This window comes from Ornithodoros turicata, chromosome 2 (assembly GCF_037126465.1).
Source record: "Ornithodoros turicata isolate Travis chromosome 2, ASM3712646v1, whole genome shotgun sequence".
Taxonomy (NCBI): Eukaryota; Metazoa; Arthropoda; class Arachnida; order Ixodida; family Argasidae; genus Ornithodoros; species Ornithodoros turicata.
The window spans coordinates 53,049,111-53,121,199 of NC_088202.1; the positions used below are offsets into that span (position 1 = coordinate 53,049,111).

Here is a 72,089-nt window from a genome sequence, read left to right on the forward strand (position 1 = left end):
TCGTATTTGACAAAAATATAAATACCGAAAAACACACGCCGATCTCCCCAGGAATAAATGCCGAACACGCGAAACCCTATAACTTATGCATAGGGTTCCGCGTTTTAGGTTTTTATTTTTGGGCGGATTCGGCGTATGGTTTTCGGTGTTTATTAATTTTCACAAAACCTGCGTTTTTATATGGTTTTCCTGGCGTGTGCATGGTTTACCCGACAGTTATCGGTGAATAGAAATCACAATGTAATTTCCGCACGACACTCATTCAACATATGGCGTTGTTCGCAGCGATGGCGCTTTACGGCTAACGAAGAAGTAAACGGAGTTGGAGTTGGACGGACTAAAAAGAAGTAAACAGACATTTTTCACAACCATCGTATTTCTGTATGGTTTTCTGATCTGCATCAACAACTTGCTGGGCATCTGCAGCAATTTATCTCTGTCGTGTCCTGGAATGTCCCTCTGTATTCGGTGTTTTTCGATTAAAACCGGATGAGGGAAAATTTACCCGGCGCATGTTTTTCGGTGTTTTTCGATTAAAAACAAAAACGCGGAACCTTACTTATGCATTACATTACGGCTTATGATGCTTCATGATGCTCTTACATCACCATGACGTTCCAGACGCACACGCACGATTTTGGGTGAGCGAAACGTGGTAAACAGTATTTCATATCATATCACGCTTGCGCTTTGTTATTTTCATGGTTTGACGTGGTGAGGAAATAGTAGTCAACATAAAAACAACTGTTAGTAACCGTTCTTAACTTGAGGTGGGAACGGGGGGGGGGGGGGGTCGCCTCCATGAGTTTTCGCTCCAGCGCCCCCCCCCCCCCCCCCCCCCTATGTACCTTCGCTCTGAGGATCTCTTCACCCCATTTTCAATGTGCATGTGTCGTCCGAAACAGACTCGCTTTTAGGTCTGTTACCGCGCAGAGTGAAAACGACCACCCATTTAAAAAGTAGAGGATTGAATTCACCCTAATAGTTATTATCCACCCAATTACCCGATGTGAAACTGTATGTGCGGACTTGCTGCGCGTAGAGTAGCCACTCGCCGTTCAGTAGCCTCGCTTAGACGATACAGAAAAACGCAGATTTTGTGAGGACACGAGGAGTTTTTCAGGAGTTCGCTGGTATGTTTGATGACACGTGTAACATATCTGCTGTCTTTGCATGAGCCATGGCAGAGCCATGGCTAGAAAACTCGGCAGAGCCTTTTCAGTGCAACAATAATGGCACCCTTTGGAGACGACACCACTGCGCTTTTGACGAGAACAGCAATAAAAAAAGGACCACACCACCGCTCCCTTACTCCTATTTGTCTTATCGCACTTAATGAAACAATCAACCAATATTTCAGTTTGTGCTGCCCAAACGCCTAATTCTTTTTCGCCTCAATGTAATCAAGAGCGCGAGGTGGCCTTCCCACATGCGTTACGCCCTCCATATTCATCGGATTGCATGGACGAGACGTTTCTAATAAGGACATCAATGACTCCTCTAAGTTAGTTTAGGTTGGGTTAGGTTAGCCCCCCAAATGCCGTAAAGGACTTCCGACGCTGCTACAACTTTACGCACGAATCAATGGCTTTTTTTTTTTTTTTTTTTCAAGGAGAGCGGCATGGAGAGCAAGGTCGGGAACTGGGTCACCTTAGGCGTTGGCTACCCTTGTTGTGTTTTACTTATGATGCTACTGCGTGTTGGGGATGTAGCTCAGATGGTAGAGCGCTCGCTTAGCATGTGAGAGGTACGGGGATCGATACCCTGCATCTCCAGTTTTAATTTTTTATCTTTCTCTGTCGTAATATTAGCACCCACTGCCACGTTGTAAAAGTAACACGTAGATGCGCAAAATGCACTCGTTCTCATCCTTGCGACCGATCTCTCTCTTTCAAGCACACCACTCGTTTTGTAAAAAAATTTGAAGAAAGAAGCCTGCTCTGACTATTTTAATTCCAGGTGTCTACTAGTGTGTGCGAGTGCCGGTATACACGCGGTTACCCGCAGATACCCGGCGCCCTTTTCTTTTCTTTTTTTTTTTGTTGTATTGTATTTGTATTTTGTATTTTCTTTTTTTGAGGAATAGCAAGGCGACATACCGTTTTGTTGACCTTTCCTCCCTTTTTTTCTTTGTTCTAATAAATATATCCCCCTCCCCCCGCGTAGTTCTGCAATTTGGGGGGAGAAATTCAATGTCGCTGCGGGCTGCGAGTAAAATGCCGGCGTACCCGATATCCGTTCGCGGGTAGTGCGGGTGAACACACATTACCCACATCCCCTAAACTAACCTTTTGCTACCCTAGCTTATTCATTAATGTTTGCAGTTTCCCCAGGTTTCATCGAAAAAAAAAAAACGAATAAGTAAACTTTTTGCACATAACGTATGATGATTTGACAGTTTCACAGGAGGACGTGTGGATCTCACCTAAACAGCTCACAACTTCGTCACCGGACATCAAGCGAAACATCACACGTCCGTGGAAATGAGTTATCTTTTAGGGGTAGGGTACTGTTCACAAGCTGTTCTCAAAGGTATAACGTAGTCGTACTTGGAGACTTAAACATTGATTTGATGAGCAGCAGTCCTACCTCAAAAACATATAATGAAATTTGTAGTAACTATGGTTTCCAACAAAAAGTAGGTCATCCTACAAGATTTAGTGGCACCGATAAAAACACCCTTATTGACCCATATTATTACAAATCTAAACGAAGAATTCTTAAAGGGTCTCTGACCAGAAGCTGGAGAGCCTTTTCCGCTGTGGCTACCGATAGAATACACAAAAGCAACTTCATATGCGAAAATTCATGCCTCAACACCTCGTAGTTTTCGTAAACTCGAATTTTGAACATCGCGGTTCACGCCGACGCTGGCACACCTAGCGTGAAACCAAGAAAACGTACGCATATATAGAAAACTCATCTGGTCATCCCACCGGGATGACGTCAATCGCCCATGCAATCAGCGCGCAGAATGCCGTCACGTGATCGAGCACTACAACAACAACTTTCAGCAAGAACCAACATTTTTACGCCTATATACTGTCGTCACAATGTCTGGAAATAAAAAGTATGTATATACTTCGAAATCTACGACCTGTTTTATAACTGCGATAATCCAATTAGCGACTTCCGTGGAAAGAGGAGCTACGAGGCTACGAGCTACGACGACTTTCGGGTTCCAGCGCGCTGTTTCACTGCGTTAGCGTAGTGTGTGTATTTCCAAGTTTTCATTAGTTATATCTTTTGGAACAACGACCAATTTATCGAGGTACAGCCCTTACTTCATTTGACGTGTCTCGGTTGTGTCGTCAAAGCGAGATTATTCGGCGGGCATTCAGTTCCGTACGATACTGCGCGTTCAACCGCAGCGGTTGGTATGGTTGGCAGCGGATTTTGCCAATCGTATTTGAAGAATGCAGACTATGAGACGGACCCCTCAGTTTGAGTACAAAGAACCTCCGCCTACAGCAGTCCGCAGTGCTTTCCTTGAATCTATCTTCCAAGACTGTTGCATCTGGACGTGACGAGGTTAGTGTCTTCTGTATAATTTATGCAGTGATTACTCTCCTTGTGAGAATTACGTTGTGGCATGCAGATGTTAGGAGACCATTTACGCAACAAAGAAAAATACGGATTAAAGAAAATTGAAGTTTACGCACTAAATTAAAAGATTACTGTACAATTCCGAGTGTTGTTGAATGCAGCCATGCCAATTGCAACATTCATGCAGTATAGCAGTATGCAGCCATGCAGTAAGCAACATTCACAGTACGTAAAATGAAGCTGTGTATTCCGCATCTAGATGTAACATTATAATTGTCACAGCAGTGTGCACCAATGTAGTTCATGACTTCCTTGGACAAGATGTGGAACCAAATGTTGGAAATACAAGGCAGGGATCAGGTACAAGTTTTATTCTATTTGTTTTCCTTATAATATGCAGCATACTACACATAGTAAAGAAGGGTTCTGGATTCTAATCCTTAGTTTACCCAAAGCTGTACTATTGTTGTCTAATCTGGGGAAACACCACAGAGGGCAACTACGATAAAATTGCAGTGCACAAAAAAAGAAAGAATGAAAGCCTGGTATACGACAACCATGTCTACAGGTTGTCTACAGGTGCAATGTGCTGGACGCTCGTTGCAAAGAGGCCCACCAGGGGTGCCACTACAATCCATCCATCCAGCCCCTCAGCTCCTTCAACACATGCAAAATACAGTAGACAAAGCATTCACTTGGAAATCAGACATTTACACAAAATTGCCTTGAAAATTCAGGATCTTTTAGCGCCATCCCAAACACTTGCCATTACGGTATGAAATCTATAACTGTACCACCTTACAAGGTTCCACTGCTACGGACCAACTACAGAAATCAGCAGAAACTGTTTCTCTTCCGAACAAATTTTTTCAGCTGATTGGAAATGGCCTTCCTGTGTCCAGCTTTAAAACAGAGTTACACAAACTTGTTGAAGTGTTATTAGAGACAGTCCACTCTGTTATGTATTCTTGTGTGTGAAAATGTGGACAGCTCGGTGCAATTGTGTATTTTATTTATGTAGTTGTGATTTGCTGTATGCTCGTAGTGGTAATATCTCAGTTATCGCATTTATATGGCTTTTTTTTAACAATGTTAGGGTGATGACTTCATGGAAGTGGAAGGAACAGGAGAGGAAGACATCTGGCAATGGTCGTGACAGTTGTCCGTCAGGTACGAGACCAATTTCTTTTATAAATGTTGCATATAGAGTGAAGTTGTTACTAACAAAAAGTTTTTTGTTCCCTTTAAAGGAATCTACAGGTGGTGAGCACGCGTAAGGAATTGACATATCTCAATACAACTTAGACCTGCCTGTTGCACATGAGATGTGTGACTCTACTTACACAAGCTTCTGCAGGTTCGATGCACGTATATTTTGAAACATGAAAGACAGAGTGCTAAAAATGTATCTGAGGTGAAAAATTGAGCAGTTCACTGCAGTAATTCTATCAATTTATTTTCAGCATTTTGGGAAAAATATAGTGATGGCAAGATTACCTGTGTTGTACTGCCAGACCAACTGCTATTGGAGTTCCATGTCCCAGTTATTATATATAATAGCTGTTTGAGGTTATTACATATTTATTATGCAAGTTTTGTGCCTGTGAGTTCCTGTAAATGTGTTCTGCGGTGATCATACTGGACAGAGAGCTATGCCTGTATAATAACAGTGACTAATGTTCTCCTGCCCATAAACCTATTCCTAGGTTACATCTGCACCCTTGGAAGTCACTGGAGAGGCGTGTTCGCTTAGCTCAATTGGTAAGGGCCCTGGATCGGTAATACAGAAGATGTGGGTTCAAGTCCTACAACTGGCTAACCTTTCCAGTGACTGCCTTCTTTCATCATTCATTTCTTAGGCACTTCATGCTTTGTATGTATTTGCCTTTTCTATGTGTTCCAGTCTCAGAACATCAACTGCCATGCTCAAAAGAACTGGAATATGTCTCTGCAATCCGGGACCCATCCCAACATCTCTTAATCGACAAAGTAGAATTTGTACAGAACCGCACGGTTTGTTGCTCATGATTATCATCCTTTTTCCAGCGTCTCAGTCATTAAAGCCAAACTCTTTCTTACTCCTTTGATTACCAGATGAAAGGTATCAGGCCTGGCATTCTTTCATAAGTTATATTACAGTCACACTCCTCCCCACCCCACTTACTGTCAATCCCCTCACAAGTTACTTCCAAGACTGAATGACGTTCCTGCCCACATAGCATCAGAACAAAATGTATCGTCATTTATTTCCAAGTGCTATGATCGTTTTCAGATCAAATGAATTTCTTTGTGGTGAGTGAACGAATTTTGTGTACATCATTTTGGTATTTGTCTTTTTTGGATAAAAAAAACCTCCCGCATTTATGTAAATCCCTTCACAAGGGTCTTTAAGTAAACAAATGAAATGAAGAACTTCGTGATACTTTCATAATTGGAGCATTTTTAATGCATATTTTAAAACAGTGGCTGCTAAAAATGTGTCAGACACGGTTACAAAGGCTGCCGTCTGTATCAGGTGAATCATGATTTTTCCCAGAAGCCCAATAATGTATAAGCTGCATCACATATGCTATTTTGGAGCAATCCCTGCAGACATATTATGAAGATATTATCTGAGTGCCACAATAAACTATATGAACCACATTTCTTCATGTTACATCATCTTTGACTAAAACATGCCTATTTGAGTATTTGAGCAGCCCAAGATACAAAGCTTGGTTCCTCAAGGTCTCTCAATCCTCAAGGTCAATCCTACTCGAACTGGGTGTGCACTTTGCACACAAAAGGAAGATTGAGAATGAAAAAATGGCTAGGAAGCAAGCGAACTGGGGTTTTACATCATGCATGGAAGATTGAGGTTTTCGATAGTGAACTTGTGTAGTGAGCACTTCTGGAGGACTGAGAGCAGGAACCGAGGTCACACACAGGGTAACCTGCACAACTGTCTGATTTACTTCCACATAACGATCATTAAAATACTTGAGGTGCCTAAACAATACCATTTGGGTGCTATCAGACAGTAAGAGTTAGAACAACACTTACGACATTGACTGAATGGGTGGACAAAAGGATGCATCAGAACAGGATTGGATTTGTGTCTGTGGTGGAATTGAGAGCCCAATGTAATTCTTACCAGGCGGAGCAGGCTGATGAGATGGTGCTTTGTGTCAGGGGTCAGCACAGTGGTTTATCCAGAATCCCAAGCATGGAGGAGTGTTGAAAAAAGTTCGAGGGGTGGGGCGGTCATTATTATAGTTGCATCATTAGTCTACAGCTGAAATTGCAAGGGCACCCCGTGTAGGGGGTACTTCCACCTAGTATCTTGGGTATTTAGAGCATGTAGTAGTTACTATGGGAAAGGCTTTGTGTATCCTGTTCACCGCGCAGACTGGTATAACGAATATCTTGTTTTGTTTTTTTCAAGTTTGTGCAACATCAACCTCACGAACTGTTGGTATGTAGTGTACGTATCTATTTCCTGTATGAGACACGCAAGCTTTGAACAAAGCTAAAGCTAGTAGGACGCCGAGTATTAATTCAGCTGCACTCTTTCTGAATAAGTGACGAACAATAACGAAAAGTTCAGAAAAACTACTTTGTATTGAAACCAACCAGCATGATTGTGCATGAGACACGTACGCTTCTTACTTGTGAATATGAGCGCTAGGTTCGTGCTGCCCTCGAAGTTCTAAATATGCTACTTTAAGAGCAGCTCCTTGCAACATAAGTACTCGACTTCTTTCGGCATTATTATGCAATGAACCACTCCGGCCCCTTTACACAGCGCCGTCAAACATGAAATTTACACAAACTGTTCATGTGCTTCATCGTGATGGATGCTGAAAGTTCATCTAACAGTCTGTCGTTGGAACTTCCTCTTCATGCTGAAGTCGATTCGCGGCTCAACATTTCAAAAGCAAGGCCTCCAAACTCTGCTGCACGTAGCAGGTGCCTCTCAACTGCTGAAAGGTAGCTGAAAAGCTGACTTGTCGACTCCGCTGTGCTTCCGCGTCCATATTGAAAAAGCACCCAGCAATACGGAAGTTGCGGACCACCCGAACTTCGGGTGTGGGCTTTCCACCAATAAACGTCGCGGGCGTTTCACGTCATACACATGGGAAACCCACTGCATAATAGCTAGAGTTTTGCGCTGATCGCACGAGTTGAGGGCAGAAATCGAAACCGCTTTTCGGCTCCTTGTTTGGAATAGTTGGCGGCTCCGCAGAGACGAAACGTTTCAGTTGTAACTTGGAGGCACCATGTAGGTTCGTTATCCATACAAACAAAGACATTGACCAGGTTCTGGTCAGAGACCCTTTAACACAAGGTGTGGCTGCTTGCGACATCAGTGACCACGAGCTCATTTATGTGACGTGTAATACAACTCCGGTCAGCCATTTGGAGACTTCCTTTCGATCGTTCTTGGATTTTGCTCAGGTTGAGCGATATCTATCCTCACAGACGTATTCGTTTGCTGATTGTTCCTAGTGCCCAAGAGAAATTTAGCCAACTTTTGAGTATTTCTCAATCCATTATTACAAAATCAACTCATCAGACACCTGTTACAAAATGAAATACTCCGAAGAGATCTTGGGTAACCTCTGGCCTCCTCAAACCAATAAAACACAAAAATAGTCTGTACAAAAAATGCCGCTCTCGTCCAACAAACTTTGACTTGCTTACACGATATAAGCGATATAATAATTTGCTTCGAAATCTGCTAGATGTTGCAAAGAAACAGTATTTTGCTCAGTCCATTGCTAACTGTAATGGTGACCAAAAAAAGTTATGGAATGTGATTAGAAGTGCCTTAAATAAAAATACTCGGTCTAGCAATGAGTAATTGACTAGGTCAATTGCTCATTTGACCACCAGGGCGGGGAGGGGGGGATATGTTTATTGAAGAAGAAGAAAAAAAGCAAAGGAGGAAAGGTCAGACAGGCCGAGGCCGACTTGCTATTCTCAAAAGAAAAAAAAGAAGCGAAAAAGGAAAAGAAAAAGTGGCGGGGGACGATGGGGTGGCTCAAAGGCTGCTGACCACCAGCTCTGGTGAGGTAACTAACGACCAAAGACAGATATGTACAGAATTTCATGACTACTTTAGCAACATATCTGATCAGGTAGATTATATCCCGCCCTGTGGTGATGTTCCGATTTTATTACCTCAGTCTCACTCCTCCTCATTTTTTCTTCAACCAACATGTGCACAAGAAGTTGAGAGCGTAGTTCAGAATCGTAAGTTGAAACACTCAAGAGCTCCAGACAACATTCCTGTAGCGTTCTTAAAACAGTTGAAGATCAGATATGCTAGCCGGTGTTATCAATGATACTTTTACTGAAGGAATTTTTCCCCAAGAGCTGAAGGTTGCCAAGGTTGCCCCAGCGCATAAGAAGGGTGATAAGCTTTTGGTATCTAACTACAGGCCGATAGCGATACTTTCACCTTTGAGTAAAATAGTAGAGACACTCCTCTTGCGGAGGCTTACAGATTGTATTGACAAACACGACCTTTTATCTGAATCTCAGTTTGGTTTTCGAAGGGGCAGATCTACTGAAATGGCATTAAAGTAGCACAGAAGTCATTTTTAACACCCTGCTTTCTTCCTATAAAACTGTTAAGTAGGCCAGTAAGATGCACCATGCGAAGTAATTCACACCACAGAGTCATAATTATCGCAGAAATTGAATTTAAAATACGCCACAAAAAGCGACCGTGCGCAACGGTGGTGAAGAGCAGTACCAGCCTGTGACCTGCCTGGAACCTCGTGCTGACGCTATAAGGAGAATGCTCGCTGATTGGTCTAGAGATATGTTGTCTGCTACTCCGCTGTTCGGAGTTCTGAAAAAGTCTTTTTCCTGGCTCGGTACTGATTCGGCCGCCCTTCTATCCCCAATTCTCTGGGAGAACTGGCAAAACTGGTTTACGGCGGCAAAGGGACAAGGCGCTGACGCCCACTGACCAGAGCACCAGAACGAGTTCACCTTATGACGTCATCGGTGAGGTGGCGTCATACCTCCTCATCCCCGTTATACCTGGAGTGGCGAGTTAAGGGTGAACGCGCGGAGCCATGTTTATGTGAGTTTTTTGGGAAACTAATTGCACACATCAAAACCTTTCGCGCTATTCGGTAAAATGACATAAACACTTTCATCAGACGTCTTATTCTGAAAATTTTTTGGATGACCCTCTGTACTCCTTTAAGTAATGTTCTTGAGAAAAATTAAAAGGTGCATGGATCCTAAGACACTTACTATGGGCATTTTTATAGATTTAATGAAAGCTTTCCATCTAATTGACCACAAACTGTTGCTGAAGAAACTTGAAAGATACGGGATAAGAGGAGTACCATTGCGCCTACTCCGAAGTTATTTGACTGGAAGAAAGCAGTATGTCTCCATTGGGAAATTCCGATCAGATTTGGCTGAGTGCAAAGTTGGTGTGCCGCAAAGGTCAATCTTGGGTCCATTCCTGTTTTTAGTTTTTTATCAATGACTTGCCTAAGTTCTTAGCCAAAGACTGCACATTGTACGCTCATGACACCAACATATTCGTACAAGGCAGCGCACCTGAGAGCTTGTTTCATGAAGCTAACCTTGTCCTTAGCAAACTACCGCTCTGGCTGTCGCAGAACAGGTTAGTTCCAAATTATACTAAATCAAACTATGTTGTGTTTCACCCTAGCCAACAGTCTGTAAATATAAGTCACTTAACTGTTTGCTTTTCATCAACTGCACTTAAGAGGGTGAAGGCTGTTAAATTATTAGGTGTCACGTTGGATGAACACCTCAGTTGGCACGACCATGTATCGAATATTAGACGCAAATTACTACCAGGGCCTGGCTCCATGCCCTCCATGCCCTGGCTAAAACAAAACGTCTTCTTCCGATCAATGCTCGTCTTAAAGTGTACTATGCACTGATACACTCACATATCAGCTATGGTCTAGAAGTGTATGAGCTCACTTATCGTACTACACTTCATCCGCTTTTAATCCTACAAAAGCGTGCTCTACGCAGAGTACTAAATATTCAACCATATACGTCAATTACTTTTGCATTTTCACTACTATCAATCAGGACGTATTTACTCTCACAACGTACAGGGTTACCCTCTTTATCCATCGTCTTATCTATAACTCTAATGTTCCTCATTTTCTCCACTTAACACGCGTTAGTTCCATATATTCCCTTAGAAGAGACGATATGTATCTTAGGATATCGTTGCCTCGCACAAACTATGGTAAACAGGAACTAACTTTTATTGGATCTAAGATATGAAATTCGTTGCCGGTGGAATTGAGGAAGTTGAATAACCCATTTTTATTCAAAAAACAATTGAAATTCCTTTGTATGTCACGCTCGTAATGTTGCTGAGTATTTTCATCTTTTTTCTTTTTCTTGTTTTTTTATTTCCTTGGTATAATTGAGCATATATGTTTGGTATTTATCTATTCTTTCTCTTTTACCCGAGGAGGAGGAGGAGGAGTGTCGTTGGGAGGAACCCGAGAGGTCTGCCTGCCTGAATAGGCGGCATGTTTCTCGGGAAGGGAAAGGTGGTGGAGAGGAGGAGAGGAAAGGGTGAAGTGGAAGACCGAGCGGAATCCGCTCGGGGGGAGGATAGCTGCGTCCATGGGCCGACTTCAGGGGTACTGTGCCGGCATACGCCTATTACACATCTGAGGGAAACCCAGGAAAAACCCCAGACGGCACAGCCGGCCCGCGGATTCGAACCGCGGACCTCCCAGTCTCCAAGCGCACGCGTTACCGCTGCGCCACCGGAGCTGGTCTCTCCTTTACCCCTCTGCTTTTTTTTACATATTTTGATAAAGCTGTTAAATTATTCCTACAAGACGTGCTATTGTATGTTGTCAGTGTTTTGGAACCATGTATATATTTGGGACTGCATCACAGGCCTTCCCTCGCAGTCCCACATTTCACTTTGTGCGCTTGGTATGTATAATAAAATATTTTTTGATTGATTTGATTTTGATTTTCTGATTTCTTTCGCTGTTTTGTTATTTACGAGCAGAAATTCAGTGTCGCTGCAGGTTGCGGATGGTGCGGGTATCCCCGCGTCAGACGCCGCGGGTTGCAGTTGCGGATCGAACATTTGCGAGTGCGGGTACGAATTTACTTACCAATGTAGCAAGAAAAGAGCATACCAGAACAGCAAGAAAAGCACACTCTGGCAATTTTAGTTCCTCTCATGAAGAGGATGACCAAGTGAGATATCGGAAGCGAAGTACCGGACTGCAGAGACCATTCAGTCCCAGCGACCCATCTACCAAGCTTCTTCAGCCACGGCACGGGGGAAACCGCAAACAACGGTGACAAGTGTTCCAGGGCAATCTGCGTGGGTTGTCTTCCAGCGGCCAATACTGCACAAGTCTTCACTGAAGCTGATTTCCGCTTCCGTTTGTGGTTAGTAAAACCGGACGACATGCTCACTTGGGTGCCTTCATTGGCGAAGGACTGATATCGCAAGATTGTTGCTGTTACAGTACTTTCGCTGCTGCTGAGCGCAGAGTTGCACTGTCACGTTTGTATCTTCTGTGATGTGTGCAAAGGGAACGTGAAAGGAATTGTGCGACTTAGCGGCCGAATTAAAAAACGGGACATGAAAACCTATTTTAAAGAACTATCGCCAATACATGAGGAAAACGAGAGTAGCGATGGAATATATGAGCAGTAGTTTTGATGAAATGATTAAAAATTCAATGCGCTCAACACGGATCGACGAAAACTGAAAGCAGACAATGAATAACTGCGACAAGAGAGCGTGCCGATTAAAGGCGCGTTCCCACTGCCGGGTGGGAGCACGGAACGGCAGAAATGTCACTTGGAGGACGCCGGAGGCCCGTTCTCTTCCGCCGTCCAAACAGTCGCTCCTTGTGCAGCTGACGACGGCGGACGGCAGCGACCAACCAATGAAAGCGAAGAACAAGACGAGAGTCCGTGGCGCACGAAAACAAACTATTGCCTCGTAGCGTGCGTCAAACTCATTCTTCCCTCGTCGGTTTATATCGAGAGTCGAGAGTACGGCGAACCTCGGTGTGGACACTCCTGCAGCTCCCCGCTCCGAGAGCGCGTAGTTTTAAAGTGAGCTCAGTTTGATTACAGCTAGGGTCACTGATTATGAGCAATACAGGCGTAACCACAATCTCGATTATTTTAAAATTCCGTCTCAGCACCGCGAGGCACACTGTGGTGATGAGCGCCATACAGACGTGGACATATGGGGAGAGGACAGCAGGAATAAATGGGGGACAGAGGCGTTAGAATGCGACCTGGAACGGCTTCAAGGGGAACTGTGCCGAAATTCGTATCGAAAGCCTGCCGGAAAACCTAGGGAAAACCCGAGACAGCACAGCCGGTGCGGGGACTTGAACCCGCGTCACCTCCCAGTGTCGGCGTGGAAAGCTGCCACCCTAACCACTATGCCACGGGAGCTAGTAATCTCGAAATCAAAGGACTGCCCCTCAGCGAAATGCATGATATCCTATAAGTGATGTCAGAAATAGGAGCAGTTCACGGTGAGTCAATCGCTCCGTATGACATTGATGTCTGCCTCTCTGGCCCTGTACGCAGTTCTAATGTAAATAATGTTATCGTGCGGTTAAAGCTACGGCAGAAACGCGATGCAGTGATTGACAAAGTTCGTAAAAAGAGTATGAACACTAGTCACCTAGGGCTCGCGTCCCCGATTTTTGTAAACGAATACTTTTGTCCAGTTCCTGCTCCTCTATTACACTTGTAACAGTTGTGTCCGTCTCTCAAGAAGGTTATTGGCCTGGCAATTGGCAAAAAGAAAGAACCGAAGCTGGCGTATATGGGTGCGTAATGGAAAAATCTGCATTAGAAGAATCGAGGGTAGTTCCACCATCTCAGTGTACCTTGTGGATGATGTACTTAAGATGCCAGGTTGATGTATATACATCGGCACTAGTGTTCTATATTGGTCACGTTATTGTTTTAAAAGTGCGTGTTCGTACTAGAGGAAGCACTTGCAAAACCCAATAACTCTGCATCAGCTTTGCATTTGAACGTTCGTTCAGTCTGCAATAAAACCCAGGGATTGATGTTATTCTTTGAAGTTCAGTTTCGATGTCATTATGTTTACCGTGACATGGTATGACGAAACCTCTGACATGTTTATTTTATAAGACTACAAACGCTTCCTTTTAAATGGCGCAAATAAAAGGGGAGGATATCTTCAATTAAAATCGCTAATAAAACAGTGCCGAGGAGTTAAAATAAGCTGCACACCTTGGTTCCTTAGGTTGTACAAGCCGACATTATTGATGTCATCTTTAGTCTTCTCTACCGCCCGCAAACTGGCGCTTTCTTTCTTTTTCTCCAATTCTTTGAACGTTCCTCGCGTTTGTGTCATTCCATAAGTGTCTATTGTACCTTGGTGGCAATTTCAATAGCAATCGTTTTAATGAAAGTAGATGACCCCGGGAGTTTCAGCTACCGCTATCATCATATGACTTCCCAAATGTTGTGTGTGATCCCATAAGGGTCACGCAGAGTAGTTGCTCAATGCCGAGTCTTTTCATTACAAACAATGTTTTGCAATGTAAATGCGGGCGTCTTGTCAGGCAACATTGGCGAGCATTTGCCTGTGTACGCACCTATTGGCCCGCCCTATATGACGCGTCAATATAATAGGTGCTATGCTACGCAATATATCACTGAGGCCACCCTATATGGTAAACTTCACAAGGGATACTATAGACATCTAGTGGTCATTTATAGTAAATTGCCTCAGTTTCCAAGGGGCATACAATCCATTTCTTAATACGTTTTAAAATATTTACGATAAGCATTTCCCCACAAAAGTTGTAAAGACACTCCGTAAATTTCGAAAGCCATGGATGACCCCAGAGGTTTTCTCAGGGGCATACGTGAAAAGAATAAGATATTTCAACAATTCTACGAAATAGAAATTCAGAGACGCTCGGATCGTTTAAACACTGTAGAAACGTGTAAGTCGTGCTGTGAAAAGAGTCAGGGAAGAATATTATCATAACAACCTAAATGGGGATTCAGCAGGAATGTGGAAAATACTAAGCCGTGCGATAAACCAACACTGGCCTCCAATTGAAGAGCTTGTTCAAGATGGTAAAATGTTGTCTGGGAGAACTATGTGTGACAAATTTAATGAATACTTTGTAAATTTAACATTCAGGTCACGACTAACAAACGACGGAATACGTCAGGAAGCATCGAGTTACATTTCAAAATAATGCCAGAAACACGTTGCTCCAACGCATTGCATCGCACGAAGCTGATTCAGACTAGGCGCTACTGTTAGGAACGATAGTCAAGACGTCACGTGAGAGCACAGTTAAATCGTATAGTTTCCCGCCAAAATGAGAAATGCGGAAGGCATTGCCAGTGCAAGAAGAGAGCATTTGCTCACATTCGTTTTCCTTCTTGATAACCTCTTGGCTAAGATCTACTCATCAGTAGCCCGCCATATCATCAGTAAGTCATCCCCCATTCTAGACATGTTATTACTTCCATTACTCTTTACTTCCATTCTGTCTGCTTCACCAGCACTTACAATGCCAACGTAGGTTTTCAATGTCCATGAAGGATTTTTTAGGTACATGTTGTTTTTACGGTTTTGAGTCTGCCTCATGAGAGCAACACACATTGTATTACTGTAAAAATAATTTGACTGTACGTGTGCAGATTCGCATGTATTCCTTGTGTTAAGCCAATACACAAATACATATTCCTTATTAGCCCTTTCCAAGTGCATGCCCTGCGGCATTTTTCTAAGGATCGGCAGCACACAACCGTGACGATGTTAGTGTACGGGGGCTTAATAGTTACTCTTAGAAGCCTTTATCCTGTGACTTGATACTTTAAAATTCTACTCGATATTCGAAGGGCAATTTTCGCAGATATTCGTATTCGAAAATTTCATTATTCGTACAGCTGTAATTCTTAGCTAAATCGATGATAGTCGGGCTTCTTAATTTTCGCCGGAATGAAATCGGACTTTTCAGGGGACTTTTCAGGTGAAAATGACTCTAGTGACAGAAAGTTTGCTTGTTTGTTTTTTACACAAATTTCTAAATAAAAAAAAAAAACAGCGGCGTGGCCGAGCGGGTTAAGGCATCCCGTTCGTTGGTGGTAGCCAAGGCCGTGCTGAAGTCTGGGAGGTGGTGGGTTCGAGTTCTACCACCGGCTGTGATGTCTGAGGTTTTCCCTGGGTTTTCCGAAGACTTTCTAGACGAATGTCGGTACAGTTCCCCCTGAAGTCGGCCCGAGACGCGTACTAACCCCCCTCTCACCCACTCCTTCCTGCTGTCATCTCTCGACATCGGTACGCCGCTCATACCCACAGTTGCTTCGCGGCGCTAGCACGGAATAAGCTCTCTGAGTGGTAGCGATACTGTTTTTTGCGGGCGGATTTCATGGACAGGCCGACGTTCTGTCACAGATACCATGTAACTACTGATGATTGCTTTAAATTCAAATGCATTTGTATAAGGAAGCAGGAGACGTCCGTAAGGATCGGTGGCAAACCTTTTAATGACAGTAATGGCGGAAGAGAAGATCGAGGGCGGAAGCTCACGAGCTCCCGTGTCCCTGCAATCCTGTCGTCTTCCTTAACACTCCCCGGCGCGGAAGTACAAGTCAATCAGCTTCCAATTTGTAGAGAAGTGTTACTGGGCGGCTTACGGTTTTCCCTCCTGGCAAGTTGATTCTACAGGATCTAACCCTTCCATCTGGGCTTTGTGTTACGTGACTCACACGTCCTAGAGGCCACGACGTTCGCGGCCTTGACTCTGCAGCAATGAGTACTAGGTCCCCGACGGCGACGCTGTGTCATGGTACGGGCTTGCAGACGTTGGCCGATCTCAGGAAGAGGATGTACGTTTTAACCCACTTCTTCCAGCATTGATGAGTCAATTCTTCCCTATACATCCACCGGCGTCCCAACTGTTGCGCTGTAGATGTTGTTCCTGCTTCGGGTTCGCGACACGGAAGCGCGGTGAGCCTTTGCCCAATCAGAAAGTGTGACGGCGTGACGGCAGAAAGGTCGTCTGGATCTTCGGACAGATACGTCAGAGGCCGAGAATTCATCACCGCCTCCACCTCTGTGAGAACGGTAGAGAGTTCTTCGTAGCGGAGGGCGCTTCGACTCAGGACTGTACGCAGGCAGGTTTTGGTACTGCGAATCAGGCGTTCCCAAAACCCACCCCACCATGCTCCTCGCTCCACTATGAATTTCCAGGTGATCCGTCGTGCAGTCAAGAATACGTTTACCTGAGCGTTTTGTGACAACCAGGCAGGGGTGAGTTCGCGACTGGCTCGCTTGAATGTCCGAAAATTGTCTGAATATATAGTGGCGGGTACGCCCCGTCTTGATACGAACCTTCTAAGAGCCATTAGGAAATCTTCGGTAGACATAGACTTCGTCAGCTCTAGGTGAACAGCCCTAGTGACGGCACAGGTAAAAATCAGGATGTAGCACTTTCTTCCGCCGCCTTTTGAACACTTGTAGTACAGTGGACCCGCAAAATAGGTGCCTGTCACTTCAAATGGTGCGGACTGTGACAAGCGGTCTCGTGGTAGCGGAGCGGTAACTTCTGTGCACGCCTGAACCTTTGTTCGTCAGCAAGTGCGACATCCATTTAGGATCCTCTTCACAACCTGACGACCACGGAGAACCCAGTACTCTTCCCGAAGCGCGGCGAGTGTCTCCTGAACTCCAGCATGCAGAAGCCTGACATGAGCCCGGAAAACTAAAAGAGCTGTGAAAGGGTGGTCAGCGGGAATGACGATGGGATGCTTCTGGGTTTCTTCAAAATCGCTGTACTGAAGGCGGCCCGTCAAACGGAGAACGCCATCGTCATCATGGAAGACAGGCACATTTTGTAAGGACTTCTGCACCGCGGGATCAGAACCGAAATTTTGACGCTGTGCCGCTGTGACCCAGTATGTTTCCGCTGCAACTACCTCGGCGGCCGTCAAAGGTCCCCTCCTTTCGGCTGTGGTATGCCTACAGTTGTGCAGGAATCTTGACACCCAAGCGGTAACTCTCAGCAGCCGATGGAGCGAACTGTATTTGCCAACATCCATTAGGGTAGTAGTAGCCAAGATGGGTACGCAGCACGCCGTCTGGGCCTTTGTTTCGTTTCCTACCTCGACGCAGGGTTCATCCGGAGTACGCCATGCTGGAGGCCAAGACTTTTGATCCATAAGCCACGAGGGCCCCTGCCACCATACACTGTTGTTCAGCAGTTGGAGGCATGAAGTGCCTCTCGTGAGAAGATCCGCGGGATTTTCTTTGCCGGGGCAGTGGCGCCACTGACTAGGCTCCGTACCAGCCCGTATCTCCGACACCCGGTTCTGTACAAAAGGTTTCCAGTCGTTCGTCGATCCGTAAATCCAGTAGGGTGTTATCTCAGAGTCCGTCCATAACACAGTGGGTACGGTGGACAGAGATAACGTCGTCTGTAAGAATCTCATAAGCCTGGTCGCGATGACGGCACCCATTAACTCGAGTCTCGGTAAGGAGACCGTTTTGACCGGGGCCACCCGAGACTTTGCCAAAAGAAGATCCGCACTGTAATGACCGTCCCTGTCGAGCGTCACCAGGTATGCGGCCGCACCGTATGCTCGCGGACTCGCGTCGCAAAACATATGCAGCGCGATGCTGCCCTCCGACATCTTCCCGCCGAGCCGCCGTGGTAACGAGACGCGAGACAATAAAGGCACCTGCTGGCACCAAGACGACCACACTCCCATCAGGTCTTCTGGTAGTTCTTCGTCCCAACTCATCTTGGAGAGTCAAATCCGTTGTAGCAAAATCTCGGCTGTCAACACGAAAGGCGCCACATAGCCCAAGGGATCATAAATGCGAGCCACTGCTTGTAGTACATACCGTTTGGTATTCGACCGTTGCTCCAGAAACTCCGATATTGACTTCAACGGATACCGAATTTCATCTTTCTCGATATCCCAAACAATTCCTAGGACCTTCCTTAGTGGCGACGTGGTCGAACTTCCTGTCCCATCGGCGTCAAAGGTAGCCCGGAGATGAGCATTATTGCTCGTCCACTTAACCAGTTTCATGCCCGCGTCGCGGAAGATTTGCCGCGACTCGTGGTAAACTGTAAGTGCCTCTTCCGGCGATGGCATACCAACAACGAGGTCGTCCACATAGAAATGGCTGGAAAGTAAGGACGCCGTGCGTGGGTATGTCTCTTCTGCTGCTCTCAGGTGGTGACGTATAGTGGCAGCGAGAAGAAAGGGACTGGACTTGGCTCCAAAAGGCACTCGTGTCATGCGCCAAATTTCTACTGGGGGCAACGGTTCGCCTGCTCGTGGCGTCGTGGCATACCACAGAAAACGCAAACAATCTCGGTCAGCACTGTCCAGCACGATCTGTAAAAACGCCTTCTCTATATCCGCTGTGAGAGCCACATGATAAGATCGAAACCGCAACAGCAATTGCAGAACGTCAGGGTTAAGTTTAGGGCCGGCGTGAAGAGCTTCGTTGAGAGAGAGAGAACCGTGAGCCTTCGACGAGGCATCAAACACAATTCGAACCTTTGTTGTCTCGCGGTCCCTTCGGATGACTGCGTGGTGCGGCATATAATAGAGAGGCCCGGCCACCAACTCCGGTTGTAGTACCCGTTCAGCGTGTTGAAGACGCAAATACTGACGTATGGTGGAATCGTATTCTTCCAGCAACGTTTGGTCTCTCCGTAATCTTTTGATGGTACTATCCAGCCTCTGGACAGCCAGCTTCTTGTTGTCACCCAATGCTTCAGGCGCTTCCGACTTCCAAGGCAAGCGCACGGTGTAACGACCGTTTAACAACTGCGCTGTGGACCGGAACTTGCGCAGGACAGTGTCACCGTCGGAGTCGGACTGATGGCGATCAATTATGCCCAAATGCTCTAACTCCCAAAAGGCGGAGAGTTGCTGGTCGACGACGTTGGTATCTTCCTGGTGCACCTCAACATGGAGAACATGAACCGACGGGATGTGACAGTGACCACCGCTGGCATTCCTGCCTGAGCCTTGAATCGTCCACCCAAACAGAGTTTAAACTGCCACCAGGTAATCTGATAAACGGGCGGTTGCTCCAGTCACAACTCCCCAACAAAAGTCCGCTCCAATCAATAATGAAATATCGGTGGGAGATGAGGGCTCGTCAGCAAGCTGTAGACCCATATTCTTGACGTGTTGCGCTGAGTGCGAATCGAGAACAGGCAATCCATCGGAGCAGATGTCGGGGTATTCAACCGCCTCGATTGCCATACATGATGCCAAAAATTGGCTGCGCAAGATAACCCGCACGCATCGATACTTCGTGCAGCTTGACGTAGTGTTTCCAAGGGCCCTAACATGCAAATCTTCGGATCGAAGCAGTGTACATCCGAGCTTCGTCGACATATCCTGTCGAATAAAACTGCGTTGGCTGCCGCCATCCAGAAGTATGCGTGCGAGACTTCTCCGGCCATCAGTTCCTTCAATCCACACCTTGGCTGTTTGCAGAAGGACCGCCGCGCCTGGCAAAACGGCAGAGGATGATGAAAGAGACGTCACAACAGTTCCCGTAGACGCATGCACCGTCGACGGCTGTTGTGCTGTAGACTGAGACGACTGCGGGGACTGCTCAGTGCTGGATGAGTTGACTCCGGGGCACAGCTGAGTAAGATGACGTCTATGGCAGCGATCACACTGCAAGACCCGCCTTACCCTGCAATCCTTCGATATGTGCGACCGTCGTCCGCAAAGGAAACACCTGCCCTCCCGGCGCAGGATCAGTCGTACTTCCTCAGGGCTCAAACCAGCAGTGCATCCCTCCAATCGACGCTGTCCGGACTTGCAAAGCACACACGTAGGAGTGCTTGGGGCAGCCATTGCAGGTGCTGGATCTGAGACAGACGACGCGGTTGCTGTCAGCGAAGATGCAGAGGCTGGGGTCGTCTCCCTGCGCTTGGGAACGTCATCTGCCTCCCTTCGGGCTCGTTCCCGACATTCAATCTCATTCTCCAGGAAATCTAGTAGGGATGATAAAGAGTCGCCGTTGGTGTCCTTGCCTTTGTCCTTGGTTCGGTAGAAGTCCATTTCGAGGTCTCTGGGAATCTTCTTCAAGATGACCTGCCGAAGCGGAATTGCGTATTGTGCTGTCGTAACATTTAGGCTCTCCAGGTTTCTGATGCGCACTGTAACAGTCTCGTGGAGCTCACGCAACCCCTTTACGTCGGTGCTGGACCGAACAGTCCTGAGCTCGAAAAGGCGCCCCATGTTTTCGTTCACAAGAAGGTCGTCCTTCCCAAATCGCTTCTGAAGTATGTCCACGGCAGTCGTGTAGTTCTCATCGCTAATTGAGAGACCTTCAATGGCACGGGCTGCTGGCCCAGAAACGAGAGAAACCAGGTACTTCATCTTGTTGACATCAGTAAGACGTTCGTTTTCATGAATACTCGCACGGAACTGGTCCCAGAACCCCTGCAATTTAGATAGGTCGCCGCTAAAGGTGTCGATCCGCAGCTTCGGTAGAGTGACTCCGGTAGACGGACTCCGATCTCCTGAGGAGGATCGTCGAGGTCCCGTAGCATGAACGCCGTCACTTGCGGGAGCCAAAGATCGGGATGCGGTCGTGGAGTCTAGTGCGGAACACACTTGAAACTTGATCGCAGAGACTGACTCGAGGTATTGATCGCAGGAATTACACTCGCTCTCTATCAATTCCTCCGGTATGAGACCCTGAACCTCTCGGTCCTTTTCTTTCAAGGTAGCCCACTTCGTTTCCAAAACCGTCAAGGTTTGCTTCAGTTGCTCTCTGGGAAGAGGAGTCGTAGTCAAAAGCGTCTTCAGATCGTTCACCGTTCGGGTTATCGACGACCTGGCCTGACTTCGAAATTTCCGTATGCGATCAAGATCCTCCATTTCCTTACCATCGATTAGAGTCGGTGCGCCCTTATAGCCTCCTCAATGCTTCCTAGTCGTAAGTTGACCCAGCGGGTCCCGGGTTTCGGCACCAGTGTATAAGGCAGCAGGAGACGTCCGTAAGGATCGGTGGCAAACCTTTTAATGACAGTAATGGCGGAAGAGAAGATCGAGGGCGGAAGCTCACGAGCTCCCGTGTCCCTGCAATCCTGTCGTCTTCCTTAACAGCATTAATTAACTTTTAATTACAGATTGTCGAGGAAACCCGAGATAATGGTCTGGAACCAGCAAGACAGCGGGACAGCTCTGTGAGACAAATCCTAGCGTCCGTACAGTACCGCCTGTGGCAACTGTCCGCACTCAGGTGAGGTAATTGCGCCATGCCGAGCTGCTATCGTGAAGCGGCGCATGCGTGCCGGGACCCAGACTCAAACCCAGTGTCGGACGCTTCAGCCCTCTGGGTCTATGCGGGCTTTCGTTACGGAACTAACTGTCGGCGGCCGCACCTGACGTGTTCTTCAAGGAAAGTGGCGTAGAGAGCAAGGTCAGAAACAAGGTCACTATAGGCGTTGGCTATGGCTATACCCTTGTTGTGTTTTATCTGCGATCGACGACGTGTTGGGGATGTAGCTCAGATGGTAGAGCGCTCGCTTAGCATGTGAGAGGTACGGGGATCGATACCCTGCATCTCCAGTTTTGTTTTATCTCTCTCATTTCACAATATTAGCGGTGCCCATCGCCACAGTTCATCGGCACACAAACTTCACACCAGCACGAGAAATGATACGTGGATCTGCAAAGTGCGCGTATTTTAGGTTTTACGAGTGATCATACCTCACGTACATCAAAAAGGGTTGAAAACTTTATGGTTCGGTAGTGAATAATTAAAAGCGCTAAAACACCCAAGCCCTGGGGAGCTAAAATAACCGACACAACCACAGAGCACTGACTAACGAACCAAGAAGGCTTTCTTTTGCTTAAATTGGGACTCCGCAACAAAATCACCACAAAGGACCCGTAACCTTTGGGATGAAAGGAACATGTGTACGAAATATATCGGTCCAAAACTGCGCAGATTTTATTCAAAGGAAATATTAGGAAGCGAACTTTTCGCCTCTGTGAAGCGAGAAGGCGCTGAAAGCAGCGCACTACTAAAGTCCCTGTATTGGGAAAAGTACCGCCATCCCTTTATCTTGCCGCTTCGACCATGGACCTTTCATGGCGGTCGTACCAGGCCTCCATAGCTCCCCGCATTCGCGGCAGTAGAAAAAGAAAATCACGTCGTAGTCACGTGGTATTACATCGTCAGGCATCATGACGAATGCCCATTGGCCGAAGGAGGTTGCGCGCTCCGGGATTGGTCGACAAAGTTTCAAAATATCTGACAGCTCACTTTTCGCGGGCAGTCGGCCAGGTGGGCAACTCCAAGCAAGGCCGCTGCGTCTCCGCGGCTCGCCGATGTCGGTTGAACACAACGACCAAAGAGGAAGTGTATTCGCGGGTTTGTTCGTGAGCTATAGTGACTCTGGCCATGTACTGATCTCCGATAAAGTATCAACCTACGGACATCCTAGCCAGGTCGGAACTGGAATGCTTGGTGAGCTGACGCCTGAGGAACACTTTCGAGCGCTGTCGCATTTTCAAATACAGTGACTAAGAAGAGAGAGTTCGTAACGACACAAGTATTTCCCGTGACTGTGTGACCTTCGGTGCATCGCCAGTATGAGAAGAAGATGGTCATCTGTGAAACGCACGTACTCGTGGACTTCGCTCGCCTCCAGAAGTAGACTGTGTGTGTGCTTTGCAAGTTCGAACTTGGTTTGGTTGCAGTCTATTCAACGAACGAAACGTCCTGTACGCACGGTGAATGTATGAGTCAAACATTTGAGTCTATACGTTGAATCAATAAATATGTATTTAGCCTATCAAAAACGTCGTAGTTATTTTGGAATAACGGGCGCCAGGTATGAAAACCAGTAGAAGTCAATGGGAGCCAGGGCCGGCCGAAAGGCGAGCCAAACGGAGAGGTTGCTGATTGGCTGGCTGCGCCTGCATTTGTTGACTTTCACTGTGCTTCATCGAAGCTACACTTTCACTGTGACACATTGGTTCGTTATTGATGCGCTATATACCATCCTGGGTTTTCCTCAGACGCTTTCAGACATATGTCGGCACAGTTCCCTTAGAAGTCGGCCCAGGACGCACATTCCCCCAGGGCGTCAGTCGTGACGTTGCCCACATACGTGAGGCCGACAACGGCAAGCCCTATCACCACCCACCACCGTCATTGGTCGTATGTCCAGTGTTGCCTGAATTATCTCAAACTATGGGCTCTATGGGGAGCTGTGGGCGCCTGGTCGTACCACGCAAACCTATGCTATGGACGCTATTAAAGTTCCAAGGTCGCTGCGGGAGAGAGAAAAAGATGTCGCTGCTTTCCCCAATTCAGGAACTCTACGCACTACCAGTGCCGTGTATGCCAAAGGGAGTCTGGCCACTAGGAGGTGCCTAAAAAAGAGTCTCGACCTGTCAATCAAACTTAGGCGCATTTTATTGATTATCGTTTTCCGTGGAGCTGCCATGACACCAAATTTTCTCCAAGATAGAGGATGGTGCTTGGAACGGCGAAGCGGAGATTTCGTGACAAAAAATTTTCACAGACTACTTTAATTTCAACTGTGAGTATATATCCTCCTGTACGTATCTTCAAAATCAGCTTCAACTTTCGCTCCGCCATCATTATTTACGCGAAAATGGGATGTTTCGTTGCTAACGTTAGGCCTAGTTAAGTCCGTGATACCAAGAAAATAGCAAGAAGGACGACCCTTATACGTAGGCTTTTGCATTATATATTGCATTTTATTTATACATACATCTTTGCGCATTTTTGATTCAATCTACTTACGTTACGTGATTTAAAAGTTCATACTGGCAGTCGTCTGCAACGAAGAAGCGGTTGTACCGCTCTCCTGGCCAATACGTAACTTCTGCCAGCAACCATTTCTGCAATTCTGAGCCTTCTCAAAACGCCCCTCTCCCTGCAGCTGGCGTTGATAAAAGTGGGCGCAAAATCCGTCGTTTTGGTCTGTCACCAGTGATATCCGTTTCAATATGAATCAATCGAGTTTCTCCAAAATGGTGGCACCCAGTAAATAATAAATATAAATAATTTTGGGTTTACGTCGCGAGACAACTGAGCCCAGTAAATAAGGGTGAGGTATAAGTACTGGATGGATGTAATAATAGACAACTGTATTTCGACCTGTGGGCTAGATACCTCAAAAAGTGATGTGCCTACGTGCCTAATTACGTTGCCCACATACGTGAGGCCGACAACGGCAAGCCCTTTCACCACCACCACCACCACCACCTAGTGTACCCCGTGTAATAGAAAGTGAAGGAGCCAGTAGAGATAATGCAAGGGAAATCTTGCCATCTGCATCCAATGCAGTATTGACAGAAGGCACTCACAGTGAAGATTCCATCCCTGACCACCACATGGACACAGAGATGGGTATGCTATCCTATTGTCTTTATAGTGTAGCAATGGGCATTGTGGTCTGAAAATTTCTTTAAAACCCTGTCCGCTGATCTTGCAGCGTCTCAACTGGAGAGCGAACTGAACCATCTGCGCCATGAAGTGCACGTCTTACGAGAAAGTTTAGACAGAATGACCCTCAGTGAGAAAGCATTTCAGAGCAGTGACCAGATCACAAAGTTCTACACTGGGTTGCCAAAATTTGGACTTCTTAATGTTGTGTTCTGCCTTGCGGAAGACTTGGTAAGGTACACGTCCAACAACAAGCTTCCGCAGTTCCAGGAATTCAATGATGCGGCTGCGACTGAATACGGCGCAGCAAGACTTGGCCTACAGGTACAGCTTTTGTACACTGTTATAACACTGCATCTCACATTTTCTTTCTTTTTTTTTTTTTTTCATTTCAGGTTTGATGTGTCGGAGTCCACCATATCCCGAATCTTTGCCAAATGGATTGAGGGGCTTTATATTGGACTTCAGAATGTCGTTCGGTGGCCAACAGGGGAGCAGCTACAGCACACCATGCCAATGTGCTTTCGTGTAGTATTTGGCACAAGTGTCGCAGTCATAATTGACTGTTTTGAAATAGCAATTGAAGCTACACGGAAACTTGCCAATGTTAGAATCCATGTCGAGCGTATCATTGAACTCATACGCAGCAAGTACCTGATACTGAAGAGCACAGTGCCTATCGACGTGCTGACTGCTGAGCATGAGGACTGCCCGACGATGCTGGACAAAGTAGTGTTTGTCTGTGCAGCACTTGCAAGTAGCAGGATGGACAGAAGGACAGCAGGATGTGAAGATAAGTGGCTGTAGTCCTTCCTATCATTGTAAGCAGCGTTTATTTATCCAGCATGGAAGTAAACTATGTACATTCATCAATACACTAAAATTTACTTGCAACTGTTGCAATACCACTCACCCTTTGGAATAGATTTCAGGTTTGTGCAGGAGATGTGAAACCATTTCTTTTTTTTTTTTTTTTTTTTTGCACACAAAGGATTATCACAGAGAAGCATGCTTCCAACATCTGAACCATTGCACTAGCAATAGGTGGTAGAGCTGCTGCTGCTTGTAAGGGTATTGCAGGCAGCCCACGTCCAATACTTGTACCGCATATCTGGAACAATGACACGTTCAAAGAATGTGCTACATCTCTCCAACATACTGAGACAAAACTGCTCGTTAATAGTAATCATTTCTACAAAAGCCTCTTCCAGTGTCCAGACTACATAGTCACAGTACTGTGCCTTACACACTAACATTTGTAGTTGTATTTGTTGGTAGTGAACATGGTTTTGTTTTCAAATAGATGGCTCCGCCATCAGGAACAGTTAGGCTGCTGACAGCTGAGTGCACATACTGTATAACTGTATCACAGCGACTGTTGTATGGGTACTTTATTTCTAACACACCAGCACTGCAATAGCGACAGGAGGTGATTCCGTCTGGGGATGCGCCCAGGAATGGATGTGTACTGCTGGTATGCACTCCACTCCCCTGTAACGTGAAGTTGCCATGCTTAGGCGCAACAGCTGCAAGATTTGTCTTTCTGGCATTCTCTTCATTCTGTATACCCCAGCTGGTTGCTGCTGTGCTGAATTGGTTCTCAGTTGGGTATCAGATTTTCCTGATAGGCTAGCCGATGGGTTGTCAATTGACGTGCAGCACACTGCCTTTACATTGGATGCAGTGGCCCTCCCTGCCCTAAAAAGAAACCACTTGTTTGTCCGAGACTGGGCTCTGGTCTCTTCCTCAATCAGCTGTAGCACCTAAAATGAATGCGAGGTAATGTAGTAGTGCAGTCAAATTAATTTCAGAAAAGACATACTTCCGGCTCAATGCTGAGGTCCCTCGCAATTCCTTTGCACGTTGACCTGATGACTTCACAGGTGGGCAGTGGCTCATCCTTGTACAGGCATGTCATGAGGGCAGTCTTGTATTTGGCTGCTATAGGCACAAAGTTTTCTGAGTGTTCATCTAAAAGAGCGAAAAATGCAGGTCTTGTGGCTGCTGCCTTAAGGTCGTCCAAAAATGTGTCCCATTGTTGTTCAGTAGGTGCAAGTGATATGCTTCTGCTGCTGCGGGTTGCTCTAGACACGGTCCCTTCATCTACAGCTTTTTCCTGTGTTATTCAAATCCTCTTCTCGTACATTTTAATCCTTATATCATGACATTTAATCCATTTGCCATCGGAATTAATCCTCCTTTCATTATTTTTAATCCTCATTTCACATAATTTAATCCGTTTCTCATGCAATTTAATCCAAGTGGCACTCTTAACTCGGTACCCTTTAGTAAAGGGTAAAAAATCGCAATATTTTACCCTCTATTTCAGAAGCTACCAGGTACCCTTTGAGCAGTACCTTTTATAAAAGTTACAAGGAAACCCACTAATTAGAGGTTACGGCCTTCAATCCAGCACCTGCCCGTAAAGGTTACGCCAACGTGCGGCTTTTTATACAGGATGTTCATTTTTATTCGCAACAGAGTAGCGCTCATTTGGCAGGTGGGTTAGGTGAATTTTTGCTAATTAATCGATCCGTAGTTACAAACACATGCGTCAGGAAATGTCGGAAATGGTTGTAACTACGGATGGGTTAATTTGCGAAAATTAACATAACCCACCTGTCAAATGAGTGCTGGTGTGATGCGAACACCCTGTGCGTGGGATATGGACAGAAATTTACAGAACACACCAAGGTACCAAAATGAACCGGCAGAAAAGGAGATATTGAACATATGTATATTACAAAAATAGAAGTCTGTCGAGAGGTGACACATTGTGCACAAGTGCGATTCTGATGCGAGGAGAAACCATGGTCGCTTTACCATGTATGTCGAAAAAAGAACTATCTTCTAAGTGAGAAGCAATGCATAAAAGTGCGAGGAAGCCAGCGAGTCAAAATAACTGACCTATGTTTGCTAAGCTGAACAGACCCAACGAAATGGAGAATTGCAGCAGAAAAAAAATTATTCCACATTCGTGTTGCACAGGCGAGCGCAAATGGCAATACAGTATTACATAAAACGCACACAACCTTGAGGAATATGAGTGTACAGTAACGCAGGAGACACTACATTACCGCGTTATCAGCGTTGGAGGCGCTCTGGGACGAGTTTGTGAGGTACTTCATTACGCTGGTGACGGTATGTGAACCTGCATGTGGGATCCTGGGAACAAAAGTTTGGGCAATGAGAGTAACATTTACGGATCCATTCAAATCCGTACAAAGCACAAGGTATACAAAGCAGCATAAATGCGGGAAGGCGTTCACTCCGCGATTGAGTCTTAGAATATCGTAAGAATACAACAAGTAGGAAGCTGCGAATTATATATCTCGATGCATATATCCGCAGCTCGCAAAATGCACGCCGGTGTATTGACTTGGCGACCAAGTAAGAGCAGAAAAGTAGCAAGCGTAAGTGGCGTTCATATGCAGGACCGCAAAACGCTTGCCATAATCACAACAAACATGCGCCAAGAGCTCTTGCTATCAAAATAACGCACGTACCTAGCACAAAATGTACACTTACCCAGTGTATGAAGTGTGTGAATTAGGGCTGCGGTGGTGACGTTCGTTTTCGGTTATATATTCTTTGCAATCTTCGCACTCACTACACTTTCCCCTGAGAACACCGAAAATATCCTTGTTTGCTAGCTACATCTAGCTTTTCCGTTGTTCCTGACGATACTATGATAAACGCGAGGAAAACCACTGATTAAAACAGATTACACTTGTTAACGGACGGACGACGAACGTTAAGCGTTTCAAGGAAACCGCTCTCAATGTGGATGGACCTAGACCAGGCTCGGCTACGCAGCGAAATCGGAAATCTTGGTGGTTGCGGCATTGACAATGGTTTTCCACCCTTTAGAAATAAACATACTATCAGTATTCCAGACTGCGAACTTATAATCTGTGTTCATACAGCATTGATAACATGTAGTCGACGTATAGATGACGCTGAAACAGATAAAAAATAACAGCGTAGATTCGCAACTGTCGTCTCGAATGGGAGGCTGAAACGCGGCATTATGCTGAAAAACAGAAGGAAAACAAACGATAAGAAACTAACAAAGAAATTATCGTTGGGGATTTCGCTTAGAAGTTACAGTGTCGGAGTAGAGGGTACATTTATAAGTTACAACAAGCTGTTTTTGTTTTTTCCGAGATGTAACTTCTATTCGTGTTGTAAAGACATGACTTTGGTCGCTCTTAACCTCTAAATATACGTTAAAGTGGTGTAACCTATAAGAAACCTCGAAATCTACGTCTATATAGAAGTTACATGTTTCTAAAAGTTACAATAAAAGGTACGGGTTTAAGAGTGTATGTGTGGGCTACATGACTTTTTTGTGTAGTTTGGGACAATTCCATGTGTACGCATGTTGCACATGCTTTTCACTAATATTGTGGGTTTCTGCACCATAACGGGGTACTGTGGGACTGTCAATCTGGATTACGGTGTTGTGGGACTATTTACATGTCTACAGATATTACATATGCTTTTATTAAAAGCATGGGTTTCTTCATTGTAATGGGATACTGTGGGACTGTGTATACGGATTATGATATTGTGGGACTATTCTCACGTGTACGGATATTGCCCATGCTTTTCATTAGATATGCGGGTTTCTGCAATGTAATTGGATACTGTGGGGCTGTCAATCTTCATTACGATATTGTGGGACTATTTCCATGTCTATGGGTATTACCCGTGCTTTTCATTCAAGATGCAGGTTTCTGCAGTATAACGCAATACTGTGGGATTGTCTAATTGGTTTAGGATATTGTGGAACTATTCCCATGTGTGCGGGTATTACCCATGCTGTTCATTAAATATATACTCGAACTAGCACTGGGAACGGGACAGAGAGAGTTCTCCTCTCTCTGTCCCGTTCCCAGTGCTAGTTCGTCATGCAAGATCAACACCAACACGCCCGGTTTTTCACCTTGATGTCATTTCTTTCTTGTTCGTAGGGCTTCTCTTCTGTGTGTATACCTTTTGGATATGACAATAGTGTACCCCACTATATGTTATGCTACGCTACCACTGTTTGCCGCGTCTAGCACCTGTCCTGTCGTCTCCTCTCTGTGTCCCGTTCCCAGTGCTAGTTCGTCATGCACCATATTCACTGGAACTTTGCGGGCGACGTAAAAAACGGATAAGATTGAGCTTTATGCCGTTTAATTTGTCATTCATGGGGCTATCGAATTATATATAGTTTGCTACTCTACTCTGTCAGGAACGTAAGCGATACCTCTTTAAGTAGCACCATACCACCGAAAAATGACCAATTTCGGAAGCCTTTATAAAAAAAAAACACCAAAAACTTGCCTCGAAAATTTTATATGTTGTAGGTAGTCCCTTAGACTGTGCACAGAAGAAAAATCAAAATTCGGACTTGATCGGTAGGCGCGCTGTGAATTTTTTGCCACCCCTATACGCGGAGCGCATACAAGCAGTGGCACCGTGTCTCGCGTGTTGCAAAATCAAATTTTCCAAAGGGATTTTCAACTTCTGTCTTCACATGAAATTAATTGCTACAGTTTGAAGCCATTCTGAACGTTTATGTTCATAACAGTCTTGTAATCGCTGAATGAAGATTGTGGAGCAATCAGATGTGCTAGCAGTTTTTGGCGGGATGTCACACATGCATTGCAAGTGCAGGGAGCCCGTGAAGAACAGAATGCGTTTACATCTTTGTAAGAGCTATATCTGTTCAGGGTGATTATAAACAAGTATATTTACTGTGCACATTATGGCAGGAGAGCCGCAGTGACTTACAGCATTCTTTAAAACTTTTCATTTCCTACGGCTCCATGGCCCCGGACGGCGGAAATCGCTGAGAGGAAAGTGTCGTTGTGTAGTGTCTTGCACACAAACACATTCAAGGCTTATTTATGGCGCCTTTTGTGAACCTTGCCGAAACAGCGCGACTGGCGCCGCTGTCCAATATGTTCTTCGGATCGACATGCTGCGACCATGGGAATGTCCAATAGTCGGATTAACTATCGGAAGACACCTTGCGCGAAGTTTCATCATCCTCGACTACAGATGTGTTCGGAGTGCCCTTATACGGAGTATGTGAAGACATCTGCATTACTGTACTGTGTTGTCCTGGCATCACACATACCGCAATGGCCTTTTCGTTGTACAGCGCTGACCGTGTGTACTGCGCTGACTACCGCCTCATACACAGGAAAAAAGTGTTCGGATAAAGGACTTTCGCTTTGCATTGGAGATCGGCGTAGCTGCCGTAAAGAACGTGGTTCCAGCGGATCACACCGAAGGCGTAACAGAAATGAACTAGTTGTGCAGAAGCTGCTTCAAGTACTTCACAGCAAAGGTGGCTGAATCACAGCAAGCAGCTAACAATGTCGCCCACATTTGAAGGAAGCTCACGGGGTGAGAGATCATTGAGTATATATCATCTGAAGCCATTAACTTCACACCGCTGAAGTAAAGAAGGAAGTCGGTGGAGGAATATGCACAGCGCAAACACTCCCAAATAGTGAAGAAATGGGCAGAAAGACAGGCCGTAAACTGCATGGAGACCGCTTACGGTTTTGCCTTGCCGGGTACATCCAGGAGTAACTGCCAGGATTGCAGCGAGTTAGCATGTAACGTGAGAAGAGCCAATGAAGAAAATCTGACAAGAACCTGCCATCAAAAGTAACATTAAGGAAAATGGCTCCTACAACAACCTAAAGCAGTTCATGACACGAGCACTCTCATCCACCCAGGATGCTCTGCATAACTTACGTTACTGTCTTACCTTGTCTTCTTCGCTGCCAGGTTGTTTTTACTCTGTGTACTGAAAATATGCTTCAATATGATCACCGTGAACAAATATACCTCTTATAAAGACGCAAAAGTATTCTAAAGTATTCTGTTCTTCGCGAGCTCCCAGCAGTTGCAATGCATGTGTGACACCCCGCAAAAAATGCGAGCACATCTGGTTGCTCCACAATCTACATTCAGCGATTACAACACTGTTATGAACATAAACCCTCAGAACGGCTTCAAACTGTAGCAATTACTTTCATGTGGAGACAGAAGTTGAAAGTCCCTTTGGAAAATTCGATTTTGCAACACACGGGACAGGGTGCCACCGCTTGAATGCGCTCCGCGTATAGGGGTGGCAAAGAATTCACAGTGCGCCTACCGATCACGTCCGAATTTTGATTTTTCTTCTGTGCACAGTCTAAGGGACTACCTACACCATATAAAATTTTTGTTTTTGGTGGGGTTTTTTAGATAAAGGCTTCCGAAATTCGTCATTTTTCGGTGGTATGGTGCTACCTAAAGAGGTATCGCTTACGTTCCTACCAGAGTAGAGTAACAAATTTTATATAATTCGATAGCCCCATGAATGACAAATTAAACGGCATCAGCTCAATCTTATCCGTTTTTTTACATCGCCCGCTAGGTTGCAGTGAATATGGTGCTTTTCGGCGCTTTGAGTCAACTTCGATATTTTTTGCAGACAAACAAAAACCGACACAGCACTGCCAATCCAGGAGCCTATTGTGCCCTAGGTGGTCTAACGCCAGATCAAGAAATTATTAGAATGCGACAATAAATACCCTTGTAGGGAACGCTCAAACCTGCACGCGACGACATCGTCTACTGAGAGGCAGTTTTTTCCTCCTCTCCTGTTTCCCGAACCGCGCAGCGCAGAGAATTCCGAAAGTGTTTATTTCTCCTAACTCACCGATGGCTTCAACATATATTTTTTTCCTGTTCATTCGAGACATATTGTGTACCGGATTGTTCGATTTGAGATAGAACTAGCCGTGAGGAAAATTTATCGGGAATATGGCGAGGTGAGGTTAGGTGAGAAAAAAATTCGACCCCAAACTGAGGCGAGGTGAGGTGAGGAAAAATATCTTGGACAAAAATTGAGGTGACGGCAAAGATCGTGAGGGCATTTGCCCACCTCTGCCTACAAATGAGGACCTCGCGGTAGTGATGCAAAACTATCGATAGTACTATCGATAGTCGTATGAGAATTGAACTATGGATGGTAAGAAAGCTATCGATAGTGCACTATCGATAGTCGACTGTCGGAGAACTACCCGGGCGCAGATAGAAATCGAAAAGAAAGTGCCTCACTACTACAAGTTTTAGAGTACAGCTCAGAGGAGCTTTCCAGTGATGGGCCGAGAGTGAATGCTTCGTTCTTGGTGAACGAATCAGCAGCCTAAACATAGTGAATCGACTCACCTCTCCTAAAAGGATTCGTTCCTTGATTTACTTCAAGGCTTTGGTCCCACTCCTCTTGTGAAAACTGCCATGTTTGCCAAAATATTGCGCCGATCCTATTTGTCTGACGTTGGACGTATTGATATCCTAGGAAAGCATTTTTTCTATACAAATGTGCTACAGCGCCCTTTTGTTTATACATCGCCCAGCTGTTCTACTATAAAGAGAGGAACATGACCATATTCTCATTTTTTGCTCATCTTTGCCAAAGTTTTACGCGAAGAAAAAAGAAAATAGCGCTATGTACTCTTTTGCAGCGTTGTGTCCTGGGACACACAAAGTGTGCCACAGCTCCGTGTTATTGATATTTGACGTAGGTAATTTATAAACACTCCTAAGTAAACCTGAAAAATTTAATTTTTCAACTTGTCATTTCGGATTGTTCTAGTGCTTGTTTAAAAGCACAATCCGCCCTGAAGAGAGACAATTATGCACAGAACAAATCCTGAAATTCTCACCGTAATCGGAGTGTATCAAGGGGAGCCCGAATGCCTAAAAGCTACCCAATCACCGCCCAGCGAAACCAAAACCGATGGGCTGTGGCAAGCGAGATTTACCGCGTAAGTGGGTAACCATGGTTTGTAAGTCCCAGCCTTCCCCGAGAGATGTCGTAGGCAAATACCGAAAGAAGACGTTTTCTGCTACAGCTGTTTCTGCACTTTTCGTTGTCTTCTACTTTTTCTTTTTTTTTCTGTCATGGACTTTCTGTGAATTATGCCGTTCAGTTTTCTTCGTTATTTTTTTTTATTTTTTATGTAGTGTATTGGTTTCATTGAATTGGAACTCGGGAACTTACCGTCAGTCATTGTAACCGACCGTCTGCGAACTTTTTTCCTTTTCAACCGTATTTATCTTCCTCGTGTTTTTTTATTATCATTATCATTATTGTTAATATTCTTATTCAGATTATTATTTCTTTTTTTAGACAAAATGCGAATGGCAGATACAAAAGCACGTAAACCCGCGAACTGAAAGTTCGTAAGCTCAATCCACCGACTGTATCTCATTACGGCCGATGTCTCAATACGGCCGAAAGCCTCAATACGACCGAAGGTAGCTACGCTGACAAAGGGTGAGTAACACTGTAACCAATTTCTGAAAAGGATCAGACTCTCGAGTATGCACTTCACGAGAAAGTCAATGCGTACTATAGCATCAGGGTACGAATCTTCCGAAATCACGCATGCCGTAATCACATGCACCGAGATTCGGTATCTTGCATAGGGTAATTTGACCTGGCTTTGTTCTGTCTTTTCGGGTTGTATTCTTAGCTAAATCGGTGATAGTCGGGACTTTTTAATCTCTGCCCGAGTGAAATCGGAGAGGTGACTTCTCAAGTGAAAATGCGCGACGTTTGTGATAGAAAGCTATTTTTGCTTGTATGTTTTTTGGTTCAGATTTCTAAAAAATAAAGCTCTCACTGCAGCGATACCGTTCTTTTTTTGCAGGCATGACCAGAATTGAGGGACACGACACAGAAAGCCGGCTTCGCGGGATAGCAGACAACCATGCAAGAAAGCCGACTTGACAGATTTGCACGAGGATATGGGAGGAGGAAAAATTCGGGGAGGGACTAGGAGGAGAGTTAAGAAAGAGAACTTTTAACGTCATCTGCACGGCAGTAACACTTTGGGCACGCGGGGCACGCATGAGAGCTCGTGCTCAGGTTAAAAAAAATGCAACGCGTAGCTCAGAATTGAAACATGCATCAAGCCTTTTCTGTTGGTTGAATGTCGTTGCGAAATCAAAAATCGCGCTATAGAAGCTCGTGAAGCGAAATGATTGGTCCGCGTGAGAAAGGCACAATCTTAATATTAATAATTCGTGGCGCCGACTATGATCATGAGAGACGCCACGGTCGATCAATTGGTCTATTTGTGAACAATTTCATGATGCAAAGGCAGCTATGGCCTTAGTGTAACCTTTAGTGGAAATTAATATATACATGCACGATCTCTCGAGAATATTTTCTATTGCAATTAAAAAAGAGTAGACAAAGACGTCCAGAGATCGCTATTGGAGACCTGCTGTTCGTCAATCAGTACCAATGTAGCTACATTTACGGGGTAACTTATTTTTAGTACGTACCCGACGTAACCACTCGCGGCAGTAAGCAATGAGCCAGCTGCTGGGAGTCCTTTTTCAATGTGGTCGCAGTTATGTCGCTGTCTTCACCTATCTTTGAATGAAGCGGTAGCATACGTTTCTCGGCGCTTATCATCACTCTTATACGGTGTTTTATGAAGGCCTGTGGTTGAATTATTCGTAAACAAGAGGCGATACCTACATATCTAAAAGATTTCTTTTTACTGAGCATAGCAATTAGCATGCGCTCATTAATTAAATAAAAAGCCCGTTTTTACTGGACGCTTCCAGAACCACTATTTTATTTTAAAAACTCTGTTAAGAAAACCGCCTCGACACTTGGTGATTTTCTCCAGTAATTAATTGATTGAACTAATTCAATCAATTAATTGATTGAGTAAGATAACCGGTACTATATTTGAGTCCGAAATTCTTGTATGGATATTACTTTCATCTCGAAGACCCCAATACATCTATAGTAGAGGCTAGCGCTCCAATAGTCACAACGAAATAAAAGACGACGGTGGTTTCGTTTTCCGAAACACACGGACTCGGTCCGCGCATGAGCGCATGGGCAAGTGCATTTGTTCTATGGCTACGTCGGTGGCATCAATTTTAGTGCAGTCTTGTTGACCACACTCGCTTAAAGCCTTCGCCTTCTCCGCTGAGTCTTGACCAAGTCTGCCCTCACACAAATTTCGAGCCGTCACTCAGGACTCGACGGTAGGATGATTCTGCCAATAATCCTGAACAACAGACCCCCGAGCTGGATTGCACAACTAATCGATTCTATAACCTGCTCTCCACGACTTGAATCGACACCGAGCTGCGGTCCGGAGGAGGTTCCGTCATATCACATGCCACACCTCCGGAGACAGCATCCCACGTTGATGTGTTTTTTCGACATCACATACCATGAAAGGCGTGTTCTTAAAACGTGCTTCGGATCAGCGCCGTCTGTACCAATGTCCTGCGACAGAGCAATCTACACAACTGCTCTAAGGCGTGCGCTAGCTGCTGGACTGTCGCCGACACACAGGAGCTGCAACTCCGCAAGTTAAGCTAGTTAACGAAATAGTCATATTGGCGAATGTTCAGCCGCTCTGCTTCTACAGGGACAGGCATGAACTAATGCATACTTCCAGGTGTGGACGACACTGTGTGCAACACTCAGTATACTGTGCTATCTTATCGAAACTACTAAATTACGTCGCGCCTACGGTAGTGATCTGCAGGCGGGTAAAGCCAATTTTATGAGCAAGTGTACCTGAATTCAAAGATTGTATTTTTCACACGAAGGCATGTCCTCTCAGCTCAGCAAAAACATGCATTGTTGCGCTTTCGGGTTCTTCATATTTAGGACACTCACACTTTTTGTTTCTAGCCGTGTTCACAATGTATTTAAATTGAACCAGAACATAATTGAAGAAGTTGAACACGCATTAGGCTCAAAAGGATATTTCTTATATTCACCTATACAGTGCCCCATCCGATAATGGAGTGCCTTGTCATCGAATGTTGCTCATATACTCTTTCTTACTGTGCTTTTGTTAAGCTGTGCGACCTTGTACAAATCCCCTGATATAGCGCTTATCAAGTACTTCAGGTATAATAAAGGAAGTAAAAAATACTATATGATATGTCGATAAAAAAAAGTACCACAGGAAGGATTGAACCCAAGAACGCAAATCCGCAACGCGCTCACTATACCACGAGACCAGCAACGCAATAATACGGCGCGAAGAATTTGGTTAGAAATACTCTGAAAGCCATCGTAGGCATATCGTGTACTTTTTTCGTCGTGGGAAAAAAATTAGGACCTCCTGCAACTGCGCATAAAGTTGCGGAGCACACAGGACAGGACAGTCTTTCATGTCCAATGTGGACACTTTTTGGGGAAGCCCTGGTTTTGACGTAATTAAAAGATTAAGACACGCCAATGTATCCTGCCATGAAGCCAACACGGCGAAAATAAGTCTCTCAGGAAAAAAAGTGTGACTGTCTCGAGCTACCAATCCACTTGTGGACAATCGAGGAACCTTCTGCCGTCACGCCTAGATGTGGACACTTTTTTCAAACCCTCAGTAGTAATGGATATTTTATGGAAAGCAGATGGAATGTATAGCTTCAATGGAGGGCATCGGGTTCGCAGGTTAAGCCAACTTGAGTAGGTGTCCCGCAATTCTGGGAATGCGCATTTCACGGACACGCCGACGTTCTGTCTCTGAGGGTATGTAACTACTACATATCTAATTACCTAAAATCTATTAATTCACTTTTCATCAGAGATTGTCGGGGAAACGCGAGGTAATACAACTGGAGCCAGCAAGACAGCGGGACTGCTCTGTGAGACAAATCTCAGCTTCCCACACGTTACCGCCACTAGCAACCGTTCGTTCTCAGGTGAAACGGCGCATGCGTGCCAGGAACCACACTCAAACCCGCGGCCAACGCTCCAGAGCGCTGGGTCTGTGTGAGCTTTCGTTCTCGAAATAACTGACGGCGGCCGCATCTCTCACGTGTTCTTCAAGGTGGCATAGAGAGCCGGTCGGAAACAAGGCCGCTATAGGCGTTGGCTATGGCTACCCTTGTAGTATTTTATCTGCAACGTCCCGATGTGTTGGGGATGTAGCTCAGATGGTAGAGCGCTCGCTTAGCATGTGAGAGGTACGGGGATCGATACCCTGCATCTCCAATTTTGTTTTATCTCCCTATGTTTTATCTTCCTTCGCGATATTAGCACGCCACAGGTCACCGGCGCAACAGGTCACCGGCGCCTATACATGCCATCAGCCTGAAAAATTATACGTGGACCCGTGAAGTGCGCACATTATAGGTTTTACGAGTTATCGAACATCAAATACCTTGCTCGTCTTCGAAAACAACATGATGAAAAGCGCATTCTGACAATTTTCATTCCTAAGTGAGGAAGACTAAGTGAAATGGGCTACAACATGAGCTGCCTGCTATTGTTTAGTAAAGTATGCAGCCAACAATAACGCCGAAGGTTCGGTGTCTGCTTCTTGTTTGTTGTACGCTGTTGTTCCCGGTATCGAATTAAATGGACTAATCGGAGGTGACGAAACCCCCCCTTTCGTGTGGAGCTCGCAAGCTGAAAGGACATTTCCTGTACACTCAAGGTAGCGCCACAGTCCCTTGATAGCTTCCTGGCACGGAGGAGAAGTAAGGAGACCGAACTCCGCTGAAAAACGACGTCCCAATTTATCGAGTCACTTGTTGGCCGCGGCGCGGCGCTCGCGTTCCCTCCGGTACTAACTCCGCGAAATCGCCTGCACGGCAATGCGCCGTTTGTGCTCGAATACTCTACTAAGCGTTCAAAACGAATGTTTGTTTGAAAAGCATAAACAACGGTGTCTCCAGTAACGAGTTAATATTTTCTGGTCAGCTACAATTATTATCTCTTTTCTTTTTTTTTTTTTTTTTTTTCGGTTTCTGCTACCTCGTTTTTGTCTCATAGATGGAAGCTACCTGTCCGATAAAAATGGAATCGGAAACAAGAAGAAAAAAAAACGAAACTTTAATACGTAAGACAAACGTCTGACATTGCCAAAGGTGTAGTGTCGAATTCCTCCACCGGAATCCTCTGTCGCTTCTCCCCGGCCGTCTCGGGTATCGTGCTCTTCTCTCTGTGGTGCGCGCGTACTTTGACCGCTGCGCTAACACGCTAACATACCCCAAAGGAAGCAAACGTTGTTCCGAAAAGCCACATTTGAGTGGTATGGAGGAAAGAAAGTCAGGAGGGAAGAAAGAAAGTTAGAAGCTGTGTAATCGAAAGTCGCCGGATGCGATCTTTCCGGAATCGCGCGTTATGTGGGTCGTTGCATAATCTGAGAAAGTTTTATCTCCGTACGTGTCAAGCAGTTAAGAGACCTTTGTGTGCGTGAGTGGAGGCAAGGAGGGGCGGGACGCTCTGATGATAGGACACGGTGCGGTTCCGAAGGTTCTGGCACTTAGTTTCTTATATCTTGTCATGCATGCCAATCGCTCGCTTTTGGGAACTGCAAAATAAAGTCGGGATCTAGTCTCTAATTTATGTTGACGAACACTGAAATCTTGAAAATCTTGAACAACACATTACTTCTACATTATACACTATCGCTTTGGTGTTCAGTGTCAAGTTACTTCTGTACAAGCATATGCTGCTCAAAGCGTTGCACCGGATATTTTACCACCACCACAAAAAAAAAAAAAAGGAACAATACTGCAATACCACCAATATATACCTGCCAGAAAAGCTAAAAAGCCCTAATTCCAGTAGATATGGGATTTACCCCCCCCCCCCCCCCCCCGCCGGTACACCAAGATGAAAATCGTCTTCGAGAAACAGGAAGTACATGCACTGAATCCTGTACCGCGCGTGTGCAAAACCTGCGACAGAAGTGCGTTCTGGTATCTTGGTATTAAATTCGCGTACGGTGACATGCGAAATATGTAACTCTCTATCCCGGCGGATGCATCACAATTACGACAAAAGGCTCCTGTTTCCCAAAGCGTTGTGCATACGCGACAAAGCTCTCGTGCAACAGCTAGAATGCAAATGCGGATTAACCAGCCTAATGACATCATTACCCTACACTGTGAGGTGTTCCCGGGAACTAATGCTGATCAATGCAAACCATTATCAATGTACATCTCGTGGTCGTGCGTTGGCGGTGATGTAAATACGCGTACCATCCTGTACGATGTCGGATAACAACCTTTGTGCTTCTTCGGGTGTCGTGTTTTATCGCAAATAAAAAACGAAAAAAGAGAATAGCTTCTTGACTGCGAGAGCACCACGCTTACGGAGACATTCAGGCCGTTCAGCCAACGCGGAGCCCCCTTCACGGCGGCTTCCCCGCATTCTAAAATAAAAGCTTCTCGCTTTGCACTAACAAAAACTGTAGGCAAAAAATTCACGGAGAGATCGTTCCTTGATACACGATAAGCGTGTTTACTTATCAAAATATTTTTTTCTGCTTCCACTGGACACACAAGTACATCTGAAAGAGTGCATTACAGCAACCTTATTTCAGAGGAGCAGAGCGCCGCGCCGCGGCCACAATTAGACTCGAGGAATCGAGACCACGCTTTCTCAACGGCGGCTCGGAAGAGTTCGTTCTCCTTACTTCTCCTCCGTGCTTCCTGGTCACGCAGCTTCTCCGTAACTCTATGGGGAAGCTTTGCCCAGGGACCGGAGCGCTCGCGTGTGTGGCGCTGCCATCAGAGCCCGGGAGGGAAATGCTTGCGTCTCCCTTTGCAGTACACGTGTTTCGGCTGTTGTCGCATGATAACTGTGTGCTAGCAGCATGCCAGAAACACGCTGTGTTACGAAATGTCGTTCTGGGTATCAGGGAGGTGGCAAGGTATCCATGTTCGCGTTTCCTGCGCATCCTGACAAAGCGTGAGAAGTGGAAACGTGCCATTCCTCGCAATGAAGGTGGCCGCTTCAGTTTTCACTCTCCTCACGCACGTGCCTGCGAGAAGCACTTTGACCACAGCGACGTCGTGCGGCACGACGAACTGGTCATGAACGGCGATAAAGTGCTACACAAGCGTGGAAAGCCAAAGTTTCGAGAAGATGCACCGCCGCGCATATGACGGCTGCCGCCCTATCTGAGCACGCGGAAACTGCGAAGCCGTTCAGTCAGAGAACGAGCCCAGGGGAACGGCCCCGTAGCCCCGTTAGAAGAAAGCGTGCGCCGTCGAAACCAACAACGAACTCAGTGCTTTTATGGATAGTATCTTTTAAAAAATTGCTCAAGCAACTGGGGCTTTTGTGCTGATTTGGCTCCCAGGGATGTTAACTGGTGCAATAATCGTGTAATCGCGACCGATCGATCGCGTCACATACTAAGCGGTCATGTAACTGTCTGCGATCACCTGTAGAAAGTCCTCTACGCACTATATAAAGTACGCATTATTAAAGTTGTTTTGCATGGCAGGATAAAAATGCTGCTCGAAGTTGATTCACGGAAGCATGTCGAACACATGGCGGCTCCTTTCAGTCTCGGAAAAGAAATAAGGTAGACACGAGATGACTAAAACTAGAGATGAACGGCAAGGACACAGCGGCTAAATTTCGTGACATGTTTGAGTCAGCAGAAGGTCCTCTACGTGCTAAATAAAGTACGGATCATCTTACCACCGTGCCCTATGCACATAAACGGCGCTTGAATCTCTTGTTGAGGGTTTGAAGATAGGAGACTCGCGACAATACATCCGTGCCAGTCGAAGTGACCGGCAGCAGCTTTCCGCATAAAACAAAGCCGAACAGAAAACGATTATTCACATTATAGCTGCCGCAAGGTAGCGGAAAGCCATCGCAACAAATGATTTTCTTGTAGGATGTTTGGAAAAGCGCAAAAACAACACTGCATCTGCCGTTCCCATGGCGGGCCTGAGCGGGAGATTCTATCGGGTTCCGATCGCGCCGCCGCCACGCGGCTCCCGTTGTCCCTAGGCCAACTTTTTCACGGAGCTGCATGACCAGAAACCTATCAAGGGACCGTGGTAGCGCCTTCCCAATAGGGCTGTTGCGCTAAAGTTTGAGGAGGGCGACTGGAGCGCCACTCTGACCCCTACCGTCGGAATGCTACGACACGCGGCCGCTCTCGCCCCGTATACATAACTGATAGCAACGGGTAGGACGAGTCAAAGAGTGCGCCTTCTTTTTTTATTTTTTCCGAAATCGAACTCTATTCGAATGGAATCGAACTCTACTAAAAATCGCAAACTGCTGGTGTGTCGTACGCATAGCAGCAAGAAGATGGCTATACGGCAAAAACTTGCCCGCTCAAGAAAAGTCCCCGGAAAAGATGTCCCCGAAAGAAATGTCCCCGACTGGCAGCGCTATTCCGGCTGCCGGCGATATGCAGACGGATGTATTATCTTTTGTACTCCAGAACTAGCTAATTCTTAAAATATGAAGCACTGAAATAATTATTCCTGACTGCTGCCACCGTTTACCGTTCTCAGTCATACACTCTTAAAAATGAACTTCACCGCATAGCACGCTCCTAGCCAACCATCATCTCGATTGATATCGTTATCTGCCCTGATTTGTTGAAAACGGGGGGCGTACGCCATTTTTGTGACAATTATGAACCGCATAAGTGTCACAGAAAAGGCGTACGCCTACCGCTTTGAACAAATCAGGGCACATAGCGATATCATTCGAGATAATGGTTGGCTAAGAGCGTGCTATGCGGTGAAGTTCATTTTTAAGAGTGTAGACTTACATTGCGGCTATGTAATATACAGGTATAATTATTGCAGTAGACAAATATCGGCATCCGTTCTAATGAAATAGAACACAAAAACTTTGACCAGATATACTTTTCGTTTTTTTTGTATTTGCTTTGCAGTTTTCTGCTTTTTATATTAGAAGTCGACTGGCAGCCGATGCTTCGGATAACTGTGGCTGTGTGACAGTAAGATCTCAAGTCTAGTGACGACGAAAACAGACACACACAGACAGAGTTTGGAGACATCTGTATATGTCTGTTTTCGTCGTCCCTAGTCTCCGGGTCTTATTGTCATTAATTACACTCACCAGATGACTTGTTTTTATCAATTCTTTCACTGGGTCGTCGTCACCAGAAACTCCATATATACATATACAAGGAAAAAATATAGCCGGAGCTCTTTCGAGCTCTTACAAACATATACATATACAATATATAGCCTCGTGTATATGTGCACAACCTTTGTTTCCGTACGTATTAAGAAAAAGTTAGACGTCTCTTTGAACGAGGCGGACATATGATAGCTGATTCCAAATCTAAATAGTCGAGAAGTTCGCTCACAGGTCCCACGAAAGAGCAACTATTTGGGTGTTGAACAACAAAACAGTTTGTGTTTCTTTTAGATGTCCCGTTAATATTGCGCAACTACCTCCAATTATAACGGCGAGCGTTTTCTTAAGTCCCCATTGAATTCGAAGAACACCCTGCAAATTAATCTTTTCCACGTTCTTGTTAAGCCTGATTTTTCTGAGAATGAAATTTATACTTTTTGCTGGTGCACCCACAGTGCACCAGAGAAGCACACTAAACACCCTAACAAACAGCGTCATTCGCGACATACACGCGTTCTGCGTATGTACATCGTGCCGCGCATTGTACACATGTTTCAGCGACTTTTTTAGAAAGAATTTGTCGATCCTTTTGACTGTTTTTCTAACCGGACAACAGATGATAATAGAGAACGCCACACCAAGTTAGCCAGCGTAGACTGAGTGTCGTCTGCTAGGGAGCGGCCGTGTGTTGAAAAGGTCGCCGCTAGCGGCGCTGACACACAAGGTTGCTGCGCCACCTGGCCCAGCGCAACAGGCATAAAGCTATTTTTGTTTGTTTGTTTTTTGGTTCAGATTTCTAAAAAATAAAGCTCTCACAGCAGCGATACCGGTCTTTTTTTGAAGGCGAAATACACGGACACGCCGACGTTCTGTCTCTGAGAGTATGTAACTACTACATATCCAATTACCTAAAACCCATTAATTCACTTTTCATCAGAGATTGTCGGGGAAACGCGAGATAATACAACTGGAGCCAGCAAGACAGCGGGACTGCTCTGTGAGACAAATCTCAGCTTCCCACACGTTACCGCCACTAGCAACCATTCGTTCTCAGGTGAAACGGCGCATGCGTGCCAGGAACCACACTCAAACCCGCGGCCAACGCTCCAGAGCGCAGGGTCTGTGTGAGTTTTCGTTCTCGAAATAACTGACGGCGGCCGCATCTCTCACGTGTTCTTCAAGGAAAGTTGCATAGAGAGCCGGTCAGAAACAAGGCCACTATAGGCGTTGGCTATGGCTACCCTTGCAGTATTTTATCTGCAATGCCCCGACGTGTTGGGGATGTAGCTCAGATGGTAGAGCGCTCGCTTAGCATGTGAGAGGTACGGGGATCGATACCCTGCATCTCCAATTTTGTTTTATCTCCCTATGTTTTATCTTCCTTCGCGATATTAGCACGCCACAGGTCACCGGCACCCATACATGCCACCAGCCTGAAAAACTATACGTGGACCCGCGAAGTGCGCACATTATAGGTTTTACGAACATCGAAACCTATCGAACATCGAACATCAAATACCTCGCTCGTCTTCGAAAACAATATGATGAAAAGCGCATTTTGACAATTTTCATTCCTAAGTGAGGAAGACTAAGTGAAATGGGCTACAACATGAGCTGCCTGCTATTGTTTAGTAAAGTATGCAGCCAACAATAACGCCGAAGGTTCGGTGTCTGCTTCTTGTTTGTTGTACGCTGTTGTTCCCGGTATCGAATTCAATCGGAGGTGACGAAACCCCCCCCCCCCCCCCCCTTTCGTGTGGAGCTCGCAAGCTGAAAGGATATTTCCTGTACACTCAAGGTAGCGCCTTTCCAATAACTTGCGTCAAGTGTTGGAATAAATACTGCACCCGCGTCAATGAAACTTGGGCGCTCTTCGTTGGTTGCTGTTTGCTATGGGGGCCGCCATGGCACCAAAGTTTCGCCATCGTGGAGGTGTTGCTTGGGGCTGCGAAGCGGAGATTCCATGACAAAAAATATTCATGAACTGAGTTTTTTTCTTTCTTTCTTTTTTTCTATACATAGTCTTGTAACTAGCTGCAAAATCAGCTTCAACTTTCGCTCCGCCATCATTATTCACGCAAACATGACACGTTTCCTCATCAACGTTAAGCCCAGGAAGACCGCGGTCCCAATAAAATAGCAGGAAAGACGCCGCTGATGCGTAAGATTTTGCATTATAGCATTGAGTTTTATTTATACATACATCTTTGCCCATGTTTTTCTTCCATCTGTTTATGTTACGTGATTAAAAGTTAATACCGGCAGCCTTCTGTGTACGAGAGAGAGAGGGGGTAACGTCGAACGAGGGGGTAACGTGGCGTCAACTTCGTGTCTTCCCTGTGTTGTTTATTGCTGCATTCAACAATATGTCGAGATAGCAACTACCCCAAGTTCGTACACTTGTGTCGAAATAGGCTTGCCGCTGTTGCGTCTGTGTATACGAAGAGGCGGTTCTACCGCAGTCAGGCCAGTCAGTTTGGCCAGCAATGATCTCTGATAGATTTCTGCGCTTCCGCGTCTTCCCGACATGACTCTCTCCATCCGGATGGCGTTGATAAAGGTAGCCGCAAAATCCATTGTTTGGGCATGTCGGAAGAGATATCCGTTTCAATCCAAGCCAATCCATTTTCCCCAACACGGTGGCGCCTAGTGAATAAGGGTGAGGTATAAATTTGGATAGCATGTAATAATACCGAAGTGTATTTCGCCCGGTGATTGCCCAAACGCCTCAAAAAGTCGGTGGAGCTCCAGGTATCGACAGGCCCCACTAATGGCAAGACCTCCTTTTTCATGCGCGGCTCTGCATTTTGCCTTACTTTGTGTCCACCTGGAGTTACAGAGCAGAGGAGTAGTATTCAGTCGGGCTGAACCGATCCGGGGGCGAAACTACGGCACCCCCTGCCCTGAGCCCTGCGCGTATTTTTCCCTGCGCGGCGCGTGTGGGGAGGGTTGTCCGCGCGCTTATCGGCGGGGGAGGGCTGCGTGCGCGCTTATCGTAGCATATTTTTCAGCCTGGGCAGACTTCTTTGGCCGACTTCACATATTTTTCCGATACAGCAGGTGAGCGGTTTACATGCAGAGACATGCAAAGAAGGGTCATACACAAAAAGTACAAGTGAAAATATATTTATTAATGCCATTCAAGTTGAGATATATTTATTAAAGCCAATAGTGCTGGGAATTGTGATGCCAATCAGGTGAAGGAGAAAAACCCAGCCGAAAAAACCTTCACCACCTGTAACAGGGCGGTGCTCGGGTGGAGGGCTGCTGTGGTGGGCGGAGCGTGACCGGAGGGCTGCGCGCTTACCATTCACCCTAGGCTGATTCTTTCTCAATTTTCCTACTTAGGCGTCGCGTGGCCGGAGGGCTGCGTGTGCTCTTACCATTCACCCTGGGCTGACTTCTTTCACAATTTTCCTAATTGGGCGTCGCGTGGCCGGAGGGCTGCGTGTGCGTTTACCATTCAGCCTGGGCCGCCGACTTTCGTCATTTTTCAGCCTGAGTCGACTTGAATCGTAATTTTTCCAGCTACAACAGGTGTGCAGTTTACATACAAAGAAGGGTCATACACAAAAGTACAAGTGAAAATATATTTATTAAAGTCATTAGGAATTATGTTATGACTCTGTGTCAATGGGAAAAACTTAGCCAAAAATCTGAAATAGAAGGAACACAATACACGTAACAATACTTATTACAGGTATGATACATTAGTATTGAATAGGTATCACAAATCAAACACAATATTTTTATTAGTGGAAGTTTTCATTAATCAGAATTGATAGCGCATTTAAGATATTCTTAATCAATACGATTACAATCAAAATTACAAATTGTATTATAAAACGTCTAATATTCCTATACGTGAGAACCATCAGTGCAATAGCGGGAAGTTCTGATAGTTGTATGCAGTTAAATGTGAACAGCAGAGGCTATGGAGGACTATGGTACACGAACACAAGAGGAAATAAAATCTATACCACTACATTGGTTAATCAAAACAACACAGTAATCTATCATTCAGAAAATGAAAAAACTAAACTCATCAGGAAATAGGTATGTTAAAAATGAACTTCACCACATAGCACGCTCCTAGCCAACAATCAGAACAAAGAACGACACGAACACAAGAGGAAATAAAATCTGTACCAATACAAAGAAGATATTCCACTTCACCACATAGCACGCTCCAAGCCAACAAACAGAACAAAGAACGGCACGAACACAAGAGGAAATAAAATCTATACCAATACAAAGAGGATATTCCACTTCACCATATAGCACACTCCTAGCCAACAAACAGAACGACAAGAACACAAGAGGAAATAAATCTATACCAATACAAAGAAGATATTCCACTTCACCACATAGCACACTCCTAGCCAACAAACAGGACAAAGAACGACACGAACACAAGAGGAAATAAAATCTATACCAATACAAAAAAGATATTCCACTTCACCACATAGCACACTCCCAGCCAACAAGCAGAACACGAACGACAAGAACACAAGAGGAAATAAAATCTATACCACTACAAAGAAGATATTCCACTTCACCACATAGCACACTCCTAGCCAACAAACAGAGCAAAGAACGACAAGAACACAAGAGGAAATAAATCTATACCAATACAAAGAAGACATTCCACTTCACCATATAGCACACTCCCAGCCAACAAGCAGAACACGAACGACAAGAACACAAGAGGAAATAAAATCTATACCACTACAAAGAAGATATTCCACTTCACCACATAGGACACTCCTAGGCAACAAACAGAGCAAAGAACGACAAGAACACAAGAGGAAATAAATCTATACCACTACAAAGAAGATATTCCACTTCACCACATAGCACACTCCTAGCCAACAAACAGAACGACAAGAACACAAGAGGAAATAAATCTATACCACTACAAAGAATATATTCCACTTCACCACATAGCACGCTCCTAGCCAACAAACAGAACGACACGAACACAAGAGGAAATAAAATCTATACCAACAGAAAATCAGAAGAAAAAATCAAACTCATCAGAAAATTAATATTCCTATAGGTGAGAACCATCAATGCAATAGCGTGAATATCTGTCATAACATTTCGAGCGCAATAGGGAACCTCAGTTTCACATTCCAACATTACTCAACTTTTAATTTCTTATTAAGTGAATAGCATAGACATAAGGAAATAACGAGAAACAACACAATCAACAGCTACAATTAATAGAGAGCCAAAACCTGCGCACCATCCAACACATAGATAAATAATAGCTAATCAATCTATCAAAGGCGAAATAGCACAGGCTTAACGCTGAAGAACAGAGGAACGTGCGGCGACACATAAACATCAACAGAGGAAAATAATGTATCATTGAACCATCATAAAATCGATCAATATACAATTTTCATTCTAACAAACACTACGAACCTTGATGGCGGTATCCAAGACATAGGAAATATGCACAGTTCTGACTCTTTTCCTCAAAGCCGGGAGACTTTATGTCTCTATCTATCTGACCATAGCACAGTGCATGCTTTATCACTCAAAGGGTTAGGGGCTATATTACTTCGTCTAGCAAACGGGACGCTCTAGATGTCAGATAAGAGAGTTCAAACGCGATATATTTTATTGTGCAGCGCAAATAGATGTCGATATCACTCGCTGGGGTCACTATCTTTTCGCATCCTTTCCCTGAAATGGAAATCTTTCGTCAAAGTGGTTGACAAGTCGGCTAAGTTTAGTTTTAGGCGATATTGTTATTGAAGATGTAGAGAAAGTCCAAATTAATAATTGGTAGCAACGATACTCAATCAAAAAGAGAAACAAATTTAATTACATCAATTTTTTGTAATATCTTGCAACAGAAATTTCTAATGAACCACACAGAAATATCAAATGTGAAATGCAAGAGTTATGCAAGGCATTCCCATCTTAGAGGTACTTACTTATGTCAGTCGAGTGAACAATTGAAACCAATACAAGACAATAATTATTTCGAGCGGTAAGTTCACAACTCATAGAATATCAGTCGAGTGAATACTTGAAACAAAATCAAAACAATAATTCTCACGACAAGTGGAGATTATAGCATTCTAAACCAGATAATACAATTTTAATCAATAAAATAAACAGAGATATGCTTTTAATTAAGTGTAGATGTGCACTTGTACTCGATACCATAAGTCATGGGAAGATGTGATAAAAAACTGCTTCGAAAAGGAGGAGCCGCGAAACGATTTCATTATCGCTGCATTTCAATACGTCCTAGACATAGTCGTATTCGGAGATATGGCACAAACTACAGAACTGAAGGTGCAAGAATTTATATGCCGAATCTACAATACTTATAAAAATATCTGCACATCAACGTCGGAAGGGCCATTGGGATTGATGGCGGAGTTTTTGAGGTTTGCCAACGAAGAATTGAAATACACTAGACCAGATGTAATCGTAATCATTGCAATGGGCATTGCGTACATCAAGAAAGCAGTCGGATCAAATTATCATATACACTGAGCGGTCTATATCGCACGATTCATTACGGATTTGTTGAAATTACACATATCTGAGATGGAAAGTACATAAAAACTTATCACGTGATATATTCCACACCACGGCAACGCAATTATTTTCTTCTACCAGTCTCTGCAACGATGTCGAATCAACAGAAGTTCAATATTGTCGTGCAAGGTCTGATGTATTATCACCTGTTGAAACTCAACAAACATATCAATTGCGGTGGACCAGCGGACGATTTTCATCTAATACTCTCTTGTACGCCATTCAGAACCTTCATACAAAGAAAGGAATCATAAATAAGAGACTGTGCAAGTTCATCGCGACAAAGTGCAAGTTGTTGAAGCAATACAAACAGGGCGACAACATAGAGCCTGCGTTAATCAACGCTGGATTCAAGCGCCCAATAATCAGAATAAACTATTTAATGTCTTCGGAATTCATCAATGAAGACAACAAACGAAAACTTCAGAGTTTGAAATAGAACTGTAATCACTGAAATAGAAACTGTAATACGACGTCTTCGACGACGCGGGTGACCCTTTCTTCGAGTCTTAAGTAAATTTTCGTTCGAAAAATATTCGTAACTTTTAATATCCGCGACATAAAGAATTCGCATTATGTTATAGTGTATACAGAAAATATCAATCCATTCGAATAACTTCTCTGACATCGTGAAAGAGTGCTCGTCAAAGTGAGCAACCTAAAGCTTGCGTATTGTGAAATTACACATTCTACAACACTGATCATAAATCGCAATACCTGTTCAAATTGTAATTAAACTCTTACTGATGTGTGGTAGTCACCACTTCTCCTGAATGTGAATCGATAAATTTTAGGAATTAATCCACAATCAAATATCTTGTATAGTATGTGTGAGTATATGCACAACTTTTTAATCTATATCTTTAGAAAAATGCAAGAAATAGCGTGCAGTTTTGATTTTGAAAATTTAAAGAAGAAAATTATCTTTAGTGTGGAATTTGCATGTTACAACGTTATGAGCTAAAGACTTATAAAATTAAAGTATGGCCTTTCCATTTGTAGTGCCCAGATGCCATGACACTAAAATAATGTGATAGGTTTTCTGTATGGTTACGGGAAATCTCGAGTATATTTTGTGAATTGGATCTACGTTTATGTGTGACCTGCGCTGATCTGGTTATTATAATTAATATAACATATCTTCCATTGTGTTTATGCATAACGCTCATCTTCATTGTACATTGGTTAAACACTTCTGATGGCTGTTGTGTGATCCGCTTCTCCCAAAATCTGATTGCCACTTGGAAATTATTTCATATACGTTTGTGTGCCGTGTGTTACGAAGACTAGGTGATTAGAAACGTAGACTTGGCCTGTACGTCGTGCTCGTAAAATCTTTCGTTTGCATTGTGGCATCTGATAATAGGTTCGCTTTTCGCGAAGGCTTCATATTATCTCCCAGGCAGTGAACCCCAATGCGATTGTAAAAGATGTCGCGAACGACCCGCCACAATCAGTTATCTTGCCTTATTTCACGTTTTGCCATATCTTGGCCCCCACTGCAGGCCTTTGGATGGCTCCTTTTTCCTACTCAAACAATGGACAACTGTGTTGACAAAAATATTTATATATTTGTTCCGCACTCCAATCCGGTTGCTTGTCAAAGAGGCCTTTTCTTCTTTTACTAAGTCTGGGATAGTGCAACTGATTGAGAAATATACATGCACTGTGGAATTTAATTCATGAAATATGATAAGTTTTCACATGAGATTAGTGATCCTTTTTGTAATCATAGACCGATGTATCATGTCTCTAAATGTCAATGACCGATCCTTCTCCGGCAATTCTATCCATCGGATGTTGAATTTGTACAGAGTGTAGTCGAGTAAAACCTATTTGGTGGTCAGGTCTCATTCCATATGATAATTCTTACACAAATTGTGGAATATTCGTTTCCTTAGCGATCATTGTTCTCAGTCTAGCCATGCTAAATGTAAAGTGTTTTTCATCGTGATGCGAAGATGATGACAAAGATTACAATTATTGTTTCACTTATACACATGTTTATTTCGATAAATTACAGTTCTATTTCAAACTCTGAAGTTTTCGTTTGTTGTCTTCATTGATGAATTCCGAAGACATTAAATAGTTTATTCTGATTATTGGGCGCTTGAATCCAGCGTTGATTAACGCAGGCTCTATGTTGTCGCCGTGTTTGTATTGCTTCAACAACTTGCACTTTGTCGCGATGAACTTGCACAGTCTCTTATTTATGATTCCTTTCTTTGTATGAAGGTTCTTGAATGGCGTACAAGAGAGTATTAGATGAAAATCGTCCGGTGGTCCACCGCAATTGATATGTTTGTTGAGTTTCAACAGGTGATAATACATCAGACCTTGCATGACAATATTGAACTTCTGTTGATTCGACATCGTTGCAGAGACTGGTAGAAGAAAATAATTGCGTTGCCGTGGTGTGGAATATATCACGTGATAAGTTTTTATGTACTTTCCATCTCAGATATGTGTAATTTCAACAAATCCGTAATGAATCGTGCGATATAGACCGCTCAGTGTATATGATAATTTGATCCGACTGCTTTCTTGATGTACGCAATGCCCATTGCAATGATTACGATTACATCTGGTCTAGTGTATTTCAATTCTTCGTTGGCAAACCTCAAAAACTCCGCCATCAATCCCAATGGCCCTTCCGACGTTGATGTGCAGATATTTTTATAAGTATTGTAGATTCGGCATATAAATTCTTGCACCTTCAGTTCTGTAGTTTGTACCATATCTCCGAATACGACCATGTCTAGGACGCATTGAAATGCAGCGATAATGAAATCGTTTCGCGGCTCCTCCTCTTCGAAGCAGTTTTTTATCACATCTTCCCATGACTTATGGTATCGAGTACAAGTGCACATCTACACTTAATTAAAAGCATATCTATGTTTATTTTATTGATTAAAATTGTATTATCTGGTTTAGAATGCTATAATCTCCACCTGTCGTGAGAATTATTGTTTTGATTTTGTTTCAAGTATTCACTCGACTGATATTCTATGAGTTGTGAACTTACCGCTCGAAATAATTATTGTCTTGTATTGGTTTCAATTGTTCACTCGACTGACATAAGTAAGTACCTCTAAGATGGGAATGCCTTGCATAACTCTGAGTTGCATTTCACATTTGATATTTCTGTGTGGTTCATTAGAAATTTCTGTTGCAAGATATTACAAAAAATTGATTTAATTAAATTTGTTTCTCTTTTTGATTGAGTATCGTTGCTACCAATTATTAATTTGGACTTTCTCTACATCTTCAATAACAATATCGCCTAAAACTAAACTTAGCCGACTTGTCAACCACTTTGACGAAAGATTTCCATTTCAGGGAAAGGATGCGAAAAGATAGTGACCCCAGCGAGTGATATCGACATCTATTTGCGCTGCACAATAAAATATATCGCGTTTGAACTCTCTTATCTGACATCTAGAGCGTCCCGTTTGCTAGACGAAGTAATATAGCCCCTAACCCTTTGAGTGATAAAGCATGCGCTGTGCTATGGTCAGATAGATAGAGACATAAAGTCTCCCGGCTTTGAGGAAAAGAGTGAGAACTGTGCATATTTCCTATGTCTTGGATACCTCCATCAAGGTTCGTAGTGTTTGTTAGAATGAAAATTGTATATTGATCGATTTTATGATGGTTCAATGATAGATTATTTTCCTCTGTTGATGTTTATGTGTCGCCGCACGTTCCTCTGTTCTTCAGCGTTAAGCCTGTGCTATTTCGCCTTTGATAGATTGATTAGCTATTATTTCTCTATGTGTTGGATGGTGCGCAGGTTTTGGCTCTCTATTAATTGTAGCTGTTGATTGTGTTGTTTCTCGTTATTTCCTTATGTCTATGCTATTCACTTAATAAGAAATTAAAAGTTGAGTAATGTTGGAATATGAAACTGAGGTTCCCTATTGCGCTCGAAATGTTATGACAGATATTCACGCTATTGCATTGATGGTTCTCACCTATAGGAATATTAATTTTCTGATGAGTTTGATTTTTTCTTCTGATTTTCTGTTGGTATAGATTTTATTTCCTCTTGTGTTCGTGTCGTTCTGTTTGTTGGCTAGGAGCGTGCTATGTGGTGAAGTGGAATATCTTCTTTGTAGTGGTATAGATTTATTTCCTCTTGTGTTCTTGTCGTTCTGTTTCTTGGCTAGGAGTGTGCTATGTGGTGAAGTGGAATATCTTCTTTGTAGTGGTATAGATTTATTTCCTCTTGTGTTCTTGTCGTTCTTTGCTCTGTTTGTTGGCTAGGAGTGTGCTATGTGGTGAAGTGGAATATCTTCTTTGTAGTGGTATAGATTTTATTTCCTCTTGTGTTCTTGTCGTTCGTGTTCTGCTTGTTGGCTGGGAGTGTGCTATGTGGTGAAGTGGAATATCTTCTTTGTATTGGTATAGATTTATTTCCTCTTGTGTTCTTGTCGTTCTTTGCTCTGTTTGTTGGCTAGGAGTGTGCTATGTGGTGAAGTGGAATATCTTCTTTGTAGTGGTATAGATTTTATTTCCTCTTGTGTTCTTGTCGTTCGTGTTCTGCTTGTTGGCTAGGAGTGTGCTATGTGGTGAAGTGGAATATCTTCTTTGTATTGGTATAGATTTATTTCCTCTTGTGTTCTTGTCGTTCTGTTTGTTGGCTAGGAGTGTGCTATATGGTGAAGTGGAATAACCTCTTTGTATTGGTATAGATTTTATTTCCTCTTGTGTTCGTGCCGTTCTTTGTTCTGTTTGTTGGCTTGGAGCGTGCTATGTGGTGAAGTGGAATATCTTCTTTGTATTGGTACAGATTTTATTTCCTCTTGTGTTCGTGTCGTTCTTTGTTCTGATTGTTGGCTAGGAGCGTGCTATGTGGTGAAGTTCATTTTTAACATACCTATTTCCTGATGAGTTTAGTTTTTTCATTTTCTGAATGATAGATTACTGTGTTGTTTTGATTAACCAATATAGTGGTATAGATTTTATTTCCTCTTGTGTTCGTGTACCATAGTCCTCCATAGCCTCTGCTGTTCACATTTAACTGCATACAACTATCAGAACTTCCCGCTATTGCACTGATGGTTCTCACGTATAGGAATATTAGACGTTTTATAATACAATTTGTAATTTTGATTGTAATCGTATTGATTAAGAATATCTTAAATGCGCTATCAATTCTGATTAAATGAAAACTTCCACTAATAAAAATATTGTGTTTGATTTGTGATACCTACTCAATACTAATGTATCATACCTGTAATAAGTATTGTTACGTGTATTGTGTTCCTTCTATTTCAGATTTTTGGCTAAGTTTTTCCCATTGACACAGAGTCATAACATAATTCCTAATGACTTTAATAAATATATTTTCACTTGTACTTTTGTGTATGACCCTTCTTTGTATGTAAACTGCACACCTGTTGTAGCTGGAAAAATTACGATTCAAGTCGACTCAGGCTGAAAAATGACGAAAGTCGGCGGCCCAGGCTGAATGGTAAACGCACACGCAGCCCTCCGGCCACGCGACGCCCAATTAGGAAAATTGTGAAAGAAGTCAGCCCAGGGTGAATGTTAAGAGCACACGCAGCCTTCCGGCCACGCGACGCCCAAGTAGGAAAATTGAGAAAGAAGTCAGCCTAGGGTGAATGGTAAGCGCGCAGCCCTCCGGTCACGCTCCCCCCACCACAGCAGCCCTCCACCCGAGCACTGCCCTGTTACAGGTGGTGAAGGTTTTTTCGGCTGGGTTTTTCTCCTTCACCTGATTGGCATCACAATTCCCAGCACTATTGGCTTTAATAAATGTATCTCAACTTGAATGGCATTAATAAATATATTTTCACTTCTACTTTTTGTGTATGACCCTTCTTTGCATGTCTCTGCATGTAAACCGCTCACCTGCTGTATCGGAAAAATATGTGAAGTCGGCCAAAGAAGTCTGCCCAGGCTGAAAAATATGCTACGATAAGCGCGCACGCAGCCCTCCCCCGCCGATAAGCGCGCGGACAACCCTCCCCACACGCGCCGCGCAGGGAAAAATACGCGCAGGGCTCAGGGCAGGGGGTGCCGTAGTTTCGCCCCCGGCTCGGTTCTGACCGACTGAATACTACTCAGAGGATGGACAGTGCAATTGGGCGTGATCTTCGCCTCTGAGCTTAGTCTCGCACAGGTCGGACGAATCTGAAACTTCACTTGAATTTTATTGACGAGTACTATAGGTAAACAACGATGAAAGTATCATTCAGAATAACGAAGCAGTTTTGGAGAGATTCGCAGAAGCATACCGTAATTTCAGATGCTGGATTTTCAGCGCGCTTGAATTCTCGCTCTCACAAAATCACGTACGGAATAGACCAATCAGTAAGCGTAAAGGCAAAATCGAGTCATGGGGCGCGTTCCTATAGACCTACTGCTGAGTAGTGTAGATCACGTGACAGGGTTTTACCATGCGACCCTGGAGTAGACAGCCGGTCGAGTAGGTCTGGGAACGCATGTCACACCCAAACGCACCCATGGTCGCGCCACTCGCCATGACGTATATTTCGTTTTTCTGTCTTCCATGGTTTCCTTCAGATTCGGCGGACGGGCTATTAGGTACAGTGATCCTTCCCGTACGCTAAGTAAGTACGCTAAATGGTTATGGCGAACCTCGTTGTATTCCACCACCACCGTCCTGAGTCCAGAATTGTGCAAAATCTATGCCATTGCAATCCACGTGCCTCACACTGTATTATTTTCTTACTCACAAAATATTCGTTCACCACGTGACCCAGAAGTATCGTAAAATTAATCTCTAAGTTAAAGAAGTGTGACGTCATAGAATGCGCCGCGCAGGGAAAAATACGCGCAGGGCTCAGGGCAGGGGGTGCCGTAGTTTCGCCCCCGGCTCGGTTCTGACCGACTGAATACTACTCAGAGGATGGACAGTGCAATTGGGCGTGATCTTCGCCTCTGAGCTTAGTCTCGCACAGGTCGGACGAATCTGAAACTTCACTTGAATTTTATTGACGAGTACTATAGGTAAACAACGATGAAAGTATCATTCAGAATAACGAAGCAGTTTTGGAGAGATTCGCAGAAGCATACCGTAATTTCAGATGCTGGATTTTCAGCGCGCTTGAATTCTCGCTCACAAAATCACGTACGGAATAGACCAATCAGTAAGCGTAAAGGCAAAATCGAGTCATGGGGCGCGTTCCTATAGACCTACTGCTGAGTAGTGTAGATCACGTGACAGGGTTTTACCATGCGACCCTGGAGTAGACAGCCGGTCGAGTAGGTCTGGGAACGCATGTCACACCCAAACGCACCCATGGTCGCGCCACTCGCCATGACGTATATTTCGTTTTTCTGTCTTCCATGGTTTCCTTCAGATTCGGCGGACGGGCTATTAGGTACAGTCATCCTTCCCGTACGCTAAGTAAGTACGCTAAATGGTTATGGCGAACCTCGTTGTATTCCACCACCACCGTCCTGAGTCCAGAATTGTGCAAAATCTATGCCATTGCAATCCACGTGCCTCACACTGTATTATTTTCTTACTCACAAAATATTCGTTCACCATGTGACCCAGAAGTATCGTAAAATTAATCTCTAAGTTAAAGAAGTGTGACGTCATAGAATGCGTAGTCTGCCACCCGTCTGGCAGCATTGCTCTTTGAAGGTCAATTTTTGACTCCCCACCACACCTGCTGGTAGCCTTGCAACGTGGTGCGGAGGATGTGTGCACACTAATGCTAGGAGTCTCCGAAACTATGAAGTATTAATGGGAAGTAAAATAAATATATTCTTAGTCCTTATTCGAACCTTAAACGGTGTCGCGTCCAACAGCCCAAGAGCATTCGAAACGTCATCTTTTCTCACTCTCTCTCTCTCTCTTTTTTTTTTTTTTTGCAACTCTCGCGTGCCTATTCGGGAAGACGTAACGGATGTTGTTTGTGCCAGCACAACACGTGGGAAGCTATGCTGCGCTTATTCATTTCATTCATTTATTTAATAACCGCAGCCTCTCAAGAAAACAGAATTCGCAAGGTGGTATTATCAACGACGGAAAACAGAATGGCATGCGTTCTGAGGGGATCGTGGCGTACCGTAGAGGTCGTTTTTTCCGCGTGGAAAATATTTTCGCGTTTTCGAACAAAGCTGGTTGGAGGAGTGATTCGCGAGAACTTAAATTCGCGACACAGGTTTTCGGGAGTGCTTTGCTCTTGCATATCGTGCCGCCGTCAATACTCGGGCATATTTCGGCACATACTAAGACATCCCTTGTTCACGGGGATGTCGGCGTTCTAGGTTAATCCCTTTCTTCTCCTCACAGATATGCAAGGAAAGGCCCTGTACAATGGCCTTTAGGGACCTTGCAAGAGGGTGTAGTACTGGCCGTGTGCAGGTCAGCCAGTTCATTTTAGCAGTTGTCATTCATTATCACTCAGGGCACTGAACAGTTCGGTTGAGATGTTGTACTATCATACAAGCTGGTTTTGAGAATGCGGGGAAAGGCATGTTGCGGCTTCGTGGTATAGTGGTATATGCTGATCAGAATATTTTATTTAACATAATTATCTAAGTACACAAGTTACTTCTCAAGTTACACTTTGCTTGTAAGTAACACCATAACAACGTAGATGTTCTGCGTGTGAACTATCGTTACAAGAATGTCACACTGCTAAAAGTATGTACAATCTACCGTTCGTATGTACACATATCAGGCAAAATTCGACTGAAAAATTGGTTGTGATTATTTACACTATTTACATAATCTGAATCCCTTGTTAGAAAACCAGGTTCCTCAGAGCAACGCGCCCATACTTTACGCATATATACCGATTGGACCACTGACGCAGGAATTCCTGCTCCCCTAGCGAAAAGAGGCGGTGCTCAAGGTAATCACGGAGCAAACACATAACAAGGGTAAGTCTCGGATGCATTGCTCGAATACGGCGATTCTGAGCTACAGCCCGACATCGGAACTTCCAGAGTACGAATGACACAATTATTATGATTAGGTGGTCAAAATTACTGCGAGCGCTCACTGCAACGTTACGCCTTACCGCGAAGCGCCGGCGCACTAAAGTCCACAATGTCGACACTACAACACACTCATGTAGAACATGTGTATTTGTTTCATTTGCACCACAATTAGGGCAAGTAGAATTCCTTGTAGTTCCCCATTTGACCAGCCGATCTTTTGTTGGAAGTATACCCCAGCAGGCTTTCCAGTGAAAGTTCGCAATCTCCTGCGGCAGTGCAATCGGGTCCCGTCTACCGCTGTGCGAGAACGTGACAGTGGTGGTCCCTTCTTGAGAGCATAGAGCCTCGCAAATTCGGGATACTTGAACTTTTTCTACATCTGTATCCGGAAGGTGATCTTGTACAAGCTTATATTGCCTGATAGCCCCTTTATAAAACTCTGGTGGATTTTCTGCTGTAGGATACATATTGCCAAGACCCCTGGGTACAAGTGTCCTGCGTCCTGGTCCCAGCCAGTACATGACCAGAGGGCGCGCCGGTGAATCCACTTGGTTTAATATACCTAAAGTGTTCCTCAATGCAAACAGAGAACTGTATGTCTTCACACATGGAAGGCTCCACCCACCCTCTGCTTTTGGCCTCCTCAACACATCGCGCGATAATAGGTGTTTCTGGTTCTTCCAGAAGAAGTTAAAGACTAACGTGTTCACCTTCGCAACGATCTTCGCAGGAGGAGTTATTATCCTTGCAGCATACCACAGTTTACTGCAAAATACGCATTTAATTAGATACGCACGGTCATGATAAGAGAGCTCAAAATTACTAGCAGTTTCCATCTGGCGTTCCAGTGTTTCCACAGCAGTTGTCCAGTTCCCCAGGGCAGCTCCTGCCTGAGTGAACTTTATTCCGAGTATATTGACTACGTCTGTGTAGCCAATATCTTGTGGGAGTTGCTCTGAGAAACCGTTCACTGGCAAAGCTTTGGATTTGTTCATATTCAAAGCCGCTCCAGAAAGTTCACCATAAGTTTTGAAAGTGTCTAATGCTGCTGCTACACTTTCTGCACCGCGTAAAAAGAGAACAATGTCATCAGCATACGCTGAAACCTTAACATCACCTGGACCAGGAACAGGAAAACCAACAATATTTACATTATGTACAACTTGCCGGATAAAGGGCTCAAGTGCAATCACAAACAACATTGGGGAAAGAGGACACCCTTGCCTTACCCCTCTTGAAACTGGGAAAGTGCGTGTAATCTCGCCATTGATGCGGAGTTCCGATTCTAAGTTACAATAAAGGCATTTGAACCAATCAACAAATTGTAGCGGAAATCCAAAGCACTCCATGACAAAAAACAGGTAATCATGTTCTATCCTGTCGAATGCTTTGGATTGGTCCAGTGACAAAACTGCCCCCGATAAGCCCCGTGTGCGGGCGTACGCCAGCAAATCCTTAAATAACGTTAGGGAGTGGAAGATGCTGCGACCGGGGACAGAGCACGTCTGCAATGGACTGATAATATATGGCAACACATTGCGTAGACGACGAGACAAAACGGTGCTTAAAATCTTCCCGTCCGCATTTAAGAGCGTTATCGGTCTCCAGCTACTCGGGTCTGCCTTATCACTAGATTTCTCCTTAGGTAGTAATATGATACGACCTTTTTTAAACGAGGCAGGGGTGCTCTCTGTCATTAGTATTTCATTAAACAACGACACTAGTTCATGGCCAAGCACTGGCCAGAACACCTTGAAAAACTCTACTGGGAGCCCGTCAGGGCCAGGAGCAGAGCCCACCTTCATAGCGTTTATAGCCTCATGGACCTCAACTAACGTTACTCTGCTAGTAAGAGCCTCTTTCAAATCTTCTGGCACTTGTGGAAGGCCAGTACAGAATTTTCTTGCCTCACTCAGAGGCCACTGTCCTCTGCGTTCGGATGTCAACAGGATCTCGTAGAACTTCCGAAACTGCTCTACTACCTCGGCTGGATCGTCAGTTGCAGAGCCATCACTCAATCGAGCCGCTTCAATTCGCTGTCCCGGGCTCCTCTGTATATCATTATTTCGTACATATCGCAGTACTTCTGCATCTTGCACAGGACTGTTCTTGTTCCGCACAATACCGGCTGTCTGCGTAAGAAATTTAAGCACTCTGCCATACTGTTGACGAAGATCATTGAGATTATCCTGTGCAAGAAGCGTAGCAGCTCCACCACGTCGTATAATTGCTATGTACTTCTTAATCCTTTGAAGTTGTCTTATGTATTTATCTTTCTTTTCTTGACCCGCTGTGACGCAGGCTTTTGCCCACTTTGTTTTCAGGTCATCCCATTGAGCCACGGTTGGCCCGAGAACACTTATCGATTCCTGTATTGCATGAGATACTGACTCGACTGCTTCAGGTTCTCGCAACAACGTCACATCTAGGCGCCATAATTTGCTCCGAGTGTTGCCTGTTCGGAATCCCTGTAGTTCAAACACTAGAGGTAGATGGTCCGACACGTGGCCCATATACCGAGGGAAGCTCAGCACGTTGCAGTCGGCGACTTTTCCAACCATCCCTTCGGATACATATGCTCTATCTAGAGTCACTAAATAAGCTACGCCTCAGAGTATCGACACTGAGGCAAAAAGAGCCGCCATGTTGTTTCGGATGACATCCAGCCCCACCTCTATTTTAGCAGTAGAAATAGATGAAGGTGAAGTTCAGTAGTGGAAGAAGACAACACTTCAAAGAGCGCTAAATGGATGGCGCTGGAGGTCATCCGAAACAACATGGCGGCTCAGTGTCAATACTCTGAAGCGTAGCTTATTTAGTGACTCTAGCTCTATCGAGCCTCGAGAAGGAGGAGCCCCGAGACCATGTATAGCCAAACGAATTGGGGTGTCTAACATCCCATACGTCTACCATGCGAAACTGCCTTACTAATTTTCGCAATTCCTTAGCATGCCATGCAGGCCGCGGAGCTCCTGGCCCACGTGCGTCTTTGTGGGAGTCAAGCACACAGTTAAAGTCCCCCGCCAGAATAATAGGCGAAGAATCAAGCATAAACACATCTAAGTCACGAAAGAAACTGTTCGCTCCGCCATGCCTAGCTGGCCCATAGATATTAATAACACGGATCTTTTCCCCACCATAAAGAAAATCAAGGCAAAGAACACGACCCTCGGTATCGCTACGGAAAGAGCATGTGCCTAATACGGCCTGACTAAGAACAACCGCACCGACACCTTGCGATCGCTTACTCGCTAGAGAAAAAAAAACTTTCACATTATTACGCCTTTCAAAGTCGCGTATATCAGCCGTCTTAGAAAAGTTAGTCTCTTGCAGCAGTACAATGTCACAATTTTCAGAACGCGCCATTTGCAATACCGAGTGCTGCTTCGCCGGGTTTTTAAAACCCTGCACATTCAGTGTTAGGATCCTCAAAGCCATGAAAAGGCAGAAAATGAAACCTGTACTTTTAAGCTGAATGTTCATCACTGCTTGTGGAGAGGCTCACCATTTTTGTCTTTTTACTGGCCGCCGGTCCAGTACTAGTGACTCGCTGTCACTTAACAGAGTTGTTGATAGAAGTCGTTTTATGTCAGTAGTGTCACCACTTCGCTGCACCGCTGGACGTTTTGGCGCGGACCGTGCTAATTGCTGCACCATAGGGTGACTCGTCGTGGTATATATGTACAGTGCAATGCGTTTGTAGGAGTAATAAAAGCGCGAGCAATTTTCATTTCTTTACATCTTGCCTGACGGGATAAAACAATCTTCTGCGGCTTACTCAAACTGCCTACGCTGCATGGAGTAGAAAGGGTCAAGGTAGTCACGGTATAGCGTCGAAAGCAGCACGATTTTCGCCCTCGTATGGCCAGAGTTATTCGCGGGAACTTAAAGGTCAGCTACGCCGATTTCCCGATGTGTTGAAACGGTTGTGATATTCAGAACGAGCACATCCAACTGCCCCCGAAACGCACATTCGTTTCTCAATTTTGTCTTCCTATTACGAAAATTAATTCATCAAAGAAACCAAAACATACCATGGGCGCAGCCATTTTTGTGACGTAGATGGGATAAACCTGCTCCATCTACGTAGATAGAGAATCGTCCGTCTGATTGGATGAAAGCTGAGGCTTTCTCTGACTTCCCTGGCGTCTTCTCCCGTTTGCGAGGAAATCCAGTTATGGCCGCCGGCTACGATGAGCGTTTCGTCCGAGGTAATCCCGAGAACTATTGAACGATGGAAACAACAACCGCGAACTCACCTCAACATCATTTTCGGCGTGAAATTGTGATTATGTGCTCGAGAACTTCGCAGTTCAACCGTTCAGCTGCCATTCACGTCAACCCGTTTGCTGCTTTTACTACAAGTGCAGGAATGGGAGCGATTGAGCAACAACGTGAGACTTGATGATTGTTTGAGCATATACCTGCAGAGGACTGGTCTTCAAAGAAAGAAGCCCGTATTTCTGCCCATGCATATCGCGCGATTGCCAGGCTTGTTACACGAGATACATATATTGTGCAGCATCATAGCGCGACTGCAATGAACGACGTAGGAATGTATCGTGACCACTCGAACAGCATTCGTTGAACCACTCGTCGGTTATACGAAAGTGCTCATTAGAGTTGCCCCGCACAAAAAGTGTTGGATGTAGTTTTGTAGTGTGTTGTTTATCTCGTAGAGCGCATCGCGGCATGTAGGTCGAGAGACCTTATACGTATTTTTTGCATGTTTACTTGGGTGTGCGCATTGTTCTATACCACACAGGCCATATTTCATTCATAATAGTTTCGCAAATAAACACGTACGGGTCGATCTCATATTGCTTTTGAGTTAGGCATAGTGTCTTCAGATCAGGGTGTGTGTATCCTGTTTGCTGGGCCCAACAGATGTTATTAAGGGTAGTGCAACATTTCCCACTTCTTGAACCATGCTAACATTGCCAGAATAAGGAACATTACACTGTGCTGTGTATTCCACACTCAGTTGTCTCGCGACGTAAACCCCCAATGATTATATTGGGTACTCCACATGTTCAACCAGTCAGCCCTTCCCATATCCTATCTTTTTTTAAATACGTGCTTAAAATTGCACAACTGCCACTCAAGTAACTTTGCCACCAAATTAGACAGTGACAAAAGGTATATGTACTTTATCACAAATTTAATAACCTTGGTGGAAATGGTTGATGGTGTCCTCTGCCTTGTATGGTGCACTCCATAGCAAAATACACAATAGTCCAAATGTTTTCCTTGTCCACAAATGCCCTGTCAAAGCTGAAAGACTCTTATCAAAATGGGGAAGCAGGCTTGCTTGTTCAGAGAAACAAATATGAAACTCCAGTGCTCAACGTAAATAACTGCATGCTCAGCAACTAAGGCTGGTGATGCCGAAGACCTAATATTTCTAGGTTAAAAGGAACAAAGGAGAAAAGACCACTACGGCGTATTAATGTTGTTTCAAAAGTAGAACACCACAAAATTTCTGAGTCAGTTGGTGTATTTAGTTATGTTGGTCACCTCCTGCACCATTTTTTAATAAGATTCAAATGCGTTGCTACCAACCAGGACCTAAGCCTGACCTATGATCTAATAATAATAATAGTATCTATCTATGACCTATATGGACCTTCACCACTAGTTTGGTCTAGGTTTCACACGTGGCTTCTAGTGAAATTCGAAGCTGCTCTGTAGAGCTGACAGGAGACTTGGAGAGTAGAGAATTTTTTATTTATATTTTCCAAAGAATATGTAAAAAACAATGTGCTGTACCAACTGTATTCAAAGAAATACAAATATACTTTGTTTTAGCTATGTGCATATTAGCAGATTACAGGTGACCGATGACACACAATGGGCGTCAAGGTTGAGAACACAAGAATACTACCACTGCAGGCACTGTCTTGAAATTCTAAGTCACCATTTGCTGAAAGCAGTGACCACGCACAGCCTAAGGATCATATTGAGCTCCTTCCATTATTCTTTTTATTGACAGCATGTTGGCTGCCATCCAGTCCATGAAAGTGACCCTTATCGTTGAAAGAACGGTTCAACAGCAAGCGAGCTGGTGATTGTGCCCATGATGGCGAGACCTGAAGAGGAGATACAAGAAGGGACATAAACACGCTACGTTGGGACATTGTGTATGTCCCTTCCTATCCCTCGTCTCAGGGTTTTTCGCTATGGACCTTCATGATGTTTCCTTCGGCAAGCTTTACATATTTTTATGTAGAATTGTGAAGGTACAGCCAGGCGCTGTTAGCAAATCACACAGTACTGTTCTTGAATCAAAAATCCATAGAAGGTACGCAGTCATCTTCAGCATTGCACACATCTATGGGACATGTTAATCACTTTGGAATGTCACAGACATGTCATGGAGGCCGGCACATGATTAGTGGTGCTGAACAAACAACTATTTGTCATAGCTTAGGCATAAAAAGCAGTTTTGTCACCTGCATGTTGAGACAGATGTATATCTACATACTTTGCCATGACACAAATATATGAAGCAACAAATGTACCCTCTACTTTATTATGGTTATTAGTCAACACTGCCAAGAATGTGGGAACACAGTCTTGTACCGCCTACACTCTTCAAAATGACCTTCACACACAACACATTGTAGGTCAACGAGACTCCAGAATGATGTCCTCTCCCTCCCCATTAACTGAAAACATTTTTCTACAACCTTGCATAAGAGGAAGTTAGTACAAGAAACGCACACATTCCTTTTTTGAGCAAATCAGTATTAAGAGCGTTACCATACTGTGGTAGGCCTGCAGTGCATTACGTGGTACAGCACACACTGTAAAACATTTCACCGTAGAACATGTCCCCCATTCTAATGACAGTCTTCTCCAGTTTTTCAAACTGCCATTTCCCATAGTGCTTTATGGTATGACACAGTATTTCTAAATCTTTCCTGTAGTTTACTGGTTGTAGCAGAAAAAAGACACTACTGTTTCCGATCACAGGACGCAAGCCATAAGTGCTATACGGAAACAGTACATGCTGCTCTCTAGCAGTTGTTCGTGTTTCGACATGGTATGGTGCATGCAGGGTAAATTCCATGGTTATAATATCCAAACGTGAACAACTGTTAGATTACATGATGTAGAATGCTCTATAGTACAGTAAAACCTCCAAAGCCGGACGCCTCCCTACCTCGGACAACTCCCCTTGATTTCATTGCACGGGCAGGCTCCCATTGAAACTACATGGGGACGAAATTCTCTATGTCGGACACCTCCCTATCTTGGAAGTAGGATAGGGTTTTCCCTACAAAGTCGGACAAAACCCTGGCCAAATTACCTCAATATCGGCCCATCTTTGCACCAAAAAGACCCAAAATGAGCCTTGACTTTTGCCCCCTTTTTCCCCGATACTGGTCTCAGCATTTTGTTGCTTTAGTCTTTAGAGTCCAAAAACAAGTGCTGTCAGTCTACATTGTAATTCTTTATGTGAGCACTTGTCTTCAGTTTGTCTAGAGCCTTTGAACGAGCACTGTACCAAAGCTATGAGAAGTGGGCTGATACTTCAGACACAAGTCCTTGCTGCTCGAAAAGCTCCAGAGGTAATGCCATTGAGTAGAATCTGAACGGAATTGAATATACTAAAATCAGTAATAATTATCAGTGAAGAGTGGGTAGAGGTACCACTACCAGGCACCACCACCAGGTACCACTGAGGACCTTAAATTGAAGAAGGGGGACATTTCTCACAGCTGTGATCTCTTCCATTTTTTGTTGCCGTCATATTCTGTAACTCGGACATCTCTATAAGGAGGAGACGCTTCGGCTGCACCGCGGGTGTACAACATAGGAAGGTTTCACTGTATTTATGTTCCGTGTCGTGTGACCACAAACAATATATGCTTTTGCTCATGCTGCACAACACAGGCGAACTGAGCTGCATGTGAGGATAATACCATGAAATCCGAGGCGGAGGAAAAGGCATGACTTTACGGTTTCTGTGTCAGTTGTTTCATGTTGTAATTGCGTACCAGCTGGCCTGTACCTGAGAATAGGTTTGATGCATTGTACACGCACCATAGACATGCAGTATGTGGTGTGTTGTGATAGTAATGCCACTGCCAATCGAAGAATAATGCTCCAGGTGGATTGTTTCGGTACAATCTTGAACTATGCATACCAAGGGGTAGGGCATCTGCGTGACAGGTTTACCTGGAAGTAAGAATGTAAATGTTAGCTGAAGCCATTGAATAACTAACATTATCAAAATACTGCTGCAGATGATACAAACAATAGCACACAAGATGCTCTGATATGTTCTGCAGGAATGTCTCTGTACTCACAATATTAGTACAGCAGCTACAGAAAGGCATAAAACAAGTTTTGTATACATGATACCACTTGAATGCAACAAAAGCTTCTGCTGTACTGCCAGAACACCACGGCGGACAGATTTACCTTACTTCACCCGAGAAAAAGTATGTACTGTTGCACACATGATGCTGTTTGAATGTCTCGAAAAACATAATTTATGACTGAAAGACATCAACTGGAAGATTTCGATTTACCTTAGTCAAAACTGAAAAAAAGTATGTGCTGTTGCACACATGAAACTGCTTGAACTGCCCTTGAGCGCTCTGGAAGAACACCTTATTTGTGACCAAAATACAACAGCTGAGCCAACATTGAATTTATACCTTACTCAAAATACGCAAGATGTGCTGCCGTGCATATGATACGATATGATACTGCTTGAATGTACTCTGAAAGCGCTGGCACCTCAGGCATGGTTGCTCTAAGCTAGCAAGCAACAGCAAGGGTATACGAACACAAGAAGTCGAGCACAAGTCATGGAATGCACTTGATTAATCAGAAAATGAAATGTCTCAGTACCAGGTGTTACTGTTCCGTCAACAAAAACAGATGAACTTTGAAGGGGCGACTGGTTGGCACTGGTGACAGCCTTCAGCTTGAAACCCAGACGGTGATAGTTGAGACGCGGAGTGAAAGCTTTTCGGTGGTGCCAGAATGCCTGCGAAATCATTTAACAAATAAGGCAATTCCAATTCTGTACTGAGAATACACCCGCTGGGGCGTAATCTCTAAAGGATGAAGCAGTAACTGACAGATAGCGTATTTTTTTCTTCTACGTGATGCAATTTACACCGAATGACTGACTTGTCTAACATTACGGGTCTTACCTTTATCTGCTGCCTAGTCCTGCCCCTGCAATCTCCTGTTGCAGATAAGGTTGGCACAGCATCCCGGACGAGACATCTTCGGCTTCTTGTGAAACAAGTTGCGCATTGCTTCCGTAACATTCGTATGAGCCAGCTGAACAGATCAAATCGCTGCTTTCGAAGGTGGCACCCAGTCGGAGTTGTAACCGATTGTTGCAGTCAATAGATTTCTCTTTCGCCTTTCGGAAGATTGTGGTTTGAAGCATTGGAACTGCATGCTGAAGTGTTCTTGCAGACGGGAGCAAAACGCTCACGCATTCTCGGCACGCAGCACAGAACACGAATCACACCAGGAAGACTGTACTGGCCTAGCAAATGCTTTGCAGTCGAAGGGAGCAAAACTCACGTTCCTCGTGGGTTTAGTGAAGTCCAGAAATATACTGGCTCTCTAATAGCGAACTGTTTATCACTTCCCCAATGTGAATCTGCGCAGCAGTAGAAACTGGCCGGCTTGGCGGAAGAAACCAAGCCAAAAGTCATGCCAAGCCGGAGTGCGGGCAGACCACGAATGTGTCGTCGACACAGGGTTTGCGGGCCACAAGACGGGATGTCAGTGAAACTAAAAATTCACTTTTTCGGAAAACCGCGAGGAGTTTGGGATAACTATTTTGCATACATAATCAGTGTACCCTTATGAACACATGGTGTGAGTACCATTCCATCCTGTAACACTCGAAAATCGGCGTAGCTGAGCTTTAAATTCGCGATTTTGGAGGAATGCGCGAAAAACGCGAAAAATAATTCCGCGCGAAAAAAAAAAAAACTTCTACAGTATACGAGACCGTTAAAGACACCGCCAATCCCTCCGCTTTCCCTATTTCCCGCTTTCCCTCTTACTCTCAAGAAGGTCGACAATTCAGAATGCGTTCTCATTGCTCATCACCAACGACTTGTCCTATCATCGCGCGCGATCGTCTGAGGCAACGAATACGTTTTCTTTCGCTCATAAGTCACGAACGACACAATGAACGAAACACGTTCCTTTTGTGTTGGTTTCAAGTTAACTGCGTCTTTCATTCCGCGAGGGGACATGTTTTATAGCGATAGCTGGTAACGGGAAGCTCTCGAGAAATCGCTATGGCTGTATCACAAAACCCTCGGTTTCGGGTTCGGTTTCGTCGATAATAAACAACTTAACATAATCTAAAGCTAACAAAAGCAGTTTTGACATAGTCAGTCCGTACGTTATCCCGGAATGTGTCCCGATTTTTCAGCGTTTCCTGCCCCGCTTTTGTCCCGATTTTAGTAGGTAATATTTTGTCCCGCTAATCCCAGCACTACACATCACCACTCACTTCACAGATCACAAGGCAGTACTCCCCAAGCAGCACAATGTACCGAAAATAGAGTGCAATAGGGGTGGACGGTATGTGTGTTATCAATGTTCTTTAGTTTCACGAGTCTGTTCAAGGCCTTCCGCCTACCCGTCCACACCTATTGCACTCGACTTTCAGTGCATTGTGCTGCTTGGGTCGTTACTCTAAAGTAGTTGTACATATCAGCGGCAGTCAGCGGCTTGGTTGACTAGCGCTAACATTGCATCTGATGTTTCTTTAGAACTATCTCGCCGGACCATTCCTGTCCTATCACCTGCGGAACGGGATCCTCGTGGCACCCAATCTTGTTCAAGTTCTTCAGTTCAAGGTTGCAGCGGCAGCACTGTGAAGCCCCGGAAGGTTTTATAAGCGTACCGTGCCTGTGACTAACTGCAGTCAGCGGCTTGGTTGACTAGCGCTAGCATTGCATCTGATGTTTCTTTATTCTACGTTACTGATTGTGCCGCTGACTGCACCATGAGTGATTGCATCTGTTGTAATAAGACTTTGCCTCGTGACGGTTATTTCTTGAGCTGTTCGAATTGTAAATACGAATTTCACCTCACATCACAATGTTCTGGAGTGACTGAAAAAACATTCCGGTCTATGAGTGTTTTAAAGCGCCAAGAATGGATATGTTGCACCTGTCGAACTCATGATGCCCGGTCCGGTGACGTGGTTTCAGGGTCGCAACCCAGTACGGCGTCTTCATCGGGTACGGGAGACATAAAAGATAGTATTGATAAACTAATGTGCGAATTGTTGTCAGTGAAAGCAACTGTGAACCAGATACCATTACTAAGCCAGAAGGTTGAAGGCCTTGCAGCCCTCAAACCAGTGGTTGAATCACTGTTGCCTATTAAGGACGCGATCGATGAACTCAAAAATTCTATCACTTTCGTCTCGAATATGTACGATGAAGTTCGCGGTAACGTCAACAAAAATGCGGATGACATAAATGAAACAACTAAGAGAGTGACTGTGCTTGAAGATACGGTGGAAAAGCAAGCTGAAGAAATACAGAAACTACTAACATTACAGAACGATAGTGAGCAGCACAATCGTAATCTCAACCTAGAGCTTCACGGGATACCCGTACAGGAGGGCGAAAACCTCAGAGACATTGTTCGGAACATAGCTAGTAAAGCTGGCATATCTGATTTTAAGCCTGAAGCTGTGCAACACATTCACCGTCTACCTGTGAAAGGTGGCAAGATACCGCCTATATTGGTTAGGTTTACTTCGTTAGAAGCCAGGAACGCTCTGTTGCAGAAGCGCAAGATGATAAGAATGCTTTCAGAAAATAGAGATTTGCCTGATAACCTGTACGTGAACGAAAACTTAACAGGTTTCAACAGAGACCTGTTATGGAAGGCAAAGCAACGTGCGAAAGAACAAGCATACAGGTTCGTGTGGACAAAGAACGGAAAAATTTATGTCAGGAAGGTTGAAAGGGATCCAGTGTTGCGTATCACAGGCCACAAAGACCTCGCTAAAATTGTCTAATCCGTCATGAACACTTGCTTTGTATTGCAAAACTTTGATGCCTTGTTGGAGGTAGTAAACCCACCTAATCTTCGTACTTCCTTTGGTGTCGTCCATATCAACATCAGAAGCTTACGGAGACACTGGTGTCAATTACAAACAATTATTAGCAAATTGCAAGATTGCATTGACGTGTTTGCTATCTCTGAAATAAACATAACCTCGCTGGGGACAAACCTTTATCAGGTTCCTGGGTATCAGCCTTTCTTCTTAACACGTGACACGAGTCGTGGGGGTGGCTTAGCGGTTTATGTTCGGAAGGGTTTTCATGCTCAGATAGCCCCTGTTTCAGCCAATGAAATGGAATGTATCGTGTTAAATGTCACTGGAAATAACACCTCGTTGACTGTGCTTTCTGTTTATCGTCCCCCTAAGAGTAATGTCACGCTGTTACTTGATGAGCTAAAACATATTCTTTCTAAGTCTCTGTCCACGGACATTTGTATGATTGGAGATCTTAACATAGACGTTATGAAAAGCACCAACCGTGTTGTCTGCGACTACCTTGATATCCTTGCAGAGTTTGGTATGAATGCATTGATACAACAACCGACTCGTGTAGAGCCGTTACGTGACTATATTGTTTCCGCGTGCTTGGATCATGTAAATGTAAGATGCCGTGATGGCTCTGCATGGGGTGGAGTTGTTGAAGAAAAGCTGTCTGACCACTACTTCACTTTCGTTTTTTTGTGCAATCAAGGCCAGGCCGATGCCAGTTGCTCAACAATCGCTCAAGTTATTGATACTGACTTATTTGATAGACAACTCGCACAACAAGACTGGTCGGATGAATTCATGCATCGCACGCACCACGAGATGTATAACATCCTCGTAGGAAAGTTTACGATGTGCTACGAGAAAGCCAAGCGCCCTGTTAGATTTACTAAACGAAAGGTGGATCATCACTGGCTTGACAATGATATTCTGTCTCTAATCAAACAGAAAGAAATTTGTTGGCAGCGATGTCGTAGACACCCAAGTGATACTGAACTAAAAAACAAATTTCGTGCACTGAGGAATAGGGTGACGGCACTTATTAGACTGGCAAGAGGTGCTTATTACCATAATAAATTCAATAGCGCTAAAGGGAACATCAAAGAAACCTGGCGTGTAATTAACCACTTACGTGGTCATTATGCGGAGCGTAGCATTGATCAGCACCTGACCAACAGTTTTGATACTGTACACAACTTGGTTGACAGGTTTAGCGCACATTTCGCTAATATTCCAACACAGCCATGTTCAGGTAGAGACACTAGACTGGCCTCACCTAATAAAAACTCATGTGGATTTCCTGATATGAAGGAAGACGACCTGCTTCTCATTGTTAGTAACTTATCCGACACTAGGGCCCCTGGCTGTGATGGGATCCGTAGTATCGATGTCAAAAGGAATATTCACGCTATGAAACATATCATTGTATCTATTTTAAACGGTATTTTTTCAACTGGCGAGGTGCCTGCGATGCTTAAAAGATCACTCATTAGACCAGTCTTTAAAAAGGGAAAGCGCGATGATGTGACTAATTATAGACCAATATCTATAGT

The 72,089-nt window shown here is 44.5% G+C and overlaps 2 protein-coding genes and 4 non-coding genes across 6 annotated transcripts; 5 read left to right on the forward strand and 1 right to left on the reverse strand.

The window, feature by feature from the left end:
- Positions 1-1,702: 1,702 nt before the first annotated feature.
- Trnaa-agc (transfer RNA alanine (anticodon AGC)) lies at positions 1,703-1,775 on the forward strand. The gene has a single exon. It is a non-coding gene; the product is annotated as a tRNA-Ala (tRNA).
- A 15,406-nt stretch (positions 1,776-17,181) lies between these two features.
- On the reverse strand, positions 17,182-18,351 carry LOC135384643 (uncharacterized). The gene has a single exon (XM_064613836.1). The coding sequence runs from the start codon at positions 18,349-18,351 to the stop codon at positions 17,182-17,184; it is 1,170 nt and encodes a 389-aa protein (XP_064469906.1).
- Positions 18,352-22,097: 3,746 nt separating this feature from the next.
- Positions 22,098-22,170, forward strand: Trnaa-agc (transfer RNA alanine (anticodon AGC)). The gene has a single exon. It is a non-coding gene; the product is annotated as a tRNA-Ala (tRNA).
- Positions 22,171-37,999: 15,829 nt separating this feature from the next.
- Positions 38,000-38,072, forward strand: Trnaa-agc (transfer RNA alanine (anticodon AGC)). The gene has a single exon. It is a non-coding gene; the product is annotated as a tRNA-Ala (tRNA).
- Positions 38,073-44,233: 6,161 nt separating this feature from the next.
- Trnaa-agc (transfer RNA alanine (anticodon AGC)) lies at positions 44,234-44,306 on the forward strand. The gene has a single exon. It is a non-coding gene; the product is annotated as a tRNA-Ala (tRNA).
- Positions 44,307-69,747: 25,441 nt separating this feature from the next.
- Positions 69,748-70,503, forward strand: LOC135384644 (uncharacterized). Its single transcript, XM_064613837.1, has one exon. The coding sequence runs from the start codon at positions 69,748-69,750 to the stop codon at positions 70,501-70,503; it is 756 nt and encodes a 251-aa protein (XP_064469907.1).
- Positions 70,504-72,089: the final 1,586 nt, after the last annotated feature.

Excerpts from the sequence above, each read along its gene's own strand:
- LOC135384644 (XM_064613837.1), top strand. The coding sequence starts at position 69,748 with ATGTGCGAATTGTTGTCAGTGAAAGCAACTGTGAACCAGATACCATTA.
- LOC135384643 (XM_064613836.1), bottom strand. The coding sequence starts at position 18,351 with ATGAGTTGGGACGAAGAACTACCAGAAGACCTGATGGGAGTGTGGTCG.